The sequence below is a fragment of the Lampetra fluviatilis genome, chromosome 21 (genome assembly GCF_964198595.1).
Source record: "Lampetra fluviatilis chromosome 21, kcLamFluv1.1, whole genome shotgun sequence".
NCBI lineage: Eukaryota > Metazoa > Chordata > Hyperoartia > Petromyzontiformes > Petromyzontidae > Lampetra > Lampetra fluviatilis.
Genome location: NC_136295.1, coordinates 9,745,820 through 9,814,907, shown reverse-complemented (window position 1 = coordinate 9,814,907; position 69,088 = coordinate 9,745,820). Strand labels below are relative to the sequence as shown.

At 42.2% G+C, this 69,088-nt stretch overlaps 1 protein-coding gene across 1 annotated transcript; it reads right to left on the bottom strand.

Annotated features, from left to right (window-relative positions):
* Positions 1–11,360: 11,360 nt before the first annotated feature.
* Positions 11,361–50,465, bottom strand: LOC144938214 (puromycin-sensitive aminopeptidase-like). Its single transcript, XM_078866030.1, has 23 exons — positions 49,991–50,465; positions 45,752–45,836; positions 38,130–38,207; positions 37,150–37,271; positions 36,068–36,175; positions 34,008–34,223; positions 32,134–32,230; positions 31,956–31,989; positions 31,306–31,420; positions 30,965–31,129; positions 30,175–30,279; positions 28,262–28,322; positions 27,124–27,233; positions 26,547–26,610; positions 23,782–23,921; positions 23,152–23,286; positions 22,136–22,355; positions 19,707–19,849; positions 18,366–18,422; positions 16,917–17,024; positions 15,570–15,725; positions 14,222–14,269; positions 11,361–13,595 (listed from the first exon to the last, which is right to left on the bottom strand). Exons 1-23 carry the CDS (start codon positions 50,111–50,113, stop codon positions 13,347–13,349), a joined length of 2,739 nt encoding a protein of 912 aa, XP_078722156.1. The 5' UTR covers positions 50,114–50,465; the 3' UTR covers positions 11,361–13,346.
* Between the last annotated feature and the right edge of the window lie 18,623 nt (positions 50,466–69,088).

The following is a 69,088-nucleotide window of genomic DNA, read 5'->3' as shown; positions in this document are numbered from 1 at the left end:
CGCGCAGTTATGTTAAGTTGTGCTAACTGGTATTGAAAACATAAAGCAATAGGAACAAGTCGGAGGCTATAATGTTTAGCGTTTTTAGTCGTAAATTGTACCAAAACTTGGCATTCTGACATCAGTGATGCTGTCAATGTGTTATATATATACAACTGTATTATCCGGATTACAAGACGAACTCCCCCCCCCCCCTGTTTGAGTAGATGAGTTCTCAACGTTTAGAAGAGCCACACGAAATCTTAAATCTGTATTTAACCAATCTCGATTCAAGGGGGAATTGCTCGCCAAACACTGCGGGTTGAATTGTTGTGAAAACAGCGGCGTACAGGGTCAACATATGAACCGGCAGAAATGCACAACATTATTTAAATTATAAGTTTTGCAAAAAAAATATACAAATCAGTGCAGTATAAAGATTAAAATTAAGTTTTTACTTAAAACTTTCGTGACTGCAGGAATTCATATTCTTTGGTTCTTTCGGTAAAGTCACGTAGATAGAAAACTAAAATAAAATAAGAAAAAAATTAAAGGTTTTTTGCTTTTATTTTTATTAATGTTTTTATTTTATTTTATATCTACGTGACTTTACCGAAAGAACCAAGAATATTAAAATAAAGCTTTCAGTAAAACACACAATAAAGCTTTCACTAAAACACAAATGTAGACTCCAATACGGCATTGTATAGCGTGTCAACTGGCCTGGTTTTACGACAAATTCGAATTGATTGCAGCACTTACGCGAGCAAGTTGTGAAGATTGTTTGGATAATAAATTACGTGACTTTACCGAAAGAACCAAAGAGTAATTCCTGCAGTCACGAAAGCTCCAAATTACGTTTAAGATTGTTTTGAAGAAAATATTTCGTGTATTCCTCCCCAAGCGCTTCACCATATGCGACTGAATGTCGCCATCTGGTGGGCTTGCTGACCGCATTTAGAAGTGAAATGTACCGCAGTCATCGGATTACGCGACGCGAATTCCCCAGCCCCCCCTTATATTATTCCAATTTAAAACAGGTGGAGAGAGTGCGTCGTATACTTATAGATCCAGTGAGGCAGGTGCGAGCAAAACCCATATTTGTACAACAGCATCGATCAAGATTGAACAGCATCGATACCGGGAACAGGCTTCGGGGTGCATCTTGCTTTTCCGGAGTGTCTTATCTTGAGAATAGGGTAATAGCGAATAAGAGCACTCCCACCTCCACCCTACTAGTTTTATAGTTCATGGACTACATTTTATTCTCTGAACAATGCGGCATGTTGCTGGTACCCGAGTCGGCGGCTGTTTAGCCACTGAGCAGTGATGGTTCTATGCCTGCAGCCATCCCATTAATTTTTTGCGTAGAAAACCAAAGTAGGCCGTCTCCTGGAGGGCGGACGTTAAAATACCTTGGTGGTACCATTGAACACACAAGGTGTACACGGTTGTGCGCGGTTGTCGTAACGCCCGAATAATAACAGCATAGAAAATCCCTTTAAGATAAACGTTGAGAAACGTTGAGAAACGCGACACGTTAACTCGTGCAAAAAAAACCTGCGCAGAGAATTCCACAAAGTTCTACTTTGGTGCATAGCATATACAATCCTGCCAGCGAACAAGCAATCATTGCTGTGTCATCAGCCACGGTCATTCCACGGCTGGATGAAGGCCTCCCCCAAAGCTACCACCTGCGATGGAATAACAGTAACCCGCCCAACGCCTGCTCTACACACAAGCAGAAATGCATCGATCCATCTCCTTCGGTGGACCGTATTTCCCTTGCACGTTCCATTCCTTGGCTGCCACTCACTCCGTTATTTATTCTCTGACCAAGTTGTGTGTAAAATGTAAATCTCAAGGTCGTAGATCAAACAAATTTGGCGAAAATGTTCTGCAATAGCAAGGTAAATTTATTTAAAAAAAAACAACGTATTGATGCCTATTCTTTGTGTCTTTCTGTAAAGCCACGTAGATAGAAAAAATAAAAAATATATATATAACGGGTTTTTCACCTGGTGACGATTACTTGTGTTGCGATCGAAACGTCGTGATATTTGTATTATTTTTTCTATTTACGTGGCTTTACCAAAAGACCCAACGAATATGAATTCCTGCAGTCACGAAAGCTTGAAGGAAAGTATTGATGCATGTTATATTTAAATTAAAGTACAGAAATATAACTTTCCGCGTAGATATATGGCAGCTTTATAGAGTTGGCATCGATGCGTTCAAAATACAAATTGGCAAAAGTCGAACCTTGTCCCATCGTGGTCAATAAATTCCATGTTTACATTCTCTGATGATGTGTAAATTATACAATTTTACGATCGCTTTTTTGAAATTCACGTTCATCAAGCAAGCTCTTGAAAGAAATTAAGAGCACAAAGAGAAAGGCCATTAGCTAGTCTGTTAGCATCACGACCGTTTGATGATTGAAGTGCTACTTTTGGCTTTGTACTGTTTAGTTGATCATGTCTCCACAATCCCAGGTCTGCATACTGTAATGGTCACAATGATAAGCAAACCAGTTTGGTGATGGAGAAATGAAAGATAGTGTCGTGGAAACACTGGATTGTCTTGGAGTGACCTTGGCATATTCCAAAAAAGATGGCGGCATTGCTGATCTCAGGTGGCACGATGGCTTTAATGAGCAGCCACTGGTGACACATGAGTATGATGATGATTACAGTTGCACTTTCAATGTAAATATAAAATGGATAGTACAGATGAAATGTAAACTGTAAACGTGAGATTTTTCTTTGACTCAAAAGTGTCTGGCCACAAAAAAAAACAAACGCGTGTCTCCATGGTAGAACGAAGAGTTTGAGCTAAATGTATAAACGACTGCTTGTTTTGTGAACAATGGTGGTTGATTGCAAAATGCAATAGATAAATCTGAAGAAGAAAAAACAATATATTTAAATAAAACCTTAATACATTATGCAGTGTGTGATATTTTGCTTTGCAGCTTTCAATTACACAGTGATTAATAGCGGCTGTCACATTTAAGTCGTTTACATTTTCACGCACAATACGGTCGTGGAATGATGGTCGATTATTGCACATGTGAATAATGCGGGCGTATGGTAGAGGTTTGCATTTATTATTCACTGCATTTTCTCACACAGCGATTGCGTGCGATGTACACGCACGTGGGAGATTTGAAGGGTACGGTTAGTTGGAAAGCAACGTGCGTGGTTCGCATTTATCCTGACATTGTCTTTAGGAACACTGCAGCACTGCCCTTGAGTTCATTTGAACACCGCTCGACAGAGGTCGTAACCGGGTACCCGATACCCGTACCCTACCCGATACCCGGCTACCCGTACCCGGCCGGGTACGGGTACCCGTTTGCGACCCTGGTGCGGCCGGGTACGGGTAGGCCGTGAGTCACTGGTGAGTAACTGTTTGTCACTCATTTCCCAACGTCTTGTCTCTTCTCACAATTCAAGTTCCTAGAATCAACTCACCCGCGCCTGCAACAAGGCTTCATCCCAGAGGTCGCAATCAGGTACCCGTTTGCGACCCTGGTGCGGCCGGGTACGGGTAAGCAGAGGTGTGGACTCGAGTCATGTGACTTGGACTCGAGTCAGACTCGAGTCATGAATTTGATGACTTGCGACTCGACTTGGACTTGCATAACAATGACTTTGTCCCACCTCTGAGATGTGGACTCGAGTCATGTGACTTGGACTCGAGTCAGACTCGAGTCATGAATTTGATGACTTGCGACTCGACTTGGACTTGCATAACAATGACTTTGTCCCACCTATGAGATGTGGACTCGAGTCATGTGACTTGGACTCGAGTCAGACTCGAGTCATGAATTTGATGACTTGCGACTCGACTTGGACTTGCATAACAATGACTTTGTCCCACCTATGAGATGTGGACTCGAGTCATGTGACTTGGACTCGAGTCAGACTCGAGTCATGAATTTGATGACTTGCGACTCGACTTGGACTTGCATAACAATGACTTTGTCCCACCTATGAGATGTGGACTCGAGTCATGTGACTTGGACTCGAGTCAGACTCGAGTCATGAATTAGATGACTTGCGACTCGACTTGGACTTGCATAACAATGACTTTGTCCCACCTATGAGATGTGGACTCGAGTCATGTGACTTGGACTCGAGTCAGACTCGAGTCATGAATTTGATGACTTGCGACTCGACTTGGACTTGCATAACAATGACTTTGTCCCACCTCTGAGATGTGGACTCGAGTCATGTGACTTGGACTCGAGTCAGACTCGAGTCATGAATTTGATGACTTGCGACTCGACTTGGACTTGCATAACAATGACTTTGTCCCACCAATGAGATGTGGACTCGAGTCATGTGACTTGGACTCGAGTCAGACTCGAGTCATGAATTTGATGACTTGCGACTCGACTTGGACTTGCATAACAATGACTTTGTCCCACCTATGAGATGTGGACTCGAGTCATGTGACTTGGACTCGAGTCAGACTCGAGTCATGAATTTGATGACTTGCGACTCGACTTGGACTTGCATAACAATGACTTTGTCCCACCTATGAGATGTGGACTCGAGTCATGTGACTTGGACTCGAGTCAGACTCGAGTCATGAATTTGATGACTTGCGACTCGACTTGGACTTGCATAACAATGACTTTGTCCCACCTATGAGATGTGGACTCGAGTCATGTGACTTGGACTCGAGTCAGACTCGAGTCATGAATTTGATGACTTGCGACTCGACTTGGACTTGCATAACAATGACTTTGTCCCACCTCTGCGAGTCAGACTCGAGTCATGAATTTGATGACTTGCGACTCGACTTGGACTTGCATAACAATGACTTTGTCCCACCTATGAGATGTGGACTCGAGTCATGTGACTTGGACTCGAGTCAGACTCGAGTCATGAATTTGATGACTTGCGACTCGACTTGGACTTGCATAACAATGACTTTGTCCCACCTCTGCGAGTCAGACTCGAGTCATGAATTTGATGACTTGCGACTCGACTTGGACTTGCATAACAATGACTTTGTCCCACCTCTGCGAGTCAGACTCGAGTCATGAATTTGATGACTTGCGACTCGACTTGGACTTGCATAACAATGACTTTGTCCCACCTATGAGATGTGGACTCGAGTCATGTGACTTGGACTCGAGTCAGACTCGAGTCATGAATTTGATGACTTGCGACTCGACTTGGACTTGCATAACAATGACTTTGTCCCACCTATGAGATGTGGACTCGAGTCATGTGACTTGGACTCGAGTCAGACTCGAGTCATGAATTTGATGACTTGCGACTCGACTTGGACTTGCATAACAATGACTTTGTCCCACCTATGAGATGTGGACTCGAGTCATGTGACTTGGACTCGAGTCAGACTCGAGTCATGAATTTGATGACTTGCGACTCGACTTGGACTTGCATAACAATGACTTTGTCCCACCTCTGAGATGTGGACTCGAGTCATGTGACTTGGACTCGAGTCAGACTCGAGTCATGAATTTGATGACTTGCGACTCGACTTGGACTTGCATAACAATGACTTTGTCCCACCTATGAGATGTGGACTCGAGTCATGTGACTTGGACTCGAGTCAGACTCGAGTCATGAATTTGATGACTTGCGACTCGACTTGGACTTGCATAACAATGACTTTGTCCCACCTATGAGATGTGGACTCGAGTCATGTGACTTGGACTCGAGTCAGACTCGAGTCATGAATTTGATGACTTGCGACTCGACTTGGACTTGCATAACAATGACTTTGTCCCACCTATGAGATGTGGACTCGAGTCATGTGACTTGGACTCGAGTCAGACTCGAGTCATGAATTTGATGACTTGCGACTCGACTTGGACTTGCATAACAATGACTTTGTCCCACCTCTGCGAGTCAGACTCGAGTCATGAATTTGATGACTTGCGACTCGACTTGGACTTGCATAACAATGACTTTGTCCCACCTCTGCGAGTCAGACTCGAGTCATGAATTTGATGACTTGCGACTCGACTTGGACTTGCATAACAATGACTTTGTCCCACCTCTGCGAGTCAGACTCGAGTCATGAATTTGATGACTTGCGACTCGACTTGGACTTGCATAACAATGACTTTGTCCCACCTCTGCGAGTCAGACTCGAGTCATGAATTTGATGACTTGCGACTCGACTTGGACTTGCATAACAATGACTTTGTCCCACCTCTGCGAGTCAGACTCGAGTCATGAATTTGATGACTTGCGACTCGACTTGGACTTGCATAACAATGACTTTGTCCCACCTCTGCGAGTCAGACTCGAGTCATGAATTTGATGACTTGCGACTCGACTTGGACTTGCATAACAATGACTTTGTCCCACCTATGAGATGTGGACTCGAGTCATGTGACTTGGACTCGAGTCAGACTCGAGTCATGAATTTGATGACTTGCGACTCGACTTGGACTTGCATAACAATGACTTTGTCCCACCTCTGCGAGTCAGACTCGAGTCATGAATTTGATGACTTGCGACTCGACTTGGACTTGCATAACAATGACTTTGTCCCACCTCTGCGAGTCAGACTCGAGTCATGAATTTGATGACTTGCGACTCGACTTGGACTTGCATAACAATGACTTTGTCCCACCTCTGCGAGTCAGACTCGAGTCATGAATTTGATGACTTGCGACTCGACTTGGACTTGCATAACAATGACTTTGTCCCACCTCTGCGAGTCAGACTCGAGTCATGAATTTGATGACTTGCGACTCGACTTGGACTTGCATAACAATGACTTTGTCCCACCTCTGCGAGTCAGACTCGAGTCATGAATTTGATGACTTGCGACTCGATATGGACTTGCATAACAATGACTTTGTCCCACCTATGAGATGTGGACTCGAGTCATGTGACTTGGACTCGAGTCAGACTCGAGTCATGAATTTGATGACTTGCGACTCGACTTGGACTTGCATAACAATGACTTTGTCCCACCTCTGCGAGTCAGACTCGAGTCATGAATTTGATGACTTGCGACTCGACTTGGACTTGCATAACAATGACTTTGTCCCACCTCTGCGAGTCAGACTCGAGTCATGAATTTGATGACTTGCGACTCGACTTGGACTTGCATAACAATGACTTTGTCCCACCTCTGCGAGTCAGACTCGAGTCATGAATTTGATGACTTGCGACTCGACTTGGACTTGCATAACAATGACTTTGTCCCACCTCTGCGAGTCAGACTCGAGTCATGAATTTGATGACTTGCGACTCGACTTGGACTTGCATAACAATGACTTTGTCCCACCTATGAGATGTGGACTCGAGTCATGTGACTTGGACTCGAGTCAGACTCGAGTCATGAATTTGATGACTTGCGACTCGACTTGGACTTGCATAACAATGACTTTGTCCCACCTCTGCGAGTCAGACTCGAGTCATGAATTTGATGACTTGCGACTCGACTTGGACTTGCATAACAATGACTTTGTCCCACCTCTGCGAGTCAGACTCGAGTCATGAATTTGATGACTTGCGACTCGACTTGGACTTGCATAACAATGACTTTGTCCCACCTATGAGATGTGGACTCGAGTCATGTGACTTGGACTCGAGTCAGACTCGAGTCATGAATTTGATGACTTGCGACTCGACTTGGACTTGCATAACAATGACTTTGTCCCACCTCTGAGATGTGGACTCGAGTCATGTGACTTGGACTCGAGTCAGACTCGAGTCATGAATTTGATGACTTGCGACTCGACTTGGACTTGCATAACAATGACTTTGTCCCACCTATGAGATGTGGACTCGAGTCATGTGACTTGGACTCGAGTCAGACTCGAGTCATGAATTTGATGACTTGCGACTCGACTTGGACTTGCATAACAATGACTTTGTCCCACCTCTGCGAGTCAGACTCGAGTCATGAATTTGATGACTTGCGACTCGACTTGGACTTGCATAACAATGACTTTGTCCCACCTATGAGATGTGGACTCGAGTCATGTGACTTGGACTCGAGTCAGACTCGAGTCATGAATTTGATGACTTGCGACTCGACTTGGACTTGCATAACAATGACTTTGTCCCACCTCTGCGAGTCAGACTCGAGTCATGAATTTGATGACTTGCGACTCGACTTGGACTTGCATAACAATGACTTTGTCCCACCTCTGCGAGTCAGACTCGAGTCATGAATTTGATGACTTGCGACTCGACTTGGACTTGCATAACAATGACTTTGTCCCACCTCTGCGAGTCAGACTCGAGTCATGAATTTGATGACTTGCGACTCGACTTGGACTTGCATAACAATGACTTTGTCCCACCTATGAGATGTGGACTCGAGTCATGTGACTTGGACTCGAGTCAGACTCGAGTCATGAATTTGATGACTTGCGACTCGACTTGGACTTGCATAACAATGACTTTGTCCCACCTATGAGATGTGGACTCGAGTCATGTGACTTGGACTCGAGTCAGACTCGAGTCATGAATTTGATGACTTGCGACTCGACTTGGACTTGCATAACAATGACTTTGTCCCACCTATGAGATGTGGACTCGAGTCATGTGACTTGGACTCGAGTCAGACTCGAGTCATGAATTTGATGACTTGCGACTCGACTTGGACTTGCATAACAATGACTTTGTCCCACCTCTGCGAGTCAGACTCGAGTCATGAATTTGATGACTTGCGACTCGACTTGGACTTGCATAACAATGACTTTGTCCCACCTCTGCGAGTCAGACTCGAGTCATGAATTTGATGACTTGCGACTCGACTTGGACTTGCATAACAATGACTTTGTCCCACCTCTGCGAGTCAGACTCGAGTCATGAATTTGATGACTTGCGACTCGACTTGGACTTGCATAACAATGACTTTGTCCCACCTCTGCGAGTCAGACTCGAGTCATGAATTTGATGACTTGCGACTCGACTTGGACTTGCATAACAATGACTTTGTCCCACCTCTGCGAGTCAGACTCGAGTCATGAATTTGATGACTTGCGACTCGACTTGGACTTGCATAACAATGACTTTGTCCCACCTCTGCGAGTCAGACTCGAGTCATGAATTTGATGACTTGCGACTCGACTTGGACTTGCATAACAATGACTTTGTCCCACCTCTGCGAGTCAGACTCGAGTCATGAATTTGATGACTTGCGACTCGACTTGGACTTGCATAACAATGACTTTGTTCCACCTCTGCGAGTCAGACTCGAGTCATGAATTTGATGACTTGCGACTCGACTTGGACTTGCATAACAATGACTTTGTCCCACCTCTGCGAGTCAGACTCGAGTCATGAATTTGATGACTTGCGACTCGACTTGGACTTGCATAACAATGACTTTGTCCCACCTCTGCGAGTCAGACTCGAGTCATGAATTTGATGACTTGCGACTCGACTTGGACTTGCATAACAATGACTTTGTCCCACCTCTGCGAGTCAGACTCGAGTCATGAATTTGATGACTTGCGACTCGACTTGGACTTGCATAACAATGACTTTGTCCCACCTCTGCGAGTCAGACTCGAGTCATGAATTTGATGACTTGCGACTCGACTTGGACTTGCATAACAATGACTTTGTCCCACCTCTGCGAGTCAGACTCGAGTCATGAATTTGATGACTTGCGACTCGACTTGGACTTGCATAACAATGACTTTGTCCCACCTCTGCGAGTCAGACTCGAGTCATGAATTTGATGACTTGCGACTCGACTTGGACTTGCATAACAATGACTTTGTCCCACCTCTGCGAGTCAGACTCGAGTCATGAATTTGATGACTTGCGACTCGACTTGGACTTGCATAACAATGACTTTGTCCCACCTCTGCGGGTAAGGAATCAAAACCCGTTTGCGACCTCTGCCGCTCGATGCTGCCCCGTTAACTTGGCATTTCAGCGGAATTTCGAATTCAATTTAATGAGATAACAAATGTGCAGACATGTGTTTTCTTAATAGCATAAATAAACAATGGAAATTCCTGAATTTGCTCTCATCACAATTGCAAGCACAGTCAGTATACGTGATTTCTTATTCAAATGAGCATTGAGGCAGTGCTGATCTCTTATTTACAGTGCAATCCTAAGAGAGTATATACATAGGAAAACCACTGCTGACCTACGCACAAAGTGGTGCTCATTTGTTCAACCCAGAGGGATGATGGGCCGAGTCAACTCATAACCAGGATTTGAACAAGTAACCCGTCAGATTTGCAAGCTGCTCACTCGATCCGACTGAGCGCGACTCAGTCAAGCCGCGTGTCTGTGGACGTTGAAGATTTGTGCAGCCCGACTTTCGAGTTACTGAAATTAAGCATTCACCGTTAATGTACAAAACTGATTAAAGCAATGTCTCAATGCCTTCAACGAGTTATGCGTGGGATTTCTTCAGGAGCTCTTGGTTTCCTACCACAATGCCAACTCATAAACGGAGATGACCCAGCATCATCCCAATGCAAGACTTTCTAGAAAGAAAAAGTGCTCACGGTATGAAATAAGTACGTACATTGAAAATCTCGACAAGCTTGCTGGGTAGGATACCTCGGGAAGTTTATCCTGCTACTCTCAGGAGCTTTGATAAGTTATCAATATTTGGCTGTTGCAGACTTTGGCTTTTACACTGAATATTTAAAAATGCTAAACGTGCAGTTGTTACTTAAGACAACCTGAAGTGATTCACAGTTCTTGAATAAATTACGTAAGTGTCAAGGTACATTTCTTCTTTTCGTAAACTAATGATCACTGATGTCATGTTTACAAGTTCGATTCCGTTCATGCACACACTGGCCTTTTTCTTGACACATTTCATGAATATCACTTCCCACGCATTACCAGCATGTGGCGCTGTCCAATGGCTTAACATGTGCATTTCACGTTATGTTTTGACATTTATGCATGCCGCAAGTAGCATGCAACAGCTTCCATTTTAAACAAACCTACCACTTGTCAACGATCTGGGGACGAATATCGGGGATGGAATATACACTTCGGCACTTTGCGCTTCCTTCAATCAAACTGTGACGCTAAAATGGGTTTGCATCACGCCACTCCTGGCATAAGGTCCTGCAACAGAAGGAGCTCTCAGCAGCCCTTCGAGAAGTGGTAATTTGGCCTGCTCTACCACGCTAGCCAGACATCTCGAGAGAGGTGGGAATACCCAGAACGTTAACCATTACATCACGCAGCATTACACGCTCCCTGCTGAATAAACTAAAAAGGGTGTTTTTGAGTAGTTATTACCATCAACAAGTACACGAATACTATGGTAATGTATAAGTATTAACTATCCACATCTGTTAAAATGACATTGTTCGGTCACAGTAATGATTACACATTAAGGCATCTGTATATATATCATAAACATACAAAATGACTGTTAAATGACAATTTAATCTTTTTATTTCATTTCATCATAATTCAGAACATAGCAATTTTACTCAATTATTCTCCATAAAGGCATCACCATTACAAAAAAACCCCCTTAAACATGCACCATAGCAAATGTTGAACAATCACGATTCAAAAGAAAGTCAAAATAACATCAACAGGCTGCAAATATAAGTGTAAATATATTTTTTAATGCGGTTAAACCCCTATTCTTTCATTTAAACCCAATGATAAAATTCCACTTTAAATGCATTACATTTTTAACACCATGTGTGAAATAATATTACTTTGCATGTGAAGCTGCTGTCGCGATACTGATCACAAGCAATGGATGGATAAATGCAAAGTAGAGTTTGCATCGGGTATGATAAAGCATAAGATCACTATTCGCACCATCCCTTGGTAGTGGTAAATTTATATTTCCTTTGTCAACCGCGGCGTTGTTGCAAACAAAGCCCATCGATTGCCCTCCCTGCTCCCATTAAGCAAGCAAAACATGGAGAAATAACATCAAGACTGTTGTATAATGTCGCAAATTTGGTGCAACATGCCCTTCCAAGTGACAAGCTTAAAGGGAAAAAAAAGTCACCAATTTTCTAAAAACGTTTTGCTGTTCCATGTTTAGAAACTCTTCATTAAAATAGAGAACAAGCCAATGTACGTAAACTGCAAAGTCGACAAATCTCGTTGCTTGAGCATTCACTGCACCCTCCCTCCTCCAAGCAACCTGTTATCTCCCCGTACAGCGGCCGACATATATATAGGCGAGAAGCTTCTGCTTCAACGAATAATCAGTGCGCAATCAGCATTTCCTTTTGAGCTGCCACTTACACTCGCCTTCAGCAGCTGCTTGCCAGCACTCGACATTCGTGACGTTTGAGCTTACACTCATTTACACCCTCTCGTGCCCGTTTTCGTGCGACCACTTTTGCACACCTACCACTTCTAGCCAAATCGCTTCTTGCACAGTGTACCTATCTAATATACCTTACAAGGTAAGAGGCAATAACTCTGTATATGTATAATTATATACAGCGTATATACGCAAATATGGCTATTCAGTTGCGGGAGAGATGACACTGGTCAAAAGATAGGCGTTTACATTTGTGAATCAACACACAAGGTAAGTTGGCCTTTGCTGCATCCCATGTCCAGTATTCAAAATAATATCCAGGTTCACTTGCCCAGCTGCAAGCACAGACCAACATATTTTTTAAGCTGCACAAAAAGGAAATGTAAAGTGTACACAGTAAGTACGTTGCATATCCCACCGTCACGCATTCCACTTTTCCCAATTAACTGCCCACACCCATTGATACCATTTGCACGTGGTGTAACCATATTTTTTCCATAGATGTTACAAATTTTGAGTTTCACACTCAGTAATGTTATCATTCTCACATACATTCGCTTACTTCGAAAGAAGTACAGTAAAGCATTTTTATTTTGTTTTACAGCAGTTTGCACTTCATGTTTATCCAGTAACCTGTTTGTGTACGGCATAACTAATTTTCCATATGTTCCCATAACTGCCTATACCTTAGTCCCCAGGGAGTTGGAAATACACGTCCGTTCAACGAATAAATTGTTAACGCCAGACCTGTTCAATCTGCAATTCCTAGCATGGACAAGCAAGGTGGGTGAACCAGGACATTAACTTGAATTTTTACCAATTCAATTGACTGCAGTCAAAGACAGTATTAAAATGGGGAGAAAAAAAAACATTTACAAAAGACAGAGACAATCAAGGCAAATACCATCGGGACTTTAGGGTAAGTGGCCAGAACATCCGTGTAGTTCTCGGACGTGTTTTTGCGTGCACCGCGCTTGTTGTTCGACATAATGGGTTGCGCCACATATTTCCATGCCAAACAACACGCAGATAAAAACCCAAAAACACATCGGTGAGCGATACAGCACGACCGCGAAAACCTTATGCAGTTGCGCTACAGCGTTGCCCGGGGAATGTGTACGTGTGCACTATTTCTTCTTTGTTGGGGATGTGGGGGCGATGGGAGAGGTGGGGGTGGCAGGTGGCGAGGCAAGGGGGTGGCTGGGTTGCGACGGGGGTTGTGGCGGTGGTGGTAGGTGTGCACATTTGCGACCCTGCAGATATGCTCGCAGGGCTTCCCCGTCACGGTTGAGCCACGCCGCATTAAGGAGGATGTTTTCGCACGACTGCTGGACCGTGCGCTCGGCCGATGGGGTTGGGTTTTTTTCAAAAAACTCCTGCGCAAAGGGAAAAACGTCGGTCAATAACGAGTGCCGAAGGCGATGCTGTTTTTTTGACCGAGTCACAAATATGCTCAGTACTTAGGCATGCAACGACCATGGCTAGTCAGTGCAGGTTGGTGAAGAGGAGAGTCCCAAGTCTGGTTCGGATGTCACTCACCGCTGATGTTAGCCGTGGCAGGGCATAAAACTGCTGGGTTTGTGGCACAATGCACTAACCACTTGCCTATTGGTTTAGCAAACCAGCACGGTGAATTATGGTCAAACAAGACCCACTGTTGATGTGACGTGGTAACACATTCATCCAGCAGTGGACTGTATTAAATGTATTGAACGTGCCGTGCGGTTTGAACGTTCTCACGTGCCAATCGGTGATCGTTACAGAAACTGAACTGGGTTCAATTATTCATTCCTTAACCTATGGAACTGATGATCAATTTCTGAAGTGATTATCAAAAAAAATGGCAATTGATTGAGAACCTTTGTAAAATATGATTTGCTTTTATTTGCATAAAATGCAATCTAGATTTTATACACGTGGTGATTTCCAACCGAAGTCTGCTAAAATCAATAAGGTAATTACTGTTTAAACGTGTACACATTTTGCATGTGGATTGACCCACCTTGACTTGGTTGGCCTTCTTCTCACTTGCAAAGTTGTCGGTGGTCATCTGTCATGAGAGAACATTTAATATGCAATCAAGTACAGGTAAGGAACCAGTAAAATTGAGAATGCTGAAATGTATACATGATTATTTGCTATTTTGTGAATAACAGAGTTTTGTATTATTCATAATCAACGTTTTTGGGTTTAGATCGCGTTATTTATAAATGTGTTGTAACCCTCCACCACCCGACACGGCCAATCAGTAAAAAAGTGTCACGTTGACAAAAGACAAATAGTTCACTGCTTTAGCCCACCGGTGTGTTGAAGCGTGAAACCACAACATTTACAATTTGAGTACGACGTTTCGCTGGTAATTGCATCCAGCATCATCGGGCAATTCGCCAGAATGGTGAGGATCTGCTGTGTCTCCCATTCGGGTGGTGGAGAGTTACGACACATTTATAAATAACGCGATCTAAACCCAAAAACGTTGATTATGAATAATATTGGTCGCGAAAGCCTACGTGTTAAACAGAGTTTTGTATTGTTGCAATATATAAAAAATGATGCAATAAAATTATAGTCGAGTTAATATATTATGCCATATTCCCATTAAATATTCATGTTGCTAATGAACATGACATACATATATTCCCTGAATATAAATGAAGGTACAATTTTGATATGAATTTTGGAATGTATTGCTTAATGTCAGCTAAAACACATACGTGTTGTGTTTAGTTTGTTTTCCTTCCCCCGCACCTCCGGTTAGTATGGTTGGCCACGTTTGGTGCGAAAGAAGTTCAACATATTCTTGGTTCTTTCGGTAAATTTACGTAGAAGGGAAATAAAACATTTGTAAAAAATATAAAACAATACAATTCTCACGACGTTTTGACTGCAACACAAGCAATTATCATCAGGTGTGAAATCCACAGCAAAAAAAAATCACACCTGATGATGATTGCTTGTGATGCAGTCGAAACGTCGTGAGAATTTTATTTTTTATATTTATTATTATTTTATTATTTCCCTTCTACGTGACTTTACCGAAAGAACCACGAATATGAATCCCTGCAGTCACGAAAGCTTTAAATCAAAAGTTCAAAATACATTCACAATCTCACAAAACACTCTCCCGCTTGGAAAGCACTACGCTAAGTATATGCTCCAGTGCTTTACTGCAGGGGCCAACAAGGTGAAGAACCCCACAATTCCTTAATGAGCCTAAACATCGGGTGGCCTGGGCCCTGGGGGACACAGCGATGCCTTAATGGTGTGGGTCTGCGAGCTTGCCGAGGATACCCAACCGCTGTGAAAACATAACGAGATGACACAGCTGGAAGCCAGGGGGCGTACGATACCTTGATGAGTCGAGGCAGCAGGAAGCCGCCCTGATAGCGGCTGCTTAACTCGGCCCACTTCTCCTGAACAAAGCGCCAGGCCATGCTCATGCCCAGCTTGCTGCTGCCTGCCACGCCCCCAATCACAAACACCGTGTCCTGCGAGCGTACTTCCTCCTGCAAGGTCAGAGCGCGCGTGGGTTGGGAGGAAAGAAATGTATTCAATTAGATTACACGCGTTTTACTGGGTGCCGTTTGCAATCACGTCTGAAATTTCGCTCCACACGCCGGGAGCTTGTTCAGAAATTGAGGTCAATTCAGAAACTTGACTTGGACTCCTTTTCACTTGCAAAGTTGTTGGTGATTAATTCATATTTTGTGAAAAGAATGTTTAACATGTCGTAAATTCAGTTGCTGAAAAAACTCCCAGCGGGCCAAGGGAAATGTCAGAACACCATCCCGAGCGACACTTGTTACAACCTAAAAAAATACAACGCAGGGCTGTACAGTACAACCACATAGATCTACGGAGTAGTACAGATTGCAAGCTCTGGGACCTACTTAAGGTCACCTACTAAAGCAGTCAAAGACTCAGTTCTTGGGAGCTACCCCTCGGGAACTATGGGCTTTTCTTGGGGTGACCCGCTCAACGGTAGAGCGAGTGGCTTGCAATTGGAAGCTTGCGAGTTCAACTCCTGGATGGGGGTTGAGACTCAGCCCATCATTTCTGCAGGGTCCACACAATAGCAGTAGAGAAATCAACAGTGTTTGTCTTTTGGTTGTATAATGAATGTGTACTTTCCACCACTGGCTCAGGACTATGAACAGGAGATGAGCACTGCCTACACATGCCCATTTGAGCTGTAAATCACTTTCGCTTGAAGTGAAAAGCTTTGTTCATTTACCATCTTTATTCTCACTTTCAATTATATTTGACACCGTGTGAAAAACATGATAATGATGGCAATTTGTGCCCAGCATCAGTTCTAATGCCATTATTTGGTTATAAAATATATATATCAATGTGCAGCCCTGCAATTGCTTTATCACGCCACTACATGAAGAAGGGCCTCCACTAGAGGGAGCTCTAGGGAGGGTACGTTGGCCTATTCTTCCACACTAGACAGGCATCTTCGAAGCGGTTACAGTACTCAGACTTTACCCCACCACACGTGACCTGCCGACCCACTTTGGCGTGTCATTTATTTTGCTTGGGGGACAGAGGCAGTATGTACGCATCTTCCTTTGGTTGTATAATCATTAGAATTCATCCCAGAAAGATGCGTAATAGTTCAATAACTCCTATCTGAATGTCAACGTCAACTCTTCCGATGGAACACACCGAGTGGGCTGGAAGCCACCCCTTACCGAAATGGAGAAATTGAGGACCTTTTGGAGCAACTCAGCAGTGGGGGAGGCACCAACAATCCGTTCAATCCTCACCCTCTCCTCCAGCTGGTCCGTGTGCTTGTGCATCTGTGGGAACAAGCAAGCAAGGCTCATATGAACCACAATACCTTAATTTCGTCAAAGGAGCATAAACCATCACGCCAACTGCATTCATCCTCACAGCAGCGGCTTTTGGCTAACCATCGAACAAAGACGGTCACTGCATCGCGCGCTGTCATCTGCGCTTCTGCGGCCGTCTAGAACGCTCTTCCTTCCGATATTAGGAAGCCACTGAAGCTATGCACTTTTAAATCTAAATGGAAAACTAATTTCTTTAGAACTGCTTTAGTTTATTGTTGTCCTTCCCCCGCACCTCTGATTAGCATGCTTGGCTATGTACGGTGCAAAAGAAGTTCAACATACATACATGATCATTATCATAGCCAAGTGTCTCATAGGCCAATGGCTACAGACGTTAAACATTGGCACATCGTATGTCGATAATGCAACACGCATCTAAAAAATGTTCCCAAACCCCGCGCGGGTGCTGCATGCACACGCAAAAGCACGTCCAGGGTTTCTGTACGGACGTGAGCATGGCTGCACACAGTGACTTGATTTATTCAAGAAACCTGATAATTTGGCTGCAAAACAGACTTTTCCCCAAAGGACTGCCTGTTCAGCCTGGGGTAATGAGGCCACTGTTAATTGGTGTCCCCATTAAAATAAAAAAAATGGGGTGGCTATTGAGAGGGAGTGTGACACTACTGCCCCTCTTGATGTTTGCACCACCAGCAATGAGCCCTACTTGACGGTCAGCTGCCACACTTACCAGCGCAGAACTTGAGTGGTATTCAAAAGATATGCACGTTATCTGGACGCACCGCCACTATGTGCCAATCGTATGCCAAAGTGATGTCAAATGGGCATGCCCATTATTCACCCTCCCAACCCCGCACCAACCCAGCGTGATTCGCTCAGTTGTAAAAAAAAAGGCCGTCTTCTTGGTTCTTTCGGTAAAGTCACGTAGAAGGGAAATAATAAAATAATAAAAATAAGACATAATTAAATTTTAATTCTCACGACGTTTCGGCCACAACACAAGCAGCCGTCCTCGGGTGAAGAAACAGAGCTGTCGGACGCTGTCTTTCCCTTCTACGTGACTTTACCGAAAGAACCAAGAAGATGAATCCCTGCAGTCACGAAAGCTTTAAATCGAAATTTAATATGTGGCTGCTTATTTAAATAAATTATTTTTGTACTGCACTGTCTGTCTCATGTGCTCAGTCTGAATTATTCTGTCTCATTCTCTCCGTTAAATCTAAATTTCATCATCGACCATGAGCTATCCATCGCTGGACACAAGGCCTTGCGCAAAGCCATTACCAACCCTCTAAACCTCCAAGACACTCGCTGGGAGACACGGACCTTCAGCAATGTGTCCAGCACGGCCGAGTCGCCGTGCTTCAACACCGTGACGTAAACCTGTGGAGACAAAATGAAAGACCCTTTTTTTTAAAAAACGATATTGTATATATTAAATGTATTTTTTTACATCATTTGTATTTAGTGTTCATTTCATGAATTTGGCGGCATCATTTAAGTTTTTCTCAATGTCTTAGGTTGTAATTACCAATCAATGTAATTAATATGAAATTGCCCGAATTAGTTTAATATTTGCAGTATGCCAGACATCCCCCGTAACAGGAATGGCTCCACCAAAATCAGCCCAGTTGAGAGATTTTACTGTGCAATTTAAGAGCGGATTGGTCCATATATTTTTGCCGAATAATAAAAACATGAACAAATGCTACAACGGTAATTTGATTTAATGTTATATGGGACGTTAAAAAAATGGCAACATTCTTACTTGCCGACTTGCTTATAAAATGTGTTGACCTCTACGAGCCTATTCAATTCAATTAAACGTTTATTTGTTATACACGGAAAAACCAATGAATCCAGTTACCCAGCTAGTTTGCACGGGAGATCCGTGTTGCGTCAGCACCGAACAAGAAAAGGATCAACGTAACACGTCCGGAGGAAAAGGCAACAACGGAACTGAACGCATCGGAGGTACAGGCAAAAATGTGCAAAGAACAAAACTCAACAATATTAATAATATAAAATAAGATTAGGCTTTACCCTTCCTGGCAATGACACATGAGGTGTTATAAGATGTTCAAACACCAAATAGATAGCTATTGCATTAACCACACATACTTGCGGCAAAACATTCAAAGAAACATTCCCTGATAATATATGCAGTCTCTAAAACTGATTGGCCTACACCAGAGACAACCTTCTTTATGTTAACGGCTCAACAGAGCTATTTATGCTTTTATATTTGCATTGCCATTGTACTGTTTGCCTTTGACGTTCTCTGGTCTAACACTGTAGAGACAAGGCCAAAAAGAAGGCTGTCCCTGGTGTAAGCCAATCAGTTTCAAAGACAATGCATATATTATCAGAGCAAGTGTGTTTGCATGTTTTAGCCACAATTATGTGTGGTTAATGCAGACCTGATGCCTTGCAACCGGTGTCCATTTGGTGTTGGAACATCTTAAATACATGTGTTATTGCCAGAAAAGATGAAGCATATTCTCCTTATTTTATCATCTTGATACTACGAAAAAAGGTCCCATATATATCAACAATATAAACTGACATACTGCACCAAAAAAAACATTAAGTACTGCAGCCATGCCATCTGTCCCGTAGAACAACCCACTCGCTCGAGACTGCTCTGAGGCATGTCTACGCACGTACCATTTGGCGCAGATCAGGGTGAAGGACCTTCTTGCCCTCTGTGTGCTCGTGGAAGCGCCGGCGAGCCTCCTCCAGTGTCGGAGGGTGGCCTGCCCGGCCCAGGCGTCCCAAAGCAATGCTGCGGAGCAGGGCATCCAGGTGGCCTGCGTAGAGGTTAAACAGGAGAGGACATACACACCCCCCCCCCCCCTCCTGTTAGACAAACTGTAAAAGATAAAGCATTTAAATTTCGATTTAAAGCTTTCATGACTGCAGGGATTCATCTTCTTGGTTCTTTCGGTAAAGTCACGTAGAAGGGAAAAAATAAAATAATAAAAAATAATAAAATAATTCTCACGACGTTCCGGCCACAACGCAAGCAGCCGTCCTCAGGTGAAGACCAGGTCTGTCGGGGAGACAGCGTCTGAAGTGTAGTGTATATTCAGACGCTGTCTCCCCGACAGACCTGGTCTTCACCTGAGGACGGCTGCTTGCGTTGTGGCCGAAACGTCGTGAGAATTATTTTATGTTTTATTCTTATTATTTCCCTTCTACGTGACTTTACCGAAAGAACCAAGAAGATAAAGCATTTGTTGTGGTATGTATACTGCACTCAGAATCACATGTCTATAGAAGTGTGCGACAAAAAAAAGGTACATGTTATTGCAGATGTTTATAAACCATAAGACTCCATTGTGGCATTACAGTTGGACCACCTCTTAATGACCAGAGCCCAATGTGTAGTGTAGAGTAGTGTAGTGTATAGTGTAGTGTATAGTAGTGTAGTGTATAGTAGTGTAGTGTATAGTGTAGTGTATAGTAGTGTAGTGTGTATAGTGTAGTGTATAGTATAGTGTATAGTAGTGTAGTGTATAGTGGTGTAGTGTAGAGTAGTGTAGTGTATAGTGTAGTGTATAGTGTAGTGTATAGTAGTGTAGTGTATAGTGTAGTGTATAGTAGTGTAGTGTATAGTAGTGTAGTGTATAGTAGTGTAGTGTATAGTGTAGTGTATAGTAGTGTAGTGTATAGTAGTGTAGTGTATAGTGTAGTGTATAGTAGTGTAGTGTATAGTAGTGTAGTGTCTAGTAGTGTAGTGCCTCCATAGAGCCCAATGTGTTCACTTACTGACCATTCCCCTATTAACCACGGGCTGTTGTAGGTACAGAACATATTAATTAATTAATCATGTTTCTTTTAATATTATGTTTTTATGTTTTTAGTATCTTTATATATTAATATGCATTGTTTAAATATTATAAAGTACGTTTAATTTGTGAAACGGGGTCACTTTCAATGCTATAGGAACGAATTAAGCCTTTAACGTGTATTTCCTAGACTCGCTTAATGACCAAATCACTTAATGACATGAAGAGGGGTTCTACTGTTTATATATATTGAAAAAAAATGCACCATTTATAGCAATAGCATAGTTTTTTGTTTCACACCCTACAAATGGAATACCATTGTATTAGTTCCTTCAATTGCTGTCCACTGTAGAGAATGTACTTTTCAGATGTAATTGCATACACATTAAACGCTGCTAGTGACATTAAATCAAAATCTATATCCAAAAATGCAAATTGAGCTTCATCTATCATCATTATCATTATCCATGATTTATCAACTGCTTCCTTCAGTCATCGCAACTCTCGCAGTCTGGCGATGTAGCAACCTACCTAGCACATGCACTATAGCTAATTAAAATGCTCCATCTCCTTGTTAGAGGTTCAACCTCTTGAGCACATTTGCTACCTTGGCTATCATTATTCTCTTATTCTCTTCTAATGATGTGTCCCTGCCTAAGTCAATCGTAAAAAACTATACCTTGAATTAAAACTAAAACATCGGGTGGCGCAAGCGACAGCTACATATTGTACGATAATCTATTTGACACTAGACACAGCCAAAGCCACTAATGCGATCGCAACCTCATTGCCAATGCCTTCTACCATCTGCCGCAGCTAATGCAGAGTGGACACCAGAGGTGTGGACTCGAGTCATGTGACTTGGACTCGAGTCAGACTCGAGTCATGAATTTGATGACTTGCGACTCGACTTGGACTTGCATAACAATGACTTTGTCCCACCTATGAGATGTGGACTCGAGTCATGTGACTTGGACTCGAGTCAGACTCGAGTCATGAATTTGATGACTTGCGACTCGACTTGGACTTGCATAACAATGACTTTGTCCCACCTCTGGTGGACACGTGATCTGAAAGATGTGCCCCGAACATTATCCCCAACCATCTGCTCTTAGGTCTTCCCCATAATCGCAAAACTGATGGAGATCACTTCCACGCTCGTCCCATTACCTGGACATCCTGCGTCCTGCCCACATGGCCTATAACTGAATTACCATTTTTTTTCCCTCAAGTTTATACCTTCCTGTCGTGTTTCACGGGACTGAAATGGCAAGCTCACGGAGTCACCCGATGAGGGTGTTCTACCTTCTCCAGGCTTGGGGTCCCAGCCGAGCCGTGTCCCGATGGGTGCGAACAGGTCAATGACATAGTCTTGGAAGTTGGAGTAGAAATCGGTGTTGATGAGAAGAACGGCAATGGATGAGAGGTTGCCGGACAGGTCCATCCACACCGTGTAGTTGGTCTCATTCTTGAAGGCCTCCAGGACTTTGAGAACCTCCACTGCACTCACAACGCCTGCACGAGCCTATTCATGCACGCATGCGCGCAAACATGCAAACATGGGTATAAGCATACCGCATGCATGCATATAGTAATTAGGAGTAACGATGCATCAATTCTGCAATTGAAGTATGATGTTTAGCCTCATTATATACACGCGTGAAATGCACGCAAGGATTCATCATGTTCTCTTTGTATAATAATTTCAGCGCTTTGTCAAACGACTGCAGGATGAAGGCCTCTCCACTGTTGGGGGTTGTTGGAACGAAAATTCACAATGCTGCTGGTCAGTGCAGGTTAGGACAAGAGAGGCCCAGGACTCTGGTCAATGGGTACATAGCATAGTATAAGTGTACTTTTCCAGCAATTGTGTCCATTCACTGGTGGATGAAGGAATTCCACAGCCAAGCAATTCATGGAGAGTTATTACCCATACTTCACCATGCCACTCAGTGTGGGTTGATAAAGGCAGGCAGCATTTATGTGAAAGCATAAAAGTACAGTACAACAATGAATATTGCTACAATGCCCATCATGTAGCCCCGAAAGTTCCATGACCACTTGTTTGAAAATTGGCACGTCACAATGAGCATTCCAGAAACGTCGTGATTTAATTTAGTTGTTTTCATTTTTATTTATTTTATGATTTTTTACCTACGTGACTTTACCAAAAAAACCTAAAAGTATTCCAGAGCTTGTTTGACGTAAACATACATAGACAATGTGCGGGGAAAAAAGGAAATCAGTGCATGCATATATAATATCCCTAACTGATTGCGTACAATATTTCTATACAGGAGAAACTCAAAAACAAGAATCACCAGAGCCATGAGGTCATTCTGAAGGTCCATGCGGTCGCGTGCTGGAAGAGAGAGGTCTCTGATGGCTGGGATCAGACTGTAGAGCATGTCGCTGGTGTAGCTGACGCGGCAGAACCCCACCGTGCCCGGATTAAGCTGGGGAACGAGGCGAGTATTGATGAGTGACAAAACCCACTGGGGTAAGCAGGCATAAACAGGGGATCAATTCAAGTGTTGGTGAAAAGCAGTATAGACCAAAATGCAAAATGGTGTGCCTAAGCCATCTCATCCGATCTTTACGATATGTAGAAGCGCCATTGGTCAAAAAAACATTAATTATTTGCCATTAAAGGCAGTGTTAATGACATTAGAGCAGACTATTATACATGTACGGATGCATCGAGTATTCAATTCATATCAATTGTTATCCTCACGATACATACGTCTAATCTTGCACGTGTAAATATATTATTTTCGATCGTATAGCTTGTACGTAATGGGCCATGTGACCCCTGCTGCCACTAAAATTGAAACAAAATGACCATAGAATTGAATCGTAACCCCGACTTGTGACAATTAATAGAACAGCAATGGGGCGAATCGTTACATGGGGATGGAACACACAGGTGAGTTCAGCGCATGAGGTCGCACCTTGATCCAGTGCTTTGGATCGATGTTTTTGATGGTGACGGTCATCTCAGGCTTGTCCAACAAAACTGTGGTGTGTATGGCATTGGGATCCTCGCTTGTCGAGACGCTGATTGGCACCATCCATTGCGGGCATATCTCACCTGTCGAATATATCGTGGTCAATTTTAGCTCCAAAAAATCCTCACAATTCCATGAAATATAAAATATCTTGAAAACATATTCTTAGGTTTTTTCGGTAAAGTCACGTAGGTAAAAAAATTAAAATTAATAAAAGTAAAATAAAAATAAAATAAAAATCACGACGTTTCGGAGGCAACACAAGCTTCCGTCTTCAGGTGGAACCGTCACAGCACGATTGCTGTATCAAGTAAGAGAAATTGATGCAGCAATCGTGCTGTGACGGTTTCACCTGAAGACGGAAGCTTGTGTTACCTCCGAAACGTCGTGATTTTTATTTAATTTTACTTTTATTAATTTTAAATTTTTACCTACGTGACTTTACCGAAAAAACCTAAGAATATGAATCCTTGCAGTCACGAAAGCTTCAAATCTAGAATCTTGAAAAAAAAGTTGGGTGTTCTATATTATATAGACAAGGTTTTTTTATGCTCAAGTGAGTGGCTTAAATAATTAGCAACTCAGCAAAAATCAATCCTAATTTATTAATACATCGTATCTATTCATTAACTTCAAAGGCAGTAGTATCCAGCTATGCCAAGTTCCACGAAGCAGGGTTACGAAGGTATTCATAAATTCCTGCATTAAACACATACATCCACTAATAGTAACATTAAATCATTTATGGCCCTTTGTCAATCCAATGCTGGATGAAGGCCTCCTCACAAAGTATCATTCATGGGTGTTATTTGACAATACTGTATTTACTATGCTGGTAAATCTGCAGTCTGGATGCACTGAGCTATTTAAGCGATGTTTGTGCCTTCTTCAGACTCAACAGAAGAGAACGCTTGTAATCGTTGAATGTTTGGAAAGTTGATTTGGAGTTTATTTTATCAACTGCCAAAACAGTCATGACACTTAAGCAGTTTTTAGGTGATCAGTCGTACCAGGGCGTCCCGCAATCAGTAATTACATTGGCTGGTAAACTGCTTTTCACAAGAAATATGACTACTGGCTTTGATGGTATAAATGACGCCCAATAGTCCTCTGTTTAAATATGTGGGGTTTATGTTTACAGAAGTGCCATGCAATTCCATTTCATTACTCAGTCATTACTTTATTACTCAACAACTAACAATTGTAAAATGTGTACCAAGCAGAATGTTGTGCTAATTCTGTTAGAATTTTAGTCTGTAGAAAAAAAACATACTTTTTAAATGCGAACATGATCTACAGACGCCAAGGCCTAAATAACGAAATATAAAAATTATCAAAACCATTTATGAATATGAAACAGCCATAATAAGATTACATGAAGTAATTAAATCCGATTTGTAATGGGAGTCAGCCAAGGCAAACCAGTCTCACCCAAATTATTCAAAGTAACACTAAAAGATATTCACTGAAAAATTATTGTCGTTGGAATAATGGAATAAGGATGGTTGGTGAAAGTATGAAACATCTCAGCTACACTGACAATGTATCCTTCACCAAAATGGTAATGAAATACAGGAAATTACTGAATAAGTAAACAAAGAAACCTGTAAAGTGGCACGAAAGGCAAATGAGCAAAACAAAAGTCACGTACTAATTTGATAAACCTGAGCGAAAACGAGAATTGTCGGAGTGGCGCAACGGAAACAAAATACAAGAGTGTGTATGGAGTCACCTGTGATTGTTGAAGGCAGGATTAGTGGTCTTGTTTGAAAGAAAAATGAGCGATAACGGGAGTGCTTTTGATAAGCAACGTACTAATGTACTTAAAGAATAACGTTTTAAATTCTTGCACATTACATAGCATGACCTATGGATCGTTCCATGGAATCTGACAAACAACGTGGAACAAAAAAGCTGAAAAGTACTCCGAGGAGTGAGGAGTGCTGCTTGATAGGAATTACAATGAGAGCCAAAACAAGGAACATGTGGATAAGATCCATCCAACCTGCCTATGTCAGCTGTTATTTCCGACTCTCGGTGCGTCTCTCTCTCTCTATGCCTCTCTCTTAGATCTCTCATGCTCACATGTCCTTTGCATTGCACTCTCATGCCGTTGGGTTGCACTCTCATGCTCACATGTCCTTTGGATTGCGTTGTCATTCCTTTTGGATTGCACCACTCTTCGTTCTTACATTAACATGCTAATCTCTCACATTAACATGCTAATCTCTCACATTAACATAGCCACTTCCGTGCCCTCGTCGAGGAGGCCGCTCTCCCTTCTATCTTACAGTTACATGCTAATTTCTCACATTAACATCACGAGCCCCGGCCACTTCTGTATGACCCTTGGGCTACACCCATTTCAAACCTTTTAAAACAGTCTGCCTCAGCAGCAGACCATGCTTTCCCACCTGATGACGGACGCTTGTGTTGCGCCCGAAACGTCGTGATTTATTATTTTATTTTATACCTACGTGACTTTAACGAAAGAACCAAAGAGTATGTGGATAAGAGTACAGATGGAATTGAGAGCCATTACACCGACTTAAGAAAAGTGGCCTTTGGCAGGTTATGGACATCATAACATCATGAGGGAAGGTGATGACAGGTGATTTAAATATATAATTAACGTTATTTAGTTGATCAATTATGAATATACATCAAATGAGGGTGAATGCAAGGATAAACGGATCTTGTAATCATACCAGAAAAGACACCCCCGGCGCAAAACTTCTTCTGTGAAATTTTCAAAATCCTGTCTTTGCCTTGCTGTCGTATAACAAAATAAAACATCAACATATTAACGTTCAGCCTTTACAGTCACCGCTTATTTTTTCACCGAGGAAAAACATTTGATAACACTTGTGCTTTTTTAACAAATTAAATGTACTGAAAAGGAACGATGAAATCAGCTCATGCAGTGGTATTATGTGGATTTTTGGCTCGCAGAACATTGATGGCTGCGGATTGCATGTATGCATGTATTTTGAACTGCTTTCACACTGTACAGAGCCAACCATGCTAATCTAAGGTGCGGTGGGGGGGGGGGGAAGGACAACAAACTAAACACAAAAATCACAACTTGCTTCTGTCCACATCCACTCATGTGTCCTTCATACTTTCCGCAAGTAAAAAGGACACGAATTCTGGACGACTTCATCCAGCAGTGGAGATTATGTCATGGCTAATGAGGACGAATGAGCACGGCTCCGATGCGGAAGTGCGCGAATCCCAGAAACGGATGGGCGAGGTTGGCGGCGAGGAAGGTAACGGGCACAGCACCTGCTCGGCTGTCACGTGCAGCACGGGGAAGCCCATCTGGGTGGTCCAGGTGCACATCACGGCGCTCACGGGTTTGCCGCTCGACTCCTCCAGGCAGTCCCACAGGTCCTCTGCAACGCAGCCGCGTGTTGCATTAAGCACCCACGCAGTACGACACATTTTACATGTACCTTGGTGATGTACAATGATCCGGTGGCTTTCTTCTCAACAGGTGATTAACTAGATATTGTGAGAGTGATAGCTCAATATCTTACAGAGGAGTGTTAAAGTATTGAATAGGTGTACAGTGCAGTCTCCAACTAGGATTCACTATCTCTCTGGACCCAGTATTTGTGATGAAGAGCCATTGCCCAAAAATCACCAATTATACAAATAAAGTGGATTGAGATTTGTTGGAGACTTGTTGAGACTTGAAATAATTCTGACCCACACTACTGGACATCTGTGAAAAAGAGATTCACAGCTCACCAAATTTCTCCCGGATAAATAAAGATTCAGATTTTGATTCTGAAATAAAATAGTTATCTAAATTTATCGCCCTTACTTCAGTGGGGTATCTATAAATGGGTCACCCTATATGATGTAACTTACAGCCCTTTGTTAAACCACTACTGGATGAAGGCCTCCCCCACTCAACGTCAGTCATGGGGGTTGTTTGACGATACTTCAGCACGCTGGTCAGCACGGTTTGGTGAAGGAGAGGGTGAAGACCAGCACAGGTGAAGATGTAATTCACCATTAATGTCAGCCGTGGCCGGGAATCGAACTCGGGTTGCTGGGTTCATAGCAGAGTGTGCTAACCACTGGTGTCACCCCCTCCACCAAAATGCAATACAATTTGGGTTTATAATATCTAAATGCGACTGTATCCCATGCGAAGATGGCGAGCAGGGCAAACTGCAAATAAAGAAGCAAATGTAATTTGGTAAAAAGTCGAGTATAACTTTAATTCAAATCTGTCAATGATGAGACGATCCATCACAACAGAAAAAATATGCCAGTTTTGTACCCACAGTGCACATTTTTGTTTGAAGTAAAAAAAAAACGATTCAATAAACCAACTTAATAGACTAAGAATTCCAGCTCGACAGCATGATACAAGTTAAAATAAAGTAAAACCTGCTGCGGGAGAACTTACGTGTGGCTGCATTTTTGTACTGAAACTTTGTCAGGTACAGATGCATTCCTTTTCGGAAGTCCTATAAAGAAAAACACATAAGAGCGTGATGGTTTTACTTTAAGAAATTAAAACAAACCTAACACAAAGCTGATTTTCCAGGAGACAATCACTGAATGAATGAGCATCTACCTCCGGAACAAATAAAAACTATTCATCAATAACAATGCCGTTAAAATAATGTTAAATAGGTGTGACGTTTTATTCAATGGCTCATCAGAGCAAATACATTGAGCACTGACTCATTCATATGTTTTTGTGTAGGTGTTTTAAGACAGTTACTTTTTCTGCATTGGAGGTTGATGATTTTATATTTGTAGAGCGCCTTCACACAAGCCGCTTGATGTAGTAAAAAAAAACGTTGACACACTACGACTATTTCGATGGCAGGGGCGTGCAAGGGTTGAGAAATGAGTGATCGCGAAAGAGGGTACTTAAGGGATCACAAAAGGGTAGGGGAGGGATGGGAAGGAGTGAAGGGGCAAGGGAAGGGAAGAGAATGGGCAAGAGAGAAGAGGTAGAGAGTCCGATGAGGCTGTTTTGGCGATCTGCGCTGTGATCACTTGAACCAGTTTCCAAACTGGGCCAGGATGTATGTATGGATGTTGAAATTATTTTGCGCTGCACGTAGCCAACCGTGCGAATAGGTCTACATTTAAGTGGTTGTGGGAATGCTAAAATACATACAAATAAAAAACATCCAGCGTTCAAAAAAGTTTTCGTGAAAAAATTCTACATCATGGGACCTCCTTTGCCAGTACCAAAATATGATAATAGGTTTTTCCCCTTTTTTCTGCCAATCAATTTCAAGGACAATGCAGATATTATCAGAGTATGTTTTTGTTTGTATTCTGACCACAAGCAGTGGTTAATGCAGACATGATTCCTTGTAAAAGGTTTCAGTTTGGTGTTTTAACATCTTAACATCTATTTTGTTGGCAGAAAAAAGGGGAAAAACCTATTATCATAGTTTTAAAATTACCAACTAGTTTCCAAAACTCTGCCTTATACCCAACAAAAAATAAACATATTCCTTCAAGACTATAAAAAAAACCTCCACGAGTGATGGAATGTGTAGCGATGGAATGTGGAGCGTTCACACGTTCAGTGCGGCTCACTCAGTGTTTTCTTTACTAATGACAGCAGGTGTGCGCCCAACGAGAAGCCATTAAATGTGTTATGTTTAAAACACTCTTAAAGTAACATCATTAGCAAATGTTTGGTTGTGAACCTTCAAATAAATATTCGGCGAATTCTTTGGCAGCAGTTTAGAAACACAAAATGAATCATGGTAAAGTATTTCCAGCCTTGGCATAAGCAAACCGTACGATATATCTAAACTGAACTTGTGCATTGCTACTATATTATGGAGTTTTTTAAACATTATTTTCTTTTTCCCATTTTATTAAAATTGTGAGATCGGAATCACGTCACACCAGATTAAAATTAATCCAATTAGAGAATGGCCCTTGGAGAGAGACATCAGAACAACCTCTGCATTCCTTTCAATTGACCCTATTTATCCACACAATTGGGAATAAATATTCCCTAATACCCTGCTAAAGAGATACATTTATGACATGGTCAACAGATTTATGGAAATTTTTAATCTCAAAGTGGACTTAAGTTATATCAATTAAAATTACATTTATGTGGTTTTTAGTTGTTCTAATCATTGGCAACTGGACTCAAAGCATTAATGAACTTGCTACACTTGATAACCCAGTTTAATTATGGGTGGCTGTGGTTGGATTCAAACCCAGGCTCTTGAGCAGTGTCAGCTCAGTGCTGTGACCCGAGACAACTGCTCACCTCCAGAGACATGTGACAATTAAGTGTACAGGGGTTTTGGGGGAAAAATTGAAGCTTCTGACCGTATCCCCAATGTAGTTGTGTAGCATGCGGATGACTGACGCGCCCTTGCTGTAGGAGATGGTATCAAAAATTTCATCCACCTCCGATGGGTGACCGACAGGTACCTGAAATGATCACAACACAAGACAATAAAATATCAATGTTTGTGCTGTGTGTGTTGAATAACCTACGGGTACACAAGATGTAAACACAAAAAATAAGTTAAGAAAATTGGTAAAATATGCAGTGCTCACATGTACTCGAATATATAGTTTTTCTTGAAGCTGGAGGCTAATTTTATTATAATTATGTTTTTTCTTTTCACATCAATTTTCAAGTAGAATAAAATAAACATCAGAAAAACTGCTGCTGGTGATTCGTGAGATCTTTTTTTTACGTGAGTTGTTGTAAAGTAGGCCTGTAACGATTCTCCTCCTTACAATTCGCTGCATTGTTAAAACTAAGTAGCTGCTGAGGCCACATGATCTGATTACACGCAACATACAAAAAAATTAAATTGACACACACACCTATGATTTTATGAAAATACATCATTAGCATATTAATACGTATTCTTGGTTCTCACGTAGAAGGGAAATAATAAAATAATAAAATTATTATTTTGTTGTATATTTTTATTACTTTATTATTTCCCTTCTACGTGACATTAACGAAAGAACCAAGAATATGAATCCCTGCAGTCACGAAAGCTTTAAATCAAAATATTAATACATGTTCATCAATGCATTGGTGCACCTTTATTGTTAAGCAAAATGACGGCATCTACATTTGCGACACATCAAAAGGTACCTCGATGGGGTGGCTGTTGTCAAGGGCATCCAGCTCCAGGGCGGGAGCGTAGTCCGTGGAAACAAACTGTGTCCAGATGTCAAACTCGGGAAAGCAGTGGTCCACACACAGGTATTCAATCCAGGAGGCAAAGCCCTCGTTCAGCCACAGGTGCGTCCACCATTCCTGAGAAGCGACATTACAACATTATTTCCCTTCTACGTGACTTTACCGAAGGAACCAAGAAGATGAATCCCTGCAGTCACGAAAGCTTTAAATCGAAAATTACAACATTGGTAGCACGCATTTTTCAGGTAGGCGCTGTCAAGTTACAACGGGGAATTGTCTGTGTCGTCGCGTACCATCGTAACGAGGTTTCCAAACCATTGGTGGGCCAGCTCGTGCCCCACAACAAGGGCCACCTTCTGCTTGGCCTCGGCTGATGAGTTCTTTGGATCAACGAGCAGAGCCAGCTCCCTGTCACATACCGCGAACACCGTAAACAGCTGTGTCAATCAGACATCAAACAACATCCTCTGTGAAACAAAAACAAGGCAACCACACCGTAGGGCTTAAGACGTTTCTAACACCCTCTTTATCCACTGGAACATCCGAGCCGAGCCAATGTGGGTTGCCTCACAGTGCAGGTGGTGCTTGGCTATTTGCTCTATCGCGTCGAAATGAAACCGTGATAACCAAAGCCTCACAAGACATTTGGCTCCGGGATGACGGAGAGCAGGAGAAAGTTTATCATGCTATTATGTACACACACGATCCCCAACAGAATATGTGCATTGCCCTATGGGAAACCAATGACAAGGAGAGGCTCATGAAAGTAGCACTGTATTCAGCTGAGCAGCAGCAGCAGAGTCAATGACTGGAACTGAGCACATAGGTGCTTGTTGGAAAAGCCTTTTGAAAAATATTGCTTCTAAATCCTTGGGAATAAAACTGAAGAATTACATCAGTAACTGTGGACATCATTGGAATTACATTCATAAAAGCATTGTACCTATAGGTGACCAGTCCCCAGTTTTCCATGGCACCTGAGAGACAAACAAAATCACACACATCCCACATTAAAATGTCATTGCCACATACTATTCGACCAAAACAGCCTGTTTTAAAATATGAATGTATTTATTTATTTAAAAGCAGCATTCAGTACATAATTAGAGACCATTACCAACCTGTTGCAAAGTCTGCCACTGCAATCAGGTCAATCTTGGGAAGTGGGTAGGGAACATCAAAGTAGTCCTTGTAGAAAGGTAGTGTCTTGGTGGCAACCTGTAAGAAAAGAAGGGAATACAACACCGTACGGCAAATCCACCTGTTTGCAAGTGTATCTCCAACATTACACAGAAGGTGTTTAATCAGTATTCTCAGGTTTTTTCGGTAAAGTCACGTAGGTAAAACATTAAAAGTAATGAAAGTAAAATAAAACAAAACAAAAATAAAAATAAAATTCACGACGTTTCGGAGGCAACACAAGTCTCCGTCATCAGGTGGGACCGTCACAGCCAGATTAGCTGCATCAAGTGAAGCAATGATTCAAAATGTAATCCCTTATAAGCAAGTTGAAGGGGGGGAGGAGAGGGGGGGGGAGTTCATCAGAATGTGGTAGCCAATGAATGGAACGTATCGGGAGGGAGGGGGGTGGGAGGGGGAGGGAGCCAACAAAACATTTGGCGACGGCTTGGACGCGGCTGCTGCGCACGCCAACACAATGGGCAGAAAGGGGGGAGGGGAGGTCTGATACACATGATAGAACAAAGGAACGAAAATGCCCATGTTTATCAGTGCCATTTAACTATGACTTATGGTTCCAAAACATGGTCAATAATAAAGAAGATGGAACAAAAATAAAAAGTATTAAAAATAAACACAGAGATACTTAGATTTATACGAAGAGACAAAGTATAACACATGGATAAGAGAACGCACATCGATCTGACTGTTGAGAATGTAAGTGAACTTCGCAGGACACATCGCTAGAAGAGATGATGGCCAGTGATCGACAATAACAATGGAGTGGCAGCCAACGGAGGGGAGGCACCCAAGAGTACATCTGCACCAGAGATGTGCCGATGAAATCAGCTCGTGTGCAGGTGCTAGGTGGATTCAACAAATCCAAAAAACTACTCTGCTCATATCATATTCAACCTTTCCTACAATTCCCATACCTCGACCCTCCTCGCGCAAATGCACTGGCTCTGTGTGCTACAGTTGTCTGTTCAAATTCCTCACCCTGGTCTACAAATCCCTTCATGGTCTTGGCCCACCGTATCTTGCCAAACTTGTATCTATGTGCTTTCTCGCCCTCTACGTTCTGAATCTTTGCTATTCCTCTCTGTCCTCTTTCTCCTTGCGCTCATTCCACGCTTTTGCTCTTTTTCACTTCTTGCCACCCTTCACTGGAAACAAACTTCCCCTCCACATTAAACAGTCACCTTCCCTCACTATTTTCCAGTTCTCACTCAAACTCAATTATTTTTCCGAGCTCACTTCACGACTCCTTAATCTCCCCTCAACCACCACCGTTACTGTTCCCTCTTCATATTCTCATTATGAGGCGAACACTCGTTCCGCATTCATGCAATCCATTCATCATCATATACCGTCTTCAATTTCGCTTTTACCAAATTCACGCATCACAGGTTCGCCACCATTGCTTCATCTATTTCATTCCACTCACCTCCACCATTACATTCATATGTACCATTCTTGATTCTCTGTAACGGGCCTTGTTTAAGGTGCTATATAAATTAAGATAAGGTTGTCGCATCGTAGGATCATAACAGCTTAGAGAAGCCTTCATGCAGCAGTGGACTCAAAATATCTGACAATTGTAATGATGATTTAAAGCTTTCGTGACTGCAGGGATTCATATTATTGGTTCTTTCGGTAAAGTCACGTAGAAGGGAAATAATAAAATAATAAAAATATAAACCAATAAAATATTTTTTTTTTCTACGTGACTTTACCAAAAGAACCAAGAATATAATTGTAATGATGATGAACGCAGCAGTCCTCACTTTTGATTTACAGTTTCCAACGTACACACCTGCAGCGCGAAGCGGCCATGCTCGGCCTTGCCCAGGGGTGCGTAGACGCGCACCAGCACTCCATCGGACGACTGCGCCTCGACAAAGTCAAACTCGCCCACCACGAATGCCACCAGGTAGGTGGACATAATGGGCGAGCGGGCAAACGTCACACGCACCAGGCTCTCGCCGGAGCTGCCCTGTTCATCATCTTGAGGCACGCGCTTGATCTCTTGCTGTGAACGGCAGACAGAGAAGCAAGGCAGCACATGTGTGTGTGTGACCCACGACCTAAGTGGCTTTTGTCAATCAACATGATCCCTGCAATAGAACTAGTTACTTCCTACTGCACTGGTTCCCTGGGCTGTAGAGCTCTCAAATGCGTTTTCGGGTTGTACCGTGTTGTTTGGCATGATTGTTGTTTGACATTTCCCTCCACGTGCTGGGAGCTTTTAAGATTCAATTCCCGAAAAAGCTCCCAACACATGGAGCCAAACGTGAGACATCATGCCAAACAATGCGACGTGCAACCTGAAAACACAATGCCGAACTGGTTAACTCCTGCCATCAATACGGAAAAATACACACTGGTCTAAGTTGGTCTTTAGAGTGTTTACAAAGCTCTTCATCTAGAGCCCTTCGTCAATCCACTACTGGAAGAAGTGCAGGTTATTGAAGGCGAGAAACAGATGCATAATAGCAGCACAACAAAGTGTTTTGCTGGACTGCCCTCTGCTCCCCTCATCTAATCAAACACTATCCAGGTTCACACATGCTTAGCTTCCAAGATCTGATGAGATCAGCCACATTCCGGGAGATTTGGCCACAGGCATTGGAATTACAATAAAATCCAGATTTCTTTACGAGTCATACTTGAATTTAAAACAAACCTTAGTTCATATTTTATTTAGATTTTAAAGTGGAATTTTTAACATTGTTACACTCTCTGAATGCATAGTTTTTTTAAATAAAGGTCTATCTAATAAGCCAGTGCCATTAAGCCACTGTAAGATCTGTCATGTGCAATATCGTGTTAGGCTTCTTGCTGGCAAGTTGCACGAGGCTTAATGCACGTTGATTGACATTCACTGCAGTAATAAGCAAAGTTAAAAGACCAGTGCATTTGTTCTTAAACAGCCCGCATTCATTTAATTCTAATAAAACGTGTTGAAAATTTACTGAGGCATCTTAAAATAAGCATAGTGTATACGTCATCATTACTTCACAGAACTTGGTCAATCCACTGCTGGATTAAAGCCTCGCCATGCCGTGTTGGTCATGAGGTTTTTGTTTTTTTCCATGCTTGACCATGCTAATCTGTGTGAATTGGTGAAAGGGGAACCAGGACCGTTTCAGATATCACTTGCCACAGATGTTAACTTTGGCCAGGAATCTAACTTAAGTGGCCAAGTTCATAGCGACCCTACCATCATACTGCACTCAAATATGAAACACACAGCATTCGACCATTTACATCATTCAATTTTGTAATCCACGCTCACTTTGAAAATTCCTGGTGAAAGAACCATGTTTTGAGGCCTGACATAAAACCATTTATTTTTTGCTATGTCATACTATATATTTTTTACATAAAATGGTTCATGGAAGAAATATGCCTGCCGAGATGTCAGGCCAGTGGCTGTAAGGGTAATGGAAAGCAAAGCTTGCTGACAACAGCCTACATGAAATGGGGTGTGTGGCATTGCAGCTGTTTTCAATAATCAGCGAGCCGCGATTCCATTGGCTGCTAGGAACTTGCTTAGGACTCGCCACCATCCTCCCTGACCCAAGCTGCACTCTCGCCCCCTGCTCACTAGGCCCCTTTGGGCACCTTGCCTTAGTTAACACTGGCCATGGCCATTGCAATTTTACATCTGCTCTCTCAAGTCTACCGCAGGGGGTGAGCATGTTGAAAAAAGGCGAGCAATGCATCCCAGATGGCCATGTATATATATAGCAGCAAAGCGTGTCATCGCAGCGAAAATAAATGCTGTCGTGAAGGGCGTCGCTGTAAGCAGTGCCCATGCAGAAAGATGGATGGATGGACAAGATGGATGGTTGAGTGATTACCCTCTCCTACCATATTGGACAATGCTACGCGGTCACGGGGCACGATAAGGGACAGGTCAAAGGTCGCCTTGATAGCTGGCTCATCCCAGCAGGGAAATGCTCTCCGTGCATCCGTTGGCTGCGCAACACACATACACACACGTACCAGGTCAGAAAACTAAAACAGCAGCAGCTTATCTACATAGAGATGAAAACAGATTATAATAATAATTTATTACTTATACCGTGCCTCCTGTGCACTACAAATCGAAGTGCTAATAACGCATAAGAACCATGCTTGGTGCAATTAAGTGTCCACTGCTGTTAGCTTTGGCTGGGTATGATCACTTGGTTCATAGTGCATTGTTGAACCACTGTTTCCCAAATATAATTTGAGCTTGCAACCTTAATTAAAAACTCAAAGAGTTGTTATGGCTTTCCGTGCCCCCTTTGATAGTCTACTCACCTCCAAGACAACATGACTGAATATTTAGCATTTGCAGACAGTAAGAATATGAATATGTATGCAGTGTTGGAATAAAAAATATAATAAATGCAGGAATTCAAGTGTCTAAATATATCTGTAGATATGCTATGTTGCAATACCATCACCCTGCTAGATACAGTGTGGCCTCAAAATACCAGGCCAATTCAGGGGTTGAGTGCCACCGTACATACATTTTCTTAACAAAACCCCAATATTTCCATGAAAATAAAATCTTAGCCCATCGACGTAAAGCTTGCAATGCTGTATTGAACATTTTAACATGTCAAGCTGAAAATAAAAAAAAAATAGTGCTGAAACCACCGAAAATCACCAGCTAATTGTGGAACGTATATTTTCCAATGTTGCAGTAGTTACTGCACAGTAAGGTCCATTGGGACTGCACGTTGCATGAATTTTCAACATAGCATGCGAAGCTAAGGACAAATCAGCATTTCATTGCAGACTGCAATATCTAAGCTTCGGAAGTGCGACTGTCTATTTTGAAACATTTTCGTTTATATTTCTAGCGGTCCCCCAAAAACCCCATCAAATGCAGGACATGGTATATCCACCAACGTTGTTTCGAGGAGACGCTGTAGCTTCTTGTTAGACTGCTGGGAGCTCACCTCAAACTGGGTGACGGCAGCAAAGCGTATTTCTCCTGAGCGGGCCACATATTTGCTCCGGTAAAAGCCTCTGAGTTTGTCGTTCAACTCCCCAACAAACTCCAGCTTCAGCTTCCCGGGTCCTGCTCGTGGAGACGGTCCAAAGGGTATACAACAAAATGTGTGACAGCAGCAGAAAAACTATGCACAGAGAGAATTAGGCACATAACGATTAATCGATTAAAAACGATTCTTTGCATTCGATTTGAAGCGCTAGAGGCGCTATATACACCACGGTGTTAAAATTGCAGCTTGTTTTGTGATACTGCCTTAGGCAGTGGTGCGTAACTATAAATAACAAAATCTCTCTGTGAGGATAAAGACCTGTTGTTCAACACATATTGCATATGATATATATACTATTTTCCTTTAATGCAGTGTTATTTACACATTTGTTGGGCCAATATTCAAAATAAATATATTATTCATCAAATAGATGCATATGCATGTCTTGCAAAAATGTTTGACATTTTCAAGTGCCATGAGCTGTTAGAACATTTCCAAGCATGGGATTTTGTAGAAGGCATTGCTAAGCATGACATTATGTGAAAGGGACTTTACATATGCCAACTCAGCATTAACAAATTTACCGAGGCGTGCTTTTGTAGAGCATGCCAAGATAGCCAAAACTGTGTCATCACCAACCTAAAAAGATATTTAACAAATTAATACCATGTAAAAGCATGCATGTAACTATTCTCTCCTCCCTAGAATTTGCTGACTTATTAAGATTCACGAATTGTCAAGATTTGGGGTGAAAATTCTATTGAAGAATAAATTTGTGTTTTTACATAGCACCTAAATACAACTCCATCGAAAGGTACCATACAGAAACAGTGACATGCACCGATGTGGTTTAATGAAGCTAACCTGTACTGCTCACCGAATGTTGGGTGATGAAGGCATGCGTTACAATGAGTATTGACACGTTTTATTTTTACCTGGCTCCAGGGCAGAGGGAAAGGACAAAGTCACTCGCTCATCTTGATTCTCATAGTTAAACCCAGACGCGTTGATTTCTGTGCAAATGACAACAACAAAAAAGGCACAGCCAAGAATGGCGAGGATGGGTGTTTTTTTAAACGAGGAAATGAATCAAGTGTCAACAGCCATTGCAAAGAAGGAGGCGCTTTCGCTTGAAAGTGCACAGGAAAAAAACTGGTTTATTTACAGTGCTGCACTGTACACTGTACTGCATGCCAGAAATGTGGTTATTTTGTCCCACTAGGAAGCAGTGCTCAGGACTCAGAGCAAATTGCCTACTCAGAACAGATGAGAACAACACATTATTTTAATTGAACAAAATACCTCTTCTTAAAGCCTGGATGGGGAGGCTATGGCATGCATTTCTTTTATTTAAGCTACAAAACATGCAGGCAAGGGAAGGAACATGGCTCAAGATTTAATAACAAGTGTGGCTAACCATTGTTGCACTGGATGATTCCATAACAAGTTGCAGAAAACAAATTAGATTAGCTTGGCAGCGGGGAAGAGCCAATAAACAAACACACCATCCAAAACCACATCAATTGGCAGTAAATCAAACAATAAGGCACTGTCCAATGGGGACAAGGTTTTTCACTAAAACATTAATAATGTCTTTGACCAGCAATTTGTTCAGCAACCAAAGTATGACAAGGTGCTACTGCACAAACAATTTAAATAAGAAAAATACCAAAATATACAGAATATCATTGGTTACCAGACCTTTGCAAAGTCAGGGCTGGAAATGGGAAGCCTGTACACAAAACAAAACACACAAACAGCAATTGCCAATACGTATTCAATAATTTCTAATGCTGTGATCTGAATCACTAAAGATCTCCGGGCCAGGCAGGGATTTGGCAGTGCTAAACCGAATCAGACCTTCGCATAGCCGAAACCAACCCCTGTGTTGCTCAACGGTTTCCTTTAAATGGGGCACATTATGTTCAAAGCCTCGCGCACATGCATGCTGAACATGCTTTGCAGCAATTTGCTCAATGCAAATATGCGTGGCTAAGTGATTGTCGTAAAGGAGGTGCATTGGTAATCCATTTGTTTTGTAAAGAGCTATAGGCGGAGGTCTTGGACATAACGGAAACAGATTTCCAAAAAAAGACGTATCTTACAATCGATGATTCACATTTTCCTGTGCTTGAATAGCAGGCGAATTGTTGTGCACTGTATTATCGTACTACTATAATAAGCCAAAAATGTGTCCCGTGCGTGACGTCACTACAAAAGAGCCCCCCCCCCTTCATTAATATTCATACCCGCGTGGAAATTTACACTAACACACTCCACATGCCGCACCCCTCCACAATCACCATTAACGGGTGACGTCACACCACATGGGGCAACCCCGCCCCACTCATTAATAATCATGAGCGGGTGACGTCACTCCACATGCCGCACCCCTCCCCAATAACCATTAGCGGGTGACGTCACTCCAACATGCCGATCCCCTCCACAATAACCATTATCGGGTGACGTCACTCCACATGGGGCAACCCCACCCCACTCAATAATCATGAGCTGAACATTTTTTCTATTGAATATTTCAGATTTACTGCAAAATACACCAATCCTTTGACGGGCAAACAAGTTAAAAATATTCACAAAAACTTCCTTTATTGTACTAAAAGACATAACACACAATCTAGAGTAATAAATTTACAAAAAAATCTGTTCATGGGCTAACTGAACATAAAATATAATAAGCAATATTTAATCTGTTATCTACTCTGTCCAGTATATGCTTACACATGCTGCATGTGAGATGCAATTTATAAATTTAAGCGTGCTCTGCTTAATGGGGCACTTTGGCACGCAATGTCTACTTTGCAATCAGTCTGGCATAATCTAGTGTTTGAACCTATTGCGTATACTCTGGAAATAAATATCGCACTGTATAATGAAAACACATCAGCAATTCCGGCGCTGGCCATTACTCAACTTGTGGAGCCACGACCAACGATTTTCATTCGACTTTGCGATTCTGATGATCGGCAATAACTTGTCATAACACTTTTTTAAGTAAAATAATTTACGAAAAATAATGTTCCCCACTGAAATATTTTGGTAGGTAAAGCTGCAGCCTTGCAACTGCTTGCTCAAACCACTGCCCTCCACTAAAGGGAGTTTTTTTTGCAAGTTCAAGAATCCTCTATACTTTAAAATGCCTTATTCTCACAGGACTGAGGTTCAAGTTTTCAAATATTTGTGAAGGATAGAATGGCACTGGTCACCAGCCACCTGTGTGTTGTTCTAAACAAGTGCTCAAATGGTAGCGCTAAGACAATTGTTTCATTATGAGCTATGCATATGATGTATCCATTGTCTCTCGTAAGACCCACCCCAATAAAACAAATAATATACGTGAAATACAATTTACAATACAATTTGGATTTAGATAATCTCTAAAAGCACCGATATCTGAAATACACGTACAGATGTAAGTATATGTGTAGAACTTCTTTCGCACCATATGTAGCCAACCGTGCTAATTCAGGCTCAACTCTACAGTGGATGTGCAGCTCATTTATCGATCCATTGCTGGATGAGGGCTCCTCCTGCCGTGCAGGCAGCAGTGAGCATTATTTCATTGTAATTGGTCACACTGATTATATTGAGGGTGGTGAAGGTAGGGTGGTGAAGGTAGGGTGGTGAAGGTAGGGTGGTGGGCGGGGTGTACAGAACAATGGCTTTTTGTGCACTGCCCTCTATCATCCACAATGCCTACTAAACCTGTTTTATTCATGGTCACCCATCCAAGCGCGATCCAGGCTCAACTCTACTAATCTTCCGAGCTCTGATGGGATCAGTCGCATTCCGGTTGACTTGGTTATAGGTACAGTTACAGTACTTGTTATGCATGAGTTTTAGATTGAAAAATGTTGGAATTTTAAGGAAAATTTCCAATATTTGGGATTTTCAAATATGTAATATATTTCACAACTTTAGCCGCATGTGACATCACCCGATGCCACATGACACTACTTTTTGTGGGAAAACAGCAGAAGTGAAATGTGACTGATCATTACAATACATGACACAACTTTGCAGTGTCTGGTATATAAAAGGTGTGAACATGTGCACAAATGGAAGTGCAAAGTGCTAGAGTTGGGAGCCACATCTACAGGAGCTCAGGCTTTACAAAAAAAAGGCATAGCAGTGATGTGATGAGGGCAGTGTTCTCCACTGGACAGTGTGTACCTATACTTATCCTCAAGAGGCCTTGCATGATTGCACTTTCGATTAAAGTCAAATAGATTTTTTAAAAATGTTGGCCTCAAGTTAGCAATTGCAGGAATGTACTCGGACAGGCAGCAGAGCCCACGCTGCACTTGAAACAAGTTGCATGAGAAATACATATCTGGAAAGTATTATTTTTGTTTGTAAAGGGAGTGAAAGTGAATCTACAGGCTTACTTCCAAATTTGGCATGAGAAAGAGACTGTATAAAAGCAGAAAACTGTTGGAACATTTTCAGCAGCTTGGCATTCAGTAAAAGAAAAACAATAATTGGAGTTACACGTAACACAATTTAACAATTATAAAATGGCTACACTTGAGGCTAAAGTATGTCTCTGGTATTTATCCAACGTTTGTGAACAGGAATACATAGTCAAGGCACATAAAAAGCAGTGCTTTATCAGATGTGGTAATGGAAAAATGTATATTCTTTGTGTTTTCTTATGATGTTTAATATCCAGAAAAGCCTCATCGAGTACTATGCATTTTTCAGTAGGGAGTTGCCAAGTTTTCACAGGAAGGGGCACTGGCTGCTAAGCATAATTCCAATTGAGTAATTTGCTGGTGATTTTCAAAATTTGGACCATGATGCCGGCACACAGTGGCCTAAGCTTACGGATGACATCACAGGATCTTTCATGTCCACGATGAAGCAGGAGGCCCTTACATTTACAGTTTATAACACCTGTAATATTAATTTTAAAAAACACCACTAACTTGAACCCAGTGAACCTTTGCAACAACTGGTGAACGAGATAATGCTAGGCTGTGTCAGATGTGTGACTCGTAGAGCATTAGCAGGTGGTAATATTGCAAGATAGTGTGGACATATCTGGCTTAGTAATTTAATACATTTTTCAATCTCTCAGGAGAGTCAACATGACCGAATATTTTATTTCATTACTATAGACTAGCCTTTTGCCCATCCAAGGACAGGTATATTGCAGTAAATCTGAAACTTGCAAACAAAAATCAGACCTCGACGTGATATTCATTGCATCAATTCGTGTGTGCAGTTTGTAAGGGCGCGGTAACACAGACTTATTTCATTTGAAGGTTATAATCCCTTGTTCATCGTGACGTCCTTTTTACTTCTATGTCTCAAGCGCAATACGGAGACCACGTGACGTGAGGCTTCTGCCTTTGTAGTGAGGGTTGTAAGTTGACGCCGAGGAGGGGGGAGGAGGCGCCCCCCCCACCCCCATTTCGAGTGACGTTACCCACTCATGATTATTAATGTTGGGGGGGTCCAATTGGAGGACGTCACCTGGTTATGATTATTAATGAGGGGGGCTGTTCGATGTGGCGTGCTGTCACCCGACATGATTATTAATGACGGGGGGGGGGGGGTCCATGTCCATGTGGAGGACCCCACCTGTTCATGATTATTGTTCTATGTGCAGTGATGTTACCTGCTCATGATTATTGAAGGCCGGGTCCATGTGGAGCACGTAACCTGTTCATGATTATTCTTTGGGTTTGTCGGTAAAGTCACATATAGATAGGTTCAAAGAAATAACAAAAATAACAAAAAACTACGACGTTTCGATCGCAACACAAGCGGTCGTCAGCAGGAAAAGGGGGGTTAGCGTCTGAAGACAACTGTTTATAAAGGATTGAAATGGGTGTAGCCCAAATGTCAGCAGCCAATGTTAATGTAAGTGGTGGTCAGCAACTGCGGCGGTGGTGGGTTTTCCACCACTAGCATATGTTAACATAGCCACTTTGGCACGCGCTCACCGTGGAAGATACTTGGCGATCTTACATTAGCATGCTAATGTTTACCTGGCAGCTCTTTGATTGGTAGAATACCCACCACCGCCGCAGTCGCTGACCATCACTTACATTAACATTGGCTGCTGACATTTGGACTACGCCCATTTCAAACCTTTATAAACAGTTGTCTTTAGAAGCTAACCCCCCTTTTCCTGATGACGACCGCTTGTGTTGCGATCGAAACGTCGTAGTTTTTTGTTAATTTTGTTATTTCTTTAAACCTATCTACGTGACTTTACCGAAAAACCCAAAGAATACCAATTCCTGCAGTCACGAAAGCTTTACGATACTGTTCATGACTATTAATGAGGGGGCCTGGTCGACGTGGAGTGACGTCACGCGCGTTACACACTGACATTCTTGGGTAAATATAGTAGTCAATAAGGGGAGATGAAGATGGTATGTTGTAATGCAGTCGTTATTAAACCATGGCGCTATGAACCCTATGCACTCAGCGACCAGAGTTTGATTCCCGGTGTGTCTACAAATATCAGCTCAGAGATATTTGTTGCCCCAAGAACACATGTAATATGTGGCGAATATTTGTATCCTGAGGGTAATGGATAATAGTTGTCATCAGTGGGCTGTGTCATATTCATTGTGGTCCATTATAAAAATGCATGCAGGTGGAGCTCCTGTTTCACAAATAAGTTAGAAAAGTGGTCTAAAATGTTGCTTTTAGTTTAAAATGCAAGGACATAGAGTTACATGCAAAGAAAGATTGTTATATAAACTGGGCTTTACATACTCAGAAGGGGAACCAATATTTTCTGGGGGAACAAATATTCAGAGGGGAAACATTATCTGACACCGACCATGACTAACATCAGTGGCGAGTGATATTTAAGCCAACCTTTGGCCCCCACTTCACCAACACACACTAACCAGCATTGAAGTATGGTCAGACCACCCCAACGACCGACACGGTGTGGCGAGACTTTCATGAGTGAATTAACAAAGGGCCATGCATGTATTAAGTACAATTATATAAAATACAGATAAGCATTATCTGGTGAGATCAAATACGCAGTTTTAATCTTATCAAAGATGAATATAGCATGAGCAAAGCAGAACAATAGATTTTGAGTTTAACGCATAATCTCAGTTGGCAGAAGTGGAAACATTTTTAAACCAGCGATAAATTTTAGGAAGCAATTTTTTTCATAATAACATGGAACACATGACTGCACTGAGTGATTTATTGCAATTTCCAACATGAAGGAAAAACAAGAAGCCCAAAGTTCAGTATATTACTACCATTAGAGTCCAATAAACTTAGCAAGAGCAATACGGAAAATTACTGAACACATTACAGCATTAAGTGCACCTAACAAACGACAGAGCAGCTGGAATACGAATTTAGGAAGATTTGTTTTTGTCAAACCCGAGCATAAACACAATGCCCCATAGTTCAGCTGTCTGTTAGTGTATGGCTTTGGGAAAGTGTTTAGAAATGTAATGCTTAAGTTTTCGTGGCTATTTTCAGGTTGCACTACGTATTGTTCAGCGCGATGTTGGACATTTCAGTTCTGAGTACACTATTCAGTATTTCTTCCGGAGCAAGCACTTGATGTCCGAGAACAATAATGTCCCAAAAACACAGCTGAGAGCTACGTTTAGAAAATTACTGGTTTTCAATTGACATTATAATACGTGTAAGTGCTATTCATTGCCAACTATTTTTTGGGGGGGGAAATCAACAGGAGAGATTTGAATCATAATAATCATTTGAAGTAAATTAGTCACAGCATCCGATGGCAATAGCAGCCATTACATATAAAACAAATGGAAAAAGGTAAATTGCTCAATAACACATTCGGTCGCATTTAATAGTCGTGTCCCTCCGGGTAATTTTTTGTTGTTTTAGCAAACAATCACTACATAATATCTGCTGTGCACAGAAACTTGCACACCCACAATGAAAATGGAACAGAAGCTGAAAAGTGTGATATGAAGCATGACCAGAGAAGCATGCTGGGGAATTATACTGAGCAAGAGAAAGAGGGTCACATGGGTCAGAGACCAAACAAAAGTCTGAGCCATTATCTGCATAACATTGGCCAAAAGGCTTCAGTGCCAAAGGACGAGACTGGTAATGGAGTAGCAGCCAGGGGAGGGATTGCAACCATTGAGACAACCACCACGGAGCATGGAGTCATGAGAATAACTCATGTGGCAGGACAAAAAATGGATAGTGGCATCGCAGGATCATGAATAGTGTCACTTTTGGCAGCCCTTTATCTAGCAGTGGATAAAACGCAGCTGATGAAAGTTTATACACGTATACGAATAATACATTTTGATTCGAAAAAGCAATTTATCAAGCTTACTGGAATCCCCAGTGAATGAAGTATGTGACTCTGGCTTTTAACCTATGGTGATGTGATGCAAGTGCCTCGGGTCTTTGCTCATTCGGATACTTGGTTTCGTATTGCCAAGTAAAACAGGCATTACACGTGCAAACACAAACACACACATACAGCCTACACACCCCCTCAACATCCCCAGTGCTGTCACTCTTTAATAAAAAAAAAGTGAAATTTTGCAAATACCTTTTCCACCTTGATGGCAGAAGCTTGCACTGATAATGTCAATATCAGCACAGTTCATGACAATCTGTCCAGTAGACTGCTTCACCTTCGGAATGCGGGGGTGGGGAGGGGTGCAGTAATGAGGGTGGATGGGGAGAGAAAAACAAGAGAGTTTATACTGGTAAGAACCTCCTGGTTACACCAGCCCACAGGGGATTATTGTGTCCGTCCGTCCTGCATCCAAAAGTGGGAGGGTGGGGCTGGGTGGAGAGGGGAGGGTGGGGAGGGGCTGGGTGGGGAGTGGCTGGGTGGGGCTGGGTGGGGGTGGGGCTGGGTGGGGGGTGGGAGGGATGGGGCTGGGTGGGGAGGGGCTGGGTGGGAGGGATAGGGATGGGTGGGGAGGGGCTGGTCACCCCGTGGTGCCCTTATAAAACTCAACGTTTAACCTACTCACGCCGGCTTGTGCCCGCCCTCACAGTCGGCCATATTTGCGGAATACACCACGCCGCCGTTGACCGTGGCCATTGACCGAGCAACCCAACGTTCCTACCAGCTCCCTCCGCAGGAATGTGTTAGCGCGCCTTGCAAAATGTCTGGCTTTTTTATATTCCAAACAGTGGCATAAGCTATCCCTTGTTGCAGACAGTCTGTGTGTTTCGAGTGCGTTGGGAACCGCAGCTCGACAACTGGGGCCCACCAAAGCATTGGTGTCCACGTTAATGGGGGGTGTAAGAAGTTGAAATGGGGATCCCCCCATTTACTTCCTTGTATTATAGGGCCCATAACCAACCATGCTATTATATGTCACTGTGTGAACCCATGTACAGTGTTATAACGTAGTTTACATTATGAATGTCCTTAAAATCGTAAAGTTTGCAGTTTAAAAAAAAATGTTCACGGTGCAGTTCCAAGTGGAGATAGAAAAATATACTTTAACACAATAGTACAGTAGGCAAATAGTATTGAATGTGGGGGAATTGTGGTTGTGTGTGCAGTGATGGATAACACGTAGTCTGTTAATTATCTTATCACCATGGATTTGGATAAAGTTGTACCATGAACACTCATTGTACACTTTTGGTTTAAACAAATATGCTTATCTCATAAATCTATATGAATAGCATCAGCTTTACTGTATTGTGATGGTGAACGCTTTCAATTCCTGTTATTTGAAAGGGAGAAAAAACGTTCAAATACTTGAAATGAAAAACATGACCACAACTTTGTGATCCACAGTTTGTACAACTTTAAAATGTTCGGACAAGGCAAGCAGATTTGCTAAGACACTTTAATGTTTATAAAGGTTCGAGTTATTAGAAACTTGACTCTAATCATTCCATTCGGCGATACAGAGGCAAACTTGTTAAGTGTTTACTTATTGCAGTAGTTGTATTCACATGCCAATGCCAATAACTACGTCTCTTATTTAAATTCCAACAAAAGTATTGACTATTATCCATAACCAACGAACTACTCACACGTCAAATCTATAGTTCAATATATAGCAACACACTAAAACCATGTACAGTACTATTTTGAACTTAGAAATTAATGAAATAAAAAACAAGGAAGTATAACATTCAACACTTGTTACATCCGTTTTAAAAGGTTTCAATAATGACTCGTTAGACAACTAAGCAACCATGAAGTTAGAGACCACGAACATTATATAAGCTGGTGTTTACTAACAGATTAAATACGTGTTATAACATTGTAAGGGCACTAAGTCATGTATCCACGTTGAGACATGCTTTGGGTGTCTGTTTCTTAAAAAAAACAGAGATGTCAAGCAAAATAAGAAATGTAACTTTGTTAAACTGGGTCCATTCCCATACAAGTTTGTGAGATTGTGTATTATTATGTATTACATTGTAAGTGGCGTAATTGTAAGTAATGCATTGTGCTTGAGACAGCAAATATGAAACCACGTAGAATAAGACGCCTTATACACAGTATGATTTGGAGTGTGTTTAAGTTGTGATTATGCAGTATGATTTGGAAAACTCCAAATCATGATTTGGAAAACTCCAAATCATACTGCATAATCACAACTTAAACACACAGGAAGATATAAACACGCACATATAGTGAATACAACGCAGACAATACATTTCATGCATTGCTAATGTATGCCAGATGAAGTATTGTTGTGAATAATGCAACACACACTAATACAACATAAGCAAGTGAATAATAATAACAATACAACACACAAGTTTAATAGTACAAGTGAATAACAATACAACACACAAGTTTAATAGTAATACACACGATAGCTGGAGTACAACACACCACGATGGTTATAATGCAACACACGCGTTAACAATACAACACACGCGTTAACAATACCACAACAGGTTAACAATACCACAACAGGTTAACAATACAACACACGTTAACAATACCACAACACATTAACAATACCACACACGTTAACAATACCACACACGTTAACAATACCACACACGTTAACAATACCACACACGTTAACAATAACACAACAGGTTAACAATACAACACACGTTAACAATACCACACACGTTAACAATACCACACACGTTAACAATACAACACACGTTAACAATACCACACACATTAACAATACCACACACGTTAACAATACCACACACGTTAACAATACCACACACATTAACAATACAACACACGTTAACAATACCACACACATTAACAATACCACACACGTTAACAATACAACACACGTTAACAATACCACACACATTAACAATACCACACACGTTAACAATACCACACACGTTAACAATAACACACACATTAACAATACCACACACGTTAACAATACCACACACGTTAACAATACCACACACGTTAACAATACCACAACACATTAACAATAACACAACAGGTTAACAATACCACACACGTTAACAATACCACACACATTAACAATACCACACACGTTAACAATACCACACACGTTAACAATACCACAACACATTAACAATAACACAACAGGTTAACAATACCACACACGTTAACAATACCACACACGTTAACAATAACACACACATTAACAATACCACACACGTTAACAATACCACACACGTTAACAATACCACAACACATTAACAATAACACAACAGGTTAACAATACCACACACGTTAACAATACCACACACATTAACAATACCACACACGTTAACAATACAACACACGTTAACAATACCACACACGTTAACAATACCACACACGTTAACAATACCACACACATTAACAATACCACACACGTTAACAATACCACACACATTAACAATACCACACACGTTAACAATAACACACACGTTAACAATAACACACACATTAACAATACCACACACATTAACAATACCACACACGTTAACAATAACACAACACATTAACAATAACACAACAGGTTAACAATACCACACACGTTAACAATACCACAACACATTAACAATAACACAACACATTAACAATAACACACACATTAACAATACCACACACGTTAACAATACCACACACATTAACAATAACACAACACATTAACAATAACACAACAGGTTAACAATACCACACACGTTAACAATACCACAACAGGTTAACAATACCACAACACATTAACAATAACACAACCCACGCGTTAACAATAACACAACAGGTTAACAATACCACAACACATTAACAATAACACAACCCACGCGTTAACAATAACACAACAGGTTAACAATACCACAACACATTAACAATAACACAACCCACGCGTTAACAATAACACAACAGGTTAACAATACCACAACACATTAACAATAACACAACCCACGCGTTAACAATACCACAACCCACGTTTACACGTTAGAGCGTTGAGCGCCTCGAAAGCCACCAAACATTTATACATATTTATAAGACTGCAGTAGTTGTGTGTATATATAGTACAGTTGTATATATATACACACACACAGTGGACACTGTACGCAGAAATAAAAGATTCAAAGATCGGCGTGGCGATGGTCAGCGACGAGGATGGTGGTGGTTGTGTCGAGGCTGCTGCTGGTTGTTGTTGTTGTGGTTGTGGTTGGTGTTGTTGTGGTTGGTGTTGTTGTGGTTGGTGTTGTTGTGGTTGGTGTTGTTGTGGTGGTTGTTGTTGTGGTTGGTGTTGTTGTGGTTGGTGTTGTTGTGGTTGGTGTTGTTGTGGTTGGTGTTGTTGTGGTTGGTGTTGTTGTGGTGGTTGTTGTTGTGGTTGGTGGTGGTGCTCCTCTTTACCTCGACATCGATCGCCTCCTTGCCTTCGAACGTGAACTCGGCCAGGTCGGGCTTGAGGACGAGCTCGTAGTTCTTGGGCACCACATCCGTCGGCAACCTCTCGAATTGCCTCTTCTCCGGCATTTTGCACCTAAATGATGACTACAAATATTTCTATTTTGTGGGGTTTTTTTTTTTACCGTGTGTGTGTGTTGCGTTAATGTACGCCGACTGTTTTTACGTTGCGTTGCTCGCAATGGGTTCGGTCAATCGATGGACTCCCTTAACCAGTGGCTCCTCCTTTTGTTTGCGAGGTTTTCCTCCGTCCTCTTTAACCCACGCTTCTGCCCCACACCACCCCAATCTGTTGGGGGGAGTCACAGTGTCCGTGTGTTTGTGTTGTGTGTGTCCGTGTCGTTCCCGTGTGTGAAAGTGCACCACCAACGCCCCTCGGAACTGGACGCAAGCAGCGATCAACAGAGACGAGAGAGGAGAGTGATTTGGAGGTGCAGTGGCGCCTCCAAGTGGTGGACGGCAATGATGGGAATTGGGTTTGGTGGGCTGGCCGATCACTCTTTGGGGAAAGATCGAGGGGAGGGGGGCCTTTATTACTTACACAATGTCAATCTCTTATCAGTGCCGACCCTATTACGGACAAATTCAGACTTTGTTGGTCACCCCCTTGCCCTTTAACATCTCAAAGTTCATCCTATACACTACACTATACACTACACTATACACTCCACTATACACTACACTATACACTACCACTGCATACCTGTCAATCCCTTATCAGTGCCTACCTTATTACAGACTAATTCAGACTTTGTTGGTCACCCCGTGTCCTTTAACATCTCAAAGTTCATCCTATACACTACACTATACACTACACTATACACTACCACTACGTACCTGTCAATCTCTTATCAGTGCCGAACCTATTACAAATTCAGACCTTGCTGGTCACCCCATGCCCTTTAACATCTCAAAGTTCATCCTATACACTCCACTATACACTACACTATACAATACTACTATACACTACATACCTGTCAATCCCTTATCAGTGCCGACCTTATTACAGACCAATTCAGACCTTGCTGGTCACCTCTTGCCCTTGTAAATTTCAACGTTCATCCTACAAAGTCCCATCACAAGGGAGAAATACACTTTTTTTTGCCCGTACTGAAACGGCTGTACGCCGTATGGACATACAAACTCAATTTCCCCGGACAAGAATACGGGTAAACCGTATGTGTCGAGAGGTATACGTTAAAAGTGTGGGCATATTTTTGTTGCTACGTTTGATTTATTTATACTGAAAATACGTACGTTCAAAAGTCGACAAAGTGTTTCATTAAACGTAATTAATATATCCTCAATATTTCCATAATATGCATATATGTAAATAATGGTGACCCTTTTCTCCAGAATCAATGTATGAAAAATAAGAATAGATTTTACCCTTTCTGGCAATAAAACAGGTGTTAAGATGTTCAAACAACAAATATAAACCTTTTGCAAAGAATCAAGTCTGCATGAACAACACGAACATTGAAACAAACTCTGACATTTGCATTGTCTTTGAAACTGATTGGCCTACATCAGACAGCCTTCTTTAGGGCCCAGTCTCACCAGTGTCAGACCAAAGAACGCCAAAAGGCGAACAGCACAAAGACAATGCACGTATCAAGAGCATTTATAACTCAACATGCATCCATGTTCAACATTTCGCAGCGTACGTAGCCAACCGTGCTAATCGTAACCTAATGTCCTTAATTATGGACCCGTTAAATCATTTTAAGTTTTTAAACATATTACGTTGGTTTGCACATTTTTACATTTAATCATTAAACGTTGTCGATCATTGAGGATTATAATAAGCAAGTTTAATTAACGGCGTCGAATTTTTTTAACGGATATGTTTAACAAATCAAACCTAGCAACGAATATCATTACACATTTTTGGTTTACAATTTATACTTTTTTGTGAACCAGTTTGAACACTCAGAGACCCAAGATAGGGAGTGTCCTTTGCATGAGAGTGACCTGAATCCTGCAAAATTACAAAGGAATACAATAAAATAAAACAATAAAATAAAGAAATAAAATGTCCTGTAAGATGGCTTGGTCAAATTATTTTTAAAACATTAATCGTAAAATTAAGTGAAAGCATTAGACTAAATTGAGGTTATCATTGCATACACATGGGCAAGTGATCCTACAGTGTCATACTCGCTGATTATTGGTTTTCTTACTTTCAGATGCAGTGACTTGTGATTTGCTAATGCTATCATTGAGCACTGTTGCAAAACTATATATCTAGTACTGACTTTGACCTGCACTGCAAATTTAATACTTAAAAAAAACTTTGGGAGTGCCTGGACACATACGACACCCACAATCACTGCGTCCCTGGCTTGACACACATTCACCCCATTTATGTACTGCACTTGTGTGTGCTACATGGACTCATTATCATCTTGATATATCCACTGTTGGATGGAGGCCTCTTCCAAGTCGTTGCAATCTCTCGCGGCCACACAATGCAAACATCCATCTAGCTCCTGCACCCGAACTGATTTTATTACTCCATCCCTGCAGCGGTCATACTCTTCGATACGGTCTCTTAATTGGCTGTCATTCCATCACCAACGTCGTGCATGAGCCATATGTTCCTTATTCTCTCAGTGTAATTACAAGCGTGCAATGTGACTAATTAGCATGCGTGTGTATATTTATATAACAGCCTGCCAGATAAATGTTCGTTTTAACTAAAGGCCTCCATTTTTAACGTGACAATGAACTGGGAAATTAATCACAACGCCACCACAGAGTTTTAGTCCTACACTTTTAAGTACGACGCATACACAGTTTGATTTATGACACACTATGATGCAATAAACAGACTATTACTGGGTTTCATCCAATTTTTTACGAATAAGTTACCATTTAACTAAACGTTTTCTGCAAAATGTATAGGACAGATAAAACCTACACATCCTTCCAAATAAACATTCTACTTATGGTCTGGATAAAATGAATACGTCCAGGCCTTACCAGGGCAAGCGTGGGGCGGGGGCCTTAAGCTAAACTCAAGAACCCCTCCCCAAGTATATAAGTGGCTTCCATCTTCTTGGTTCTTTCGGTAAAGTCACGTAGAAGGGAAATAATAAAAATAAAACATAATCAAATAATATCATAATATAATAAATAATATCTTTTTTTTTTCCCTTCTACGTGACTTTACCGAAAGAACCAAGAAGATGAATCCCTGCAGTCACGAAAGCTTTAAATCGAAAAGTGGCTTCCAGCCAATATGTAATGGGAACCCACATTTTTCTCTCTGGACCTTGATAGGTCCATTGTGTTTTTCCCAAAAAAATGTTGGGACGTACATGTAATGAATATAATTCAGCTCAAAATAAGCTAAAAGTGACGAATTCCTATTAATTTTCATACAGTTACAATCAAAGAATGATAGTTATAAAAAATGCATTACTCACCATCAACCACAGAGTGCCAGTTGTGGGTGGTGAAAGAGACACAATACTAGATTCGAAGCTTTCGTGACTGCAGGAAAGAGTGAGACAATACTGTTTTGGTAACTGGTCAAATTGTATGAACACACTTTCGATTGAATGAACCGAGTTATTTCTTTTAATTATTGTTGGAAACCCAGTGTACAATGATATTTTATTTTTTATATACTATTAACAAACAACTCCATTATAAGCACATACATAGGTATAGAACACAATACGTGATTACAATTTGCACATGTTTTGGTCATAACAACATACGTATCAACTGGCATTATCCAAGCCTTCATTACATTGTTGAAATTAGTGCTGTAAAACATACTTTACATGAATACACCAAAACTAAAACTTAGAGGCATATTTTGAATGCAGACTACCTCGGATCCTCCTGTTCTGTTTTATTTTGTCTTCATTATCTTCTTACACATTATGGTTAACATTTGATGTCATCTTTGGATTCCCTGACTAGATCATTCGTTTATACATCCCTACCCACTAGCAGGACCACGAGGGATGGCAATGGCATGGAGGTTCCTTCATCCAGCAGTGGTATAGACACAGACTGATGATCAACGTGATTGCCAGAGGAAGCAACACGTGAGCAATTATCTAGATTTGAAGCTTTCGTGACTGCAAGGATTCATACTCTTTGTTTTTTTCGGTAAAGTCACGTAGGTTAAAAGAAAACAAATAAATGAAATCACGACGTTTCGGAGGCAACACAAGCTTCCGTCTTCGGGTGAAACCATCACAGCAAAATTGCTGTATCAAGTAAAGCAATGTTGCTGTGACGGTTTCACCTGAAGACGGAAGCTTGTGTTGCCTCCAAAACGTCGTGATTTAATTTATTTGTTTTCTTTTGCTGTGACGGTTTCACCTGAAGACGGAAGCTTGTGTTGCCTCCAAAACGTCGTGATTTCATTTATTTGTTTTCTTTTAACCTACGTCACTTTACCGAAAAAAACAAAGAGTAGCAATTATCTCTTTTTTCTGCCTGAAGAAACAAAATCTCTGATGGTAACTCCGTAGCATTTTACATCACACTTATCAGACTTTTTTTTCTCACAAGGTGGTGTCAAAGCAGGTGGATCTCTGAATGTGACTGTCTTTGATGAATGACCGGATGGAGGGGAAACTCTAGCCATTGGCTCTGATGAAGACACATCCTCTGAATGTATTTGAATATTATCTTTTATGCTAACCAGGGAGATGTCCTCTATTTCCTTCTTCCCAAAATGCATGTCCACTTGTTGTCGCAGTGAAATCTCCGAACCAGCTTGTTCTGATGGGTCATTTCCAAATGCAGATTGGTTTGCCATCATTGTCTCACTCATTGATGCGCCTGCATTTCCTGTCAGTGAAAGGTCAACTCCAGATGGGTAGACATCAGTGTTGTTCACTAGCTCATGTTTTCCATCAGACCCTACGGGCCATCCCAAGGGCCTCTGCTTTGATATACAGTCCGCTGTTACATCGTAACATTCCATTTTGCAGGCATGTGATAGCTTGTTTGTTAATTCTTGATCACTGTCGATTTCCCAGGCACATCTTTCATTCAGATTAGCCTCCTTCACATGGTCGTGGCTACAGGGGACTTTGTTTTCTGTATCTCCTGTTTCTAATTTAATGCCCACTTTAGTTTCAGTGTGCTTCCAGTCAGGTGACTCGTTTTTGTTTATTTCTGCTTGTACATTCTCTAAATTCCATGGAAATATTTCAACCATTTCCTCCAAATGTGGCTCATGTAAATAAAATGCCGTGTTTGGTAATTTCCAACTTGAATCAGCATTCATCGCAGTCTCTGCGCTTCTTTTTGATGCAGATGTACAATATTTTTTAAATTCCGTGTCCCGTGTTTGCAACGTGTCCAGTTTTAACAGGTTATTTGTCTCTGCATCTTGAATAGGGTGTTCAGCCCCATCATGTGTATACAATCGAGAAGCCTCCATGGGGCCACTTGCAGGGGTTGTTTCTTCCATCTGTGCAGTAATCTCACCCCCAAATGGCTTCAAATTTCTTCTCCCAGCTGGAGATGACGAGCCACTCTGTGGCTCTGATGTGGGCCAGCTCTTACTTCCTCCAGCCTCACCAGGAGAATTAGGTTGACCTTCAGCATTCTTTGGCCTCATAGCTTTGAATAACTTCCCTGCAAACTGGAATCCATCCAAGCTGCTCAGCTTTGTGGACCCTATGGATAGGTTCTTCTTCACAGGAGTCTTTTTGCTCATTGCACTTTTAGAAGATGGTAACTCTTGAAATTCCCAGGGACAGATTTCTTCACGGTTGCTAACTGCACGACATGAGTTCTGCTTCAATTCATAAGAGGTCACAGGTTCACAAGCGGTTCTATTTTTAAATGAATATTTGTGCTCTTTTTTCCAGCAGCTTTTGTTCAGCTTTGGCAGGCTAGATGTCTTCCACTGGTTCGACGTGGTGTCTCTCTGTTGTCCCTCAAAGTAATTTAGTACAATATCTCTACTCCCAATATCCATGCTCGCCTTTTTATGATCTGTCGATGCCTTTTCCTGGGCACAGTCCATTAAACTAAGAGACTTCTGCTTTATAATTGGCTTAAAATAATGACTCAAATAGGGCTCTTGTGATAAACTGTGACTTGTAGCAGTGTGACAGACAGGAGGACTTCCCTGCAATGCACGCGATGGCACATCCTTGGGTACTGGAATAAACCAACCTGTGTTACAACATTTTTTTTCCGATCTGGAAAACAACTTTTCCCCGTTCAGCTCTGGCAGCTCATGATTTGTGTTGACACATGACCCTAGGAAGGAGAACCTCTTGCAAGGTTCAATCTCTTTTTTTGGAGCTTCCATGACAGGATTCTTAATTGACGTGAGCAAGGGGGCAGTGTGAATGTGAGAAGTCGTCGATGAACATCGCTCACGAACAGCGCTCTCCCGGGTGAACGAGCGCAGTGTCCCATCAGCGCATCTTGTGAGACGCTGGAAAATTGTGCGGCCTCTTCGAAGGTGGCGGTTCTTGGACGTGCTCAGTACACTCCCATTTGCCAGTGCCCTCGGTGGCTTGAGGTACTCTAGATGGGCCTGAAAATGTCACATTCGTCACAATTCCACGCACGGTGAAATGCTTTTGAATTTATCGCACATGACATATCTGTGTTGTTTGCAGCGGGTTTAACCAAATTCATCACCATTTATTGCACTACTTGCACATTTGCTGAAGCATCATTTTAATTGGGAGCATGGCTTCTTGCATGTAAAATCCGAACTATAATTTGTACGTTGACTCCTTTTGCATATTTCAAGTTACCCACTTCCCATGATATGTATGTGCGGATTTAAGTATTAGAGCTTGAATGGTTAATATTGATTCTTAACCGAAGACATTTAAATCAAATATATAATGGGTTCAAGTGATCACTACAACCATTCGTGTGCAGTGGGGCAAACTCATATACCTTCCAAATTGTTCGGCCAGCGTGGAAGAGTAGGCCAATAAATTAGTGGGGAGAGGTATTGACAATGTCACATATCTGACTCAATGGGAACTGAGGTATAGGCTGATATGTGAACATCGAGAGAAAATGACCGTTACACCATCATACACAAATAGGTTACTGGACAAATCTAAAGTGCAAGCTGCTTTAAGTATTAAACACGCTTTACTGTGCTCTCGAAGTAAACGAATGTACATGAAATTGAGAATACAGTACAGTACAGCGCTGTATAGAAAATGGTCTGATTTGCTAACATCTAAAGAAAATTACAATTATACCATCCGCACAAAGCTGCACTGGGTATATGGGCAGTTAATTCCATCAAGGTGGATATGTGACACTGCACTGCCGTGCACAATCGTGCATGACAAATCCAGCACAGGAGCTCACCCTCTGGACGTAGTTGACGTGAGCAGCTTTAGTTTCTACCCTTGCGGTGACTGCAGAAGGTCCGACATCATTATTTCTCTCCAACCGGCATGCCACTGCAGTGTCTGGTAGCAGGAGCTCCACACCAACAAACTGGAAGTTTGAATTTCCGGGGGAGAGAATATTAGGACACAGATTCATGCAATCTTTAAAAAAAATCCATTGTTATACCCGGAAAAAATAATCAAAATGAGTACTGTATTGTTAAACTATAATTATGAGTATTTGTATTATACAGTAATTTATTTTATTGCATGGCTAGCATTAGCGGCAAGTGATATCTGAACTGATCCTGCACCCTCCACCGTCCCCCCCATTGATCACATCACCCTGCACTTCCAACATGGTGAAGTATGGTCAAACAACCCCCATGGCCTTCATCCAGCAGAGGATAAGGCTGTAAATATATAATTACATTTTATTATAGACTGTCGTAGAAATATAGACATAAAAAGCATACTACGTATTCACATCTGAATGTGTCAGTTACTTCTTACATACAGTACTATGTCATTGTACTTAAAACATATATTTTTTAAAAGAGCACACAAAAGCCCAACACAGCGCATTGTACACATGCATTCGCTGTCAGTTTGCCTGACAAGGTAGTTTTGTCTTTATATATAGATATTCTTGTTTTTATTTATATCCGCCACAACGACGAGTATCATTTTGAGTTACGTATCATATAAATTTGCACCGAACTAGGACCCATATCCTAAAGAGAGGGAGGGTCCTTGCCAGTAAGATCTGCAGTAACGCATCATCGATTCAAGCAAGCCGGACTTTGATGATGAGACACACCGCATGTCAAAATTGGTCCAGAGTTTGTTCGTCTTTAATCAGTGCTGATTAAATTATGCACTACCAGAAGGCCGTGCGGCAGATTGGTTGCGTATTAAAAACCTTCATTACTAATGTGGCGAGACGGATATGTGAAGGAGACATTACGCCTTGTGGTAATTTGAGTTTCTGCTCATTTGTCCAACCTTCGGAATCAGCAGGAGCCCCAAGTTGGCCGTGACTGTGAGGTGCTCGTGCATGAAGGCAATTAAAATCATCCAATCTGGGTGGAGGGCGGGAGCCGACAAACGCCTGGAACAAGAGGCAAATTAATCAACATGATCAGCATCACTAAGACTGTAACAATGACCCACTTGCCTGGCTTCGACTCCCATCCAGCGGTGCACGTGGGAAGGGAGATGAGGAATTTTTTCACACAAAATGTTTTCATATCATCAGATTAGTCTAGTAATATAACGGATAATCGGTAGAGTGATTGATCACTTACATAATCGCATAGCCAAGCTCTCGACTTTGTTCCTCTTGTTGCTTAATGTTACAGACCACATCAGCGAGGATGCCAGCTGAGACGGAAGTGATGTAATCAGTTCATGTGCAGGTGCTAGGTGGATCGTTACGTCGCAGAATCGTGATAGGTAGTGACTTGGGGAGCCCTTCATCCAGCAGTGGTCATGGTCAATCCACTGTAGGTACATTTCTATCGTTACTTTTACAAAACTATCTGCACACCCAGTGCTCGTCAACTGCAGTGTAAACGCCTGGAGTCGAGCAGCAGCTCATAAGTAGAGGGCAAATACATTGCATTGATTGGTTGCACAGGAACAGGCATGACAATCAAAGCGCGGCACTTGAGACTCGTGGTTTGCACTCACCAGAACATATGGAATAGGAACGAGCACGCCGCTTCATTGACAAGGGCAGCTGTGATGTTCCAGGCTTGGCGTGGGGGCGACGTGGTCTTGCGGACGGTGTGGCACACACGCAAGCCCCACACCAGGCAGGCTAGCTCCACTGCAGACACAGCGGGGAGGGCATTTGCGTCATCCTCTTCAGTAGATTAACCGAGGGATCTAAACGATGTAATATTGTTGTGGTGCGGTCTTGTGGGTTATGTTAAATTTTTTTATTTATTTTTGCTGTGCAAGTCGCCATCATTAATTGCATTTGTGTGCCAGGGCAAATGGATTAGAATAGCTAAAAGTTTGCACTGTAATTCATGACATTTTATATAGAGTTGTGGAAATACACGGTGGTTACAAAACATCACGATTCTATGATTACACTGCATCATGATCTAATATTTGTGCCCATCTGTCAGTCTACCTGCCTAGGCCTATGCTCATTGAATGCCCGTACAATTTTAAAATGTTCCTATTACATGCCAATGATTCGCTCTTGGATAATTAATCAAACGAAAATAATAACGCGCAAACCATCATCAATCCACTGCTGGGTGAAGGCCTCCCCACCACGCCTTGTCGTTCATGGAGATTGTTTGACCATACTTTGCTCCAGTCAGTGCAGGTTTGGGGGGGCAGGCGTGAGATGGGGGTATAACTCACCACTTACGTGAAATCATTGCTGGGAACCGAACTCAGATCGCTGGGTTCATAGTGCAGTGCGCTAAATACCACGCAAATAATGATATCCTCGTCAACATTAATTTTTTACCTTTTTTTATTGTAATCCTACAGACACGTGCTCAGATTAACTTCATAACACCTATACTCTTTAGTTCTTATGGTAAAGTCACGTAGGTATAAAATAAATCACGACGTTTCGGGCGCAACACAAGCGTCCGTCATCAGGTGGTTGCTTGGCCAGTTCTGATGACACTTCTGATGACGGACGCTTGTGTTGCGCCCGAAACGTCGTGATTCATTTCATACCTACGTGGCTTTACTGAAAAAAACAAAGAGTATGGATTCCTGCAGTCACGAAAGCTTAAAATCAAGATTCATCACACCTGTAAACAGAGCACTTCAGATGTGAGCGTTGATGAATCACACAAATTTGTGAAACTTTCAATCAGCTCGGTTGTGAGATAGCCATAAGATGGCAGTAGGGCAAGTGCATTTTCATCCATCTGTGCAGAGGTTCGCGTGTTATTCTTTCGTAAGCAAAGTTTTTCTGTGGGTACTTCAATTTCCTCCCGTATGCCAAATACTCATTGATAGAACTGGCCAAGCAACCAAATTCAAGGATCACTTCCCAAAACAGAGTCTCTCCGAGGCCTTCCTGGGTAAATCATTGGTGCTATTATTACTCTAAAGATTTACCTTTGTTCGTAACAATTTTCTCAAGTTTACTTAATCCCCCGCCTCTCTTCATCACTCGTCAGACTGGTTGTATGCGGTTGTGGTAAATTGCGGGCACTCCTACATCTTACAAAATGTCTATTCAGCATAGAAAAGTAGGCCAAACACCCTCCAGAAGTGCTCTCTCAAACTCCCTCTCGTGGAGGCCCATCTGACAGCAGTGGCATAACTGAGTAATTGCAAGGCTGCACCTTGATATTTTACCATATCCCCTTGACATTACTCAATAGTTTTCCCATTACCATACTGTAATGTAAAATCCACCACTACTCACCACCGGATATAATGTGATTGATGAAGCCTGGCGGGCATTGAACGTTGCAGATTTGCCTGACCTCAATCGACGGGCTTTCTTTCCGTACTGATGCTGACAGCCAGAACAGTAGACTAAGCGAGGCAAGTATTGCAAGTTCATAGCAGCCTGGCGCAGGAGTACACCATTTTCCCGTGGAATCTGCTACCACCAGCCTGTGAACACACAATCGACTATCGTCAGGGTTGACAAAGAGCAACATAATCACGTGCCCCATATAACGCATGACATTGCCTTAACAGCGTTGATAGGGGGAATTAATGATGCAGATAACTTTACTTTTATAATAACAGTTTACTATATGCTCAATGTTATTTAAAAGACAATAGCATCCTTTAATCTAATTCATTATGCACAAACGCTTTCTGGATGATGAACATAATATTTTGCACCACATGCTGTGAATGAAGCATTATGAATAAAGCATGTTTCACAATTACATAACGTGAATATAATGCCGAAGAGGTTTTTAATAATTATCGTGCACAAAGTGATGGTAAGTTACCTCCCTCGATTTGGTACACTCGATTTTGGAAATAAAACTGGTACTGCTACGTCTTAGAGATGGTGACAGTTTCGGAAGGGCTTCAGCCAGCAGTGGATAGACCACGGCTAATTATGATGGTGATGTCCCATCAGTACAGGTTTTCAATCCATTTCAAAATGCACTACTTTGCTGAGAAGACATTATGAGCATGGAGGGCTAAGTTCAAGCTTTAAGAATCTAGCAGTGTCTGTGATGCTAAACAAGATGCCATTATTTATTGTGAAGTAACATTACTTTAAAACCAGGGCAGGACTCTGATATTCCAATGTTAAAATAGTTATCTTTGGTAAACAACAAAATGTGTGTATATTTCATTAAGCAGCATCGAGCATTTTATGTGCTGTGAAAAAAGGGCTATTATATGAAGGGTTGCCTATGACATATTTTATACTGGTAGGAACCTCCTGGTTACACTAGCCCACAGGAAATTATTGTGTCCGTCGTGCAGGGAGGGGCTGGGTGGGGAGGGTGGGGAGGGGCTGGGTGGGGAGGGTGGGGAGGGGCTGGGTGAGGAGGGTGGGCTGGGTGGGGCTGGGTGGGGAGGGGCTGGTCACCCCGTGGTGCCCTTATAAAACTCAACGTTTAACCTACTCACACCGGCTTGTGCCCGCCCTCACAGTCGGCCATATTTGCGGAATACACCACGCCGCCGTTGACCCTGCCATTGACCGAGAAACCCAACGTTCCTACCAGCTCCCTCCGCAGCACCACTCATAAATAACGTGTTTAATTTTGATGTAACATTAACGAACATGAGTTGTAACGAATAAGCAATGAAGCAAATGCTCTGGACCGACACGCATGTTGCAGACAACTGTATTATGATGCCTAGTAGCCTAGCAGGTACTCATTTGAATCTGAGTCGAACTATACTCTATATGATTCCTAGGACTAATTCAGATAATAATCGGGGCTGTGATGCCACTGCCGGGAGTCGAACCAGGCACTTTTATTCAGAATCAAAATCATCTTTACAGTCGTCTATAACGCCGTGGTACCCGTTTATGGATGAGTAGACCTAAGTGAGACCCAAGGTTAGGTGTCGTCATCACTTTCCCCTCGTTATTTTCCCATGGTCCGGAGTCGAACCCAGATTGACACGAACACATAGGTCTAACAACACAACTAGCATGCATATTATTGCAATACAGTACTGTTAATACTTGTCCTTCCACCTCCGAATAGCACGGTTGACTACGTATGGTGCGAAAGAAGTTGAACAACCCACGCACGCATCTACATACCTGCACAGGTGCAGCACGGCGGGCCCATACAGAGCGAGGAACCCAAAAAAACGCACCCAGTCGATCAGTGCCGACCCGCACCAAGCATTTGGCAGCAGGTGCATGTATAGGACCTGCGATTCAGCAGACGTTAACAATGCGTATTCGTTAGGCTGATTACCGTATATCTTCTTGGGAGGTATATCAATTGTGTCTTAAAATATGCTGCTTTTGTGCAGTTATGATAGGATAGAGGGGACAAAGTGTTGATCAAGAGTTATTTAAACACAAGCAGGTTCGAGCCTGTCCTATGGTCTAAGTTGATTCCCCCCATCACTACAATATTTAACAAAACTGCATATAGCATGAGTGACCTGAAGCATTTGTTAGGCTTTGGCCTCCACCACCCAATCATTTTTAAATAAAGTTTTGGTGTTACGCTGACCAATTTGCACCTTAACTCATCGCGATTGGCATTGTGAAACACTTTGGAGATGTTTTTTTTTATTTGGGTAAAATAGGTTTTTGTATATATATATCTCATCATGGATACCACATGGCCTTGGTACCTTCTGTCTAAATGGGCCCCTGACTGTGTGATAAAAAATACTCAGGTGATGTGACTCACTAACTAATGGACAAATGACATGTATTACACAATTGTGGTGACATTATTTGGGTTGTCCATTATATGATATGTACAACACCTTCCTTTCTCTGTTGTATGATTTGTTTTTAGACTGCAATATAAACATAGCATGTAGACTGAAAAGAAATTACTTTGGGTTGTCTTGGTGGGATGTTATGCAATGATATTATTTTACTGTAACAACCTTATTTCAGACAATGTACTTACCGAGAAATAAATAAAAATGGATCCCAGTAGCATTGTTTCCAGATTCATCCAACCAACGGAATTAATCATCTGTAAGTAGTAAAGTAGAGCAGCATTTATACAATCATTCTTTACGTGAATGTGCAAATTGGTTACATCTTATAAGATATAAAGCAGCAATCAAACTATAGCAATCTCATTTTCCATATATTTTGAAGGGTTGCTAACAGATTAATATGAACAATCCACCTACATCCAAATATATGTTTTCAACTTGCAAGTTGTTATGTTGACAACAACGCAATGTACAGGCTGCTCCAGATGTCTTGTGTCTCCCAATTAATTGACCCCTAACATATTTTTTTGTATTTTTGGCATACTCATCTCTGTTTTAGATAAACTTCACTTGAAAAAAAAGTTTCAGAGAATTAAATGGGTGGTCAAAATATATCTGGACCACACTGTACAGCGGCTACTTTTCCTACACTGCTATTTTTTAGCGCACTCTGCGAATCTCCTAAAAGGCTGACTCGACACCTTTTTTTCATATCGCTCATCGACATCCAACCATTTCGGGCGCGCACACAACCCGAACGTTACCGCATTGTTTCGGACACGGTAGAGAAGACCCAGGGACACCGCGCAGAGCAGCAGGCTGGCAAACTGGAAAGCAAGCAGTGCCCTTCGCAGAACAGATGGCTGAGTAGTGATGCATGCCTCCTCCTCCTCCCCTTGGGATATTTTCCATGGGCTCTCCCGTCCTGGCGAGACAGACCTCAGTGTGAGCACAATGTCATAATACCTAGCGGGTAAAAGGGTGCAACCCTGCAAGTGTTTTGCCTTTTGCCACTGCTGGCAGAAGGACCCCTTCTGGAAAAAGCTCCAGAGAGCTCATCCAGAACGGTTGTTTGGCGAACTCTTCCGCGCTGAGCAGACGTTTTGTAAGAGATGGGAATACCCGCGCACTTTAACCCCACCGCACGCACCTGCCAGTCGATCAACTTTGGTGTTCCTATTCAGGTGGAGGAATTTAAGAAATTAATTCTAGATTTGAAGCTTTCGTGACTGCAAGGATTCATATTCTCAGGTTTTTTCGGTAAAGTCACGTAGGTAAAAATTTAAAAAAATAAATTTGATACAGCTGTCGTGCTGTGACGGTTCCACCTGAAGACGGAAGCTTGTGTTGCCTCCGAAACGTCGTGATTTTTATTTTATTTTACTTTTATTAATTTTAATGTTTTACCTACGTGACTTTACCGAAAAAACCTAAGAATATGAATTTAAGAAACTTGCACCACGTTTCAACTGCTGCGCCAGGACATCAAATCAAACTGCGCGACCTCGGCTTTGCAAAGTTCCAGTGGGCTAACAATTACACCATGGCCCGTGCTTTATAACACATGGCAGTGATCACGATTACACTGGAAAGCCAAGTTTGCTCTCCTAACAAGCATTTATCTCATCAAGTGTGTGTGGCGGGTTATAGTGGCTGTGATGGCCGATGTGCCACGTGTAGCATTGCTGCTCAATCTGTCAGCAGCGTAGCTATCGAGTGTACAGGTGGTGAAGCCGCACTGGGACCATGTGTCAGATGTGCCCATGCACTGCACTATGAAGAGGTGGGAGGGGGTGGGATTGGATAAGGAGCCCCATTTCATTGCCTTGCACTCAGGCCCATGCCAACCACACTACACCACTGCAACATTCCCAAACCCTTGTTCCGTTTAGCCGTATTTTCCCTTGTTTTTTTGCATTTATCTTTGGATTTTGAGTATGTTTTGTACATGCGTGGGTTGCTCTGTGCAGTACCTTAAGATGCTTCTATATTTAGATGCAATATGTTAATTATTATATAGATTCTGAATGAATATTTAACTTTAAAGAAAACTCACAACATTTGTCTTTAACATTGGCTTCCAACAGAAGCATGCATGCATCGTATCCTGATGTTTTAAACAATGGCCCTTCTTTAGAACAGAGAAGAGAGATCTATACTACATTTAGAATTTGAGCTTGAAATATGTGCATGTATGTTGAACTTCTTTCACACCGTACGTAGCCAACATTGTTAATCGGAGGTGCGGGGGAAGGACAACAAACTAAACGCAAAAACAATTGTAAAGAAATTGGTTTTCAATCTTGGCCCTGGGGAAACTTGGAAAAAAATAGTTTTCAATATAGGCCCTCGAGAAAAACTGGGAACTGTTGAGTTACGGTAATTCATGTTTGATTAATTATTAGTTTGATGACATCCTCAGCAGCTCTCAAGGCCAAGTAAAACATGCATTTTATTTCACATTGAGCATGCCTCATCAATTATCTTGTCAATTACCTTGTTGTAGAGGTTTGAAGTTGTCTCCAGGCAGATGATATGTTAAAATAGCAGGTATAAAAATACATTTAATTTAATTCCAACACTGGCAGTTCTGTGGCAGGTACTGTTCTGAGACATTCAAATAGGGCATAGTGTATAATGCAGTTTAAGCAGTGTAGTATATAGTAGTCTAGTGTATAGTAGTGTAGTGTATAGTAGTGTAGTGTATAGTAGTGTACAGTAGAACCCCTCTTAACGACCACGCCTGTGAACTAATCGCCTTACGACGTGCCTCCATAAAGCCCAATGTGTAGTGTATAGTAGTGTATAATGTAGTGTATAGTGTAAAGTGTATAGTAGTGTGTAGTGTATAGTAGTGTATAGTGTAGTGTATAGTAGTGTAGTGTATAGTGTAGTGTAAAGTGTATAGTAGTGTATAGTAGTGCAGTGTAAAGTGTATAGTAGTGTATAGTGTATAGTAGTGTATAGTGTAGTGTATAGTAGTGTAGTGTGTAGTGTATAGTAGTGTAGTGTAAAGTGTATAGTAGTGTAGTGTACGTGTAGTGTATAGTAGTGTACAGTAGAGCCCCTCTTAACGACCACCCCTGTTAACTAACGACGGGCCTCCATCGAGCCCAATGTGTTCGCTTAGCGTGTAGCTACAGTAACTATTAATTAATGCATTCAATAACCATGTTACTTTTAATATTATGCATGTATGTCGTTAGTATATTGACGTACGAATATCCAGTGTTTAAACATCATAAAGTGCGTGTGTTTTGGGTGACAAGGCGGTTAACTTTCAATGCTCTCGGTTTCGAAATGAGAACCCTTCGGCCGTGACATTTCCTGCACGACCAAAATCACCGGGCGAGCGGTCCCCGCGGGAAGCAATCAATCGATCAATCGATCGTCGCCGCTGCTAAGAGGGGGGGGGGGGGGCAACTACCGTAGATCGTTGGACACGATGTGGGGGAGGGGGGGCAGAAGAAGTGTGAACCTATTACCGCAGGCTCCGTCGGAGGAGAATGCAGCGCAACCCTCTTCCATGTGCGGGCGCCTTCTTCACGAGCGCACAGCAGCCGTGGACAAGTTACGTGGTGGAGGTGCAATGAGGAACACGGGGAGGGGGGGGGGTCCCGTGTTGGAGAAGGAAGAGAGAGAGAGGTCAATGAGTCGGACATCCTGTAACGATGCAAGTCTTCAAAAGGTTAGTGGTGTGCGTTTATCGGCTTGTGGCATCGGCCGTGAGCAGCTCTCTCTCGCTCTCTGTGTGGTTGATTTGCAATACAGGACATGATTGTTATACTGGTAGGAACCTCCTGGTTACACCAGCCCACAGGGGATTATTGTGTCCGTCCGTCGTGCAGGGAGGGGCTGGGTGGGGAGGGTGGGGCTGGGTGGGGGGTGGGAGGGGAGGGACTGGGTGGGGAGGGGCTGGGTGGGGAGGGTGGAGCTGGGTGGGGAAGGGCTGGGTGGGGAGGGGCTGGGTGGGGAGGGTGGGGCTGGGTGGCGGGTGGGAGGGGTGGGGCTGGGTGGGGAGGGGCTGGTCACCCCGTGGTGCCCTTATAAAACTCAACGTTTAACCTACTCACGCCGGCGTGTGCCTGCCCTCACAGTCGGGCATATTTGCGGAATACACCACGCCGCCGTTGACCCTGGCCATTGACCGAGCAACCCAACGTTCCTACCAGCTCCCTCCGCAGGAATGTGTTTATCTCGTCTCATCGCTCCATTCTCCTCTCGGGTGTGCTTCCCTCTCTCTGCCCAATGCATGATTTGTTGAAATTCGTTGTTTGCTTATAAAGTGTACGATACAAATTATTTATATATTAACGTACAGCCAGCCCTTGTGTCAATCCACTGCTGGATGAATGCCTCACCACACACCATGTCAATCACGGGTTGGGGGGGGTCAGACAGGGGAGACAGCGTCTGTCTCCCCGACAGACCTGTTCTCCACCTGAGGACGACTGCTTGCGTTGTGGCCGAAACGTCGTGAGAATTATTTTATTATGTTTTATTTGTATTATTTCCCTTCTACCTGACTTTACCGAAAGAACCAAGAAGAAGGGGGGAAGCTCGTGAGCGTAAATGTTGCACAAGAGGAATGTGTTGCCTCTTTCTCTCGAGCTGTTCACTCTTCACAGAGCCACAATCCCCCTCTTTGTATCTAGCGATCTTTACTTTCGCTCCACTTGTGCTGTCTGTGCGACGATCTCTAATGCTGCGCATGTAAACACACACACACACAGGCGGTGCCCGTAAAAGGCCCGCATAGTGATCGAAATTTAATATACGGCAAATTATATCATACCCTCTAGACGAGAGTAAACTATATATATACAACTGCCTGCATTTGGCGGTGCTTCTGCCAGAGATGGGATGCAGTAAGAAATGTCTGGGCTGCATCTTTGCTGTATAAATTGTGTGCAGACATTTGGTATCAGCACTCAGGAGTGTTTTGCGACAGGTAAATTGAAAAACAGCAAATACATAAACGTTATATAAACACACACACCACCTCCTATGGCCAGATCACCCGCAATGCACCTTATATTGTCAGATCTCTGAAGCTAAGCGGTCTGAATAGATACAGCCTGAACGGGTGCTGTTATAGGGTGCTGTGAGTAGCAGAGGGCAGCGCAAGAAAAACATTGTACTGTTCGCCTATGCTCCCCGCCTTCACAAAACCCACACTGACCCCAGCTTGGTGAAGCGTGGTTCAAAAACCTCATCGAGCAGTGGATCGACAAACACCCAGTCTGGACCTAGGTCTCCCATTATGTCTCAACTCTGTCGCACAGCCCTGCTTTGCTTAATTTTAATGAGCGCTTTTGGCTGTCATCACCAATTGCTAATGTTAAGCAATGAAATAAATTGCGTGCTGTACTAGTAACGAATTGGCATGTTCCGTTTACGTGACAAACCTTACTAATTGGTTGGGTGCGGTGGTGGCTGGTTTAATGACACATTTATATTTACGCGATCTAACCCAACAAACATATTTTGGACTGAAATTAATGTTTTTTTTTTAATTAAATTTACAACATAATACTGTATCAACATTTTCCAATGGTATTTGAAGATGCCTTATAAAATGGTGTATATTTATAATTAACAAAGAAAATAAGACCATTATTTTCATTTCCAACAACAATTGCAGACAATTTACAATAAAATACTAAAGCACATCGCCTCTTTTTTAACCTTCTTGTAATATATCGGCTGAATTAGCGTCAGCATGAATGCACGATTCCAAGTCCACTTTAAATACACACATTTTTTCAGAAAAAGTAACGATCTATCAGAGGCTAGA

Coding starts and splice junctions, on each gene's coding strand:
- LOC144938214 (XM_078866030.1), bottom strand. CDS start 50,113: ATGCCGGAGAAGAGGCAATTCGAGAGGTTGCCGACGGATGTGGTGCCC. Junction 45,837..49,990: donor AGGAGGCGATCGATGTCGAG/GTAAAGAGGAGC, acceptor CGCATTCCGAAG/GTGAAGCAGTCTACTGGACA. Junction 15,726..16,916: donor TCCTCAATTTCTCCATTTCG/GTAAGGGGTGGC, acceptor CTGACCTTGCAG/GAGGAAGTACGCTCGCAGGA.